This window comes from Bidens hawaiensis, unplaced genomic scaffold (genome assembly GCF_021521415.1).
Source record: "Bidens hawaiensis isolate Kalapana, Puna unplaced genomic scaffold, B.hawaiensis_p1.1 tig00006520_1, whole genome shotgun sequence".
In the NCBI taxonomy this organism is placed as follows: Eukaryota; Viridiplantae; Streptophyta; class Magnoliopsida; order Asterales; family Asteraceae; genus Bidens; species Bidens hawaiensis.
Genome location: NW_027491437.1, coordinates 406,134 through 478,222, shown reverse-complemented (window position 1 = coordinate 478,222; position 72,089 = coordinate 406,134). Strand labels below are relative to the sequence as shown.

At 39.0% G+C, this 72,089-nt stretch overlaps 3 protein-coding genes and 2 pseudogenes across 4 annotated transcripts; 2 read left to right on the top strand and 3 right to left on the bottom strand.

Moving 5' to 3' along the window:
• Positions 1-1,020: 1,020 nt before the first annotated feature.
• Positions 1,021-4,160, bottom strand: LOC143632654 (peroxidase 4-like). The gene is made up of 3 exons (XM_077101119.1): positions 3,890-4,160; positions 3,611-3,802; positions 1,021-1,624 (listed from the first exon to the last, which is right to left on the bottom strand). The coding sequence occupies exons 1-3, from the start codon at positions 4,103-4,105 to the stop codon at positions 1,064-1,066; spliced, it is 969 nt and encodes a 322-aa protein (XP_076957234.1). The 5' UTR covers positions 4,106-4,160; the 3' UTR covers positions 1,021-1,063.
• Positions 4,161-9,629: 5,469 nt separating this feature from the next.
• On the bottom strand, positions 9,630-11,291 carry LOC143632653 (peroxidase 4-like; annotated as a pseudogene). The gene is made up of 3 exons (XR_013153547.1): positions 11,065-11,291; positions 10,777-10,968; positions 9,630-10,225 (listed from the first exon to the last, which is right to left on the bottom strand). The product of XR_013153547.1 is annotated as a peroxidase 4-like (transcript).
• An 8,860-nt stretch (positions 11,292-20,151) lies between these two features.
• LOC143632626 (biogenesis of lysosome-related organelles complex 1 subunit 1-like) lies at positions 20,152-21,426 on the top strand. Its single transcript, XM_077101094.1, has 3 exons — positions 20,152-20,326; positions 20,404-20,609; positions 21,130-21,426. Exons 1-3 carry the CDS (start codon positions 20,173-20,175, stop codon positions 21,217-21,219), a joined length of 450 nt encoding a protein of 149 aa, XP_076957209.1. The 5' UTR covers positions 20,152-20,172; the 3' UTR covers positions 21,220-21,426.
• A 1,202-nt stretch (positions 21,427-22,628) lies between these two features.
• Positions 22,629-23,350, top strand: LOC143632624 (uncharacterized protein At3g17950-like; annotated as a pseudogene).
• Positions 23,351-62,006: 38,656 nt separating this feature from the next.
• Positions 62,007-65,025, bottom strand: LOC143632623 (protein NUCLEAR FUSION DEFECTIVE 4-like). The gene is made up of 2 exons (XM_077101093.1): positions 63,888-65,025; positions 62,007-62,424 (listed from the first exon to the last, which is right to left on the bottom strand). Exons 1-2 carry the CDS (start codon positions 65,015-65,017, stop codon positions 62,007-62,009), a joined length of 1,548 nt encoding a protein of 515 aa, XP_076957208.1. The 5' UTR covers positions 65,018-65,025.
• Between the last annotated feature and the right edge of the window lie 7,064 nt (positions 65,026-72,089).

The window sequence follows — 72,089 nt, the reverse complement described above, 5'->3', positions numbered from 1 at the left end:
CTCTCCATGGCTTAGGTGTTGCACCTTGTTGATTATAATGGTTGTATGAGATATCATTTATTTTTTTTACAAGGGATAGAAAAACGTACTACACTCCGCAAGCTTTGAGTCCGCAACCGAGGTTGGGAATACAATAGTTTACAATATCATCTTTTTGCTTGAAAGAGTTGAAAAGGAGAGAAAAAAAAAACTCTCATTTATGTTGAAGTCAATAGATTTGTTGCCAATTAAATTTCTCTAGAAACTTTCATTTGATCATTTGTTTTTCTTAATATAATTTTTGGTTTCACTTGTTTTATGATTTAAAAATCTATACAACCAAATTGGCTAATTTATAATGCACGAGGCATCGGTAGTCAAAATAACCACCCACATTTGGGCGTGTTAGAATCCTGAGCACAAAATAAAATCATACAAACTTCAAATCGATTTGTACCTTTAAAATGATCAGGTTAATTTCCTATTTGACCTAACCGTTTTCAGGCTGCATTTTTTATAAGAGAATCCACAACAATAGGTTTGTGGAGTGGTCCAGATATATATGGCGTCAAGCGGACGAGGAGGTGACGAACCTCATTATGTGTGGTTTGTAGGAGAAGTCCATGGGTATGGTTTGTAACTATAGACTTCCATTTGGGCTTCATATTTGGGGGGGGGGGGGGTGTTGATTACACATATAGATTAAAGATTACTTTAATATCATTAATGAAGGTTTTTTTTTTTTTTTTGAAAGAAAATTTATTCTTTTAAAAAACGATGTGAAATTTATAGTGTAGAACTGATATAGAAGTTTGTTGTTTTGATTTATGAATGCTAAAAAAAGATGAACATGATATAAACCATTTTCTAAATCTTACTAATACAATTTACAATCATAAAAAGTTCAAAACAAAATACAAACCAAATAAAATAATAATTTCAAGCTCACACATAAAATAAAACATGAACATGTATTTATTATTGCAGGAAAGAAATCACACTCAATTACACTTTCATTTAAATAACAAAATAAAACAACAATTTAAATCATAAAATTCACACACTGGTAACATTAATTAAGAATTCAGTTCGGCACTCTGCAGTTCTTCCTAATCTCGCCACTTGATCCGGTGAGGGGACGGATATCGCCCATCTTGACCATTGCGGCCGCAAAATCCTTAAAGAAACTTCCAGGGTTTTTGTTGTACTGCTCAACCAACGAGTCCGTGGATCCACCATTGTGCAGCACCTGGTCTGAGTGGAGCAAACCCTTTTGGCTGATTAGATTCCCATAGTAATTGCTATCAAAAAAGGTTGGTGTTTTAAGGTCAAGTGGTGCAAGGTTGTTGTCACCCGAGCCGCTTCGACTTGGGCAATTTGCTTGTCTTGACTTAGCGAATTTAGCATCGATGTTGGATTCGTTGTAAATACGTGCTCTAAAGGTAGTGCATCGTGCTTGTCCGATGGTGTGTGAGCCAGAGAGTGCCACCATGTCTTTGGCTGAGAGGCCCACTGCTTGGAACCGGTTGATGAGGTTGCTGAGGGTGGATGTTGGTGGCGGAATAACGCCGCTGTTGGCTGCGGAAAAGCTGGCTGACTTGGAGTCTCTTCTTCCTAGTTTAACCGTCCATTCTGGTCCACCTAACTGCACATGTATAACATGGATTAATAGTGTTCTCTTGTTATGGACAAATCCAACTTTGTTTTGGTCTTGATTGGTGGGTGCTAGATTCTTTTAAAATAGTTTAATGGATGAGAAACCCATCATTTCAACAGAACCACTTTTTTAAAAGGCTTAAAATTATTAGATAAATTAGATTTAATAATAAAACTATAAGTTATTATTCCATAATAATTAACCGGTAATACTTTACTTACTGTTTGACTAATGATATTTCTTGTGAAGCAGAATCTCATTTTAGCATATAAAGAAGTTCGTCTATCGCCGATAAAACACTTATCAATTGTATCTCAACCATGATATTTTGAATTACATTAAACAACATAAATGAAAGTTGCGACCTTGAATAGTTACTAGCTTATTAATAACCATAGTTTAAATTATTAAAACATAATTTCTTAAATTGTAATTATAGTTAAATAGTTTAATTATTACATCGTAGTTGTATAGTTGTGTTGATGTTTATATTTCAAAGACATTGATTTTAGTCATCTTTTTCTTTTTCTTCTTTTTCTTCATTTCCTAATTAATGTAGCGTATATAATATTAGAGGGTTGTGGAGTCAATGCGCCTTTATACTCCGGGCAGGGGCGTATTCAGTGTTAAGCTAGGGAGAGCATAGGCATCCATTTAAATTCGTATTTTCTTCTATAAACTTAAAATATAATATGTTCAAATACCCCAAGTGTCTCATCCATGTTTTTTTAAGTGCCCCCAAACCCAACTTTCTGAGCCCCACTTTTCAAACACAAATTTAATTTTGCTTTCACAAAATACAATTAAGCTTAGATTGATTAACTGTCTAACCACTTCATCAATCACTAGTTATTAATATAGTGATATATTCTTGAGTTTAATTGGAGCGTTATAAAAATTAGACCAAAATATGACAGTATTCAGAGAATCATTACTTTTTTATAATTCTACACTATTTAACTTTGTAGTTTTTTTATTTGTACATAAGAGCTTTAAGCTATGACAACTATATATGGAAAGGCTTTTGTCAATTGTAATATGTATTTTGTTTATTGTATTCTGATGAAATTTATTACTTGTATGTGTATACGTGTTTTATTTAATAATTTCTTTCGACCCGACCCATTTTGGTTTAACCCGTTTTAGTTTGACTAGGCACGTTCTAGGTTGAACATTTTTTACACCTACAGGCAAAAATTTCTAGATCCGTCACTGAGTCTCTCGGTGACATGAATATGTTGGATTCATGTTATAGAACCTCAAGAAACATTAGTTTGATGGTTTGATCGTTTAATCATAGTCGAAAGAAAAGATAGCATGTCATGACCTCAACCAAGAAGTTTTGCCTTATGCTAACTAGTTTTTGAACCCGTGTAATACACAGGTTTTGTCAATTGATAAAGATAAATAAGGTCTGTTATTTCAGTTGTGATTCTCAAAATACTTGTGAATTAATTTAATGTAGACTTCATAGAAAAAATAAACAGGGTTAACGAAAAGTTTTAAAATAGCATGATTTTGAAAACATTATGTGTTGATTTGCAAGAAATTTTAAAAAAAAGGTACTAAAGTTGTATAATTGGTCAAACCTTAAGTATGAAAATGACACTTGATTCAATAATGAATATAATTCACATTATGTTATACCCCATTTGACAAAATGGTTTTGACCCATGACCCATGAATAACTAGAATGAATGAGATGAGAGATTAGGAATTATGTGAAATGTGAGCTTGACACCTAAACTTTAACATTTTCTTTTATTAGTATTTTAAGATTAAGATTTAAGATAATTGTATCAGCTTAACCGACTCATGTGGTTGATTTGACTAATCTTGCTAGGCAAGTAACTTGGTCTAGGGAATTTCGAAATCAAGCTCACATGATTATGTTTAACACGTTGTAGATGTGTCAAAGAAAGTTATAGTTGACTCCACATAAGCATATTTAGCCAAGCATTAAGTTATACTTACAGCAAGTACAGATTCAAGAGCAGAAATTGCTAAGATATCAGCACACGAGACAACACCAGGACAAACTCCTTCAACCTTCTTCTTAGCATCATCAATTACATTAAAGCCCCTAACCGAATTAGCATTCGGCCCAGCAGTTTTTTCCCCTCTAAATGAAGACGTGTCATCTAGTAGAATGGACCCGTCACAACCCTACAAAAAGAAAACATTATAAAATTGTAACTTTTATCACTATAAATCACACAATAGTTAGGTCCACTAGAGAAAGAAACCCCGTACATTTACAAAGCAATCATGGAAATGGAGACGAAGGAGGGACGCACCCATGCGTTTCTCCTTAGCCACAGCAGCCCGAACCACTGAGCCTACTGCATCAAAAACCTTCGGGCAACTTTTCGAGTAGAAGTTGGGAGTGAGTTGAGCCGAAGAGGTATCACTCATCAAGAACAAGGTACAAGCAAGCAATGCAAAGGAGATGATAGAAGAAGAAGCCATTTTGTTACCTCTTTGTCACAAAATGGTGGTGAGTGTGTTGAATGAAGGAAGGGCAGGGCTACTATATATAGTAAGAAGGAAGGGTTGAAAGTTAAAAGGTCAAAGGTGTGTGTTTGGCCCGAGCAGCTAACCAACTAATGTAGACTATTTTGCATGCAAATTTAATTAATATGGTTTGATTGGAAACTCATTAACGTGATAGGATATATGTGTGAATTTGTCAAAAGCGGGGTCCAATCATGCAATTTTATATTATATTGTTTGGATAATTTATTGTCCTTAGTCCTTACCATATCTTAAAATATAAAAGAAAAAACCGTTGATTTGTTCATAAGACTATAAGAGCATAATGTTTTTCTTTTGGGTTAGCTTTGAATAGTTATTTATTTTTATTTTTAAAGGTCAATGGATATGATCCCTGGAGTAGTTAGAATTTTGTATTAGTTTCCATCCAGGTGATTCGTTGAAAATCTCAATTGTAATATCAAAATTTATTTTCTTTCTGGGCTCTGGAAATAAAATCGTTATGTTCTATATGAAGTTCGTTAGTTACATGTATTTAACGGGATCAAGGGACGTTAATGATTTTTAACATTCACATAAAGCATATAATATGATAATTTCAATTGACCTCAATCTTTTACACGTATAGTGTAAATTAATTAATGTTACATTTAATTTAAACAGAATTTACATTATTGTAGTGGTATAATTAACATAACCTTATTTGGTTATTCCGCATCCCTCCATTCACTAGTCGGGGACTTGCGGGTTTAATAGTCGCTTCCAGCCTACATGTTAGGAACTTTTTTTTCCCCGTCTTGTGAGGCCTTTTTATTCTAAATTAAAGTTGAAAGTGACTTTTGATTGCCATTTTCAATCCAGTTGTCATTTCAAGTTGTAATCAAATTTTGATAACCATTTCTATTGTTCAACCTTAATTTATTTGGTTATCCAAAGTAGATAGCTATGAATGTCTCATTGCTTTTAACTTCCGTCAAAATTGAAAAATGAAACTAGATACTTGATTAAAACATGAAACTTGATTGAAATTAATTGTAAAATTTTAGTGATTATAGTTGTTCTTGATTGGAACTTTAGTGACTAGACCCGAACCAAAAATTTCAGTGTTGAGTTGATAGAAATGTGACATAGAGAAACGACAACCCCAGTAGAGAAAGAAAAGGGTCCTGTCTCTTCTACTTAATTGAACAAATCAATCTTTCAATAATGCATTTTTAAGATGAAGTGAAGGCTATTTTCATGATGAAGTTGAAAATTAGTGTTCAAATTAGTGGCGGAGCCATAAATTATTAAACTTGTGATAGTGTTTGGATATACAATAAACTGGCGTCAAAATTTTCAAGTTCGATCGAGTTGCATAATTGAAATTTGAAAGTCTACAATCACATAAGCAAATCTATCTTCAACTTTAATCAAGTCTACAATCATATAACACATCGATCTAATATGAATTTTAAAGGCCTGAAGACCGATAAAAGAACAATAAAAAACTAATCTTCACTCATGTTTCAAGTTTCGGTCAACTAATCGCACCTTGATTTTTTCACTTGTTCGGCTTCGATCATCGTTTTTCACTGTTTTGAGCTTCAGTTGGTTATTTTCCATTATTTTTGTGAACATTTTTCCTGTTCAATAAAATAAAATAAATGTAATTGATTAATCCATCTTTAATCCACCCGACTCTCACCAACTTTCGATCCACACGAAATATTGCAATAACACCCAAAGCAAAAAGTGCATTCAAATTTGACCAAATCTTGATTGGGCCATTTTATCAAACATGTGGAATGCAAGCTTAAATAAAGCAACAAACTAAACAATTAATCAAACATAAATCAAAATCAAATAGAAAACAAAGGTCTAATAGGAGTTCCAATGCTCGAATATAAATCAAAGTCAAAGTTGTTTTCAATTTATTTTTGTTCTATAAACCTTGAAACCTTTGGTTATTTGCATATAAGCTAACCTTCGGGATGTTTCTGTTTGATTTAAACAAGCTTTTTGTTTCAAAACAGTGTGCAAAAACCTCATAGGTGTTTTCTGTTTAACTTGAGTAAAAGTGTTCATTTTGAAACATTTTTATTTATTAAATTTTAAGTTAGTAAACTTTTATATTTCAGAAAATGACAACAATTACAGAAACTGTTGTGAGCCCGGTGAGTCCTTTGGCTACTAACACGGTTGGTGCTAACACCATGCATGGGTAATCATGCTAAAAATCTTGAGAAGTTCTTTAGTTTGCACTATAAGAGGTGACAACAGAAAATATTTTTCTACATAAATCACCTTTAACGTTAGGTTTCTTAAGACCGAATCTGCTTCCCAGTTTAAAAAAGTGGAGATCGACGTTCATGTTCAGAACGCAATATGCTTGGTAACATTTCAACAACAATGTTTGATTAATTCCTACTTGCCCTCTTTTAATTCGTGGATTTGCATAAATTATTTCGTCCCTAATAATCTATAAACTTTTCAACCACATTTCAATTAGATGTCACTAGGGAGCCTGAAGTGCAAGCCCTATTACAAATGTGATTACTATTAAGACTTTAATTTGAAAAGACCTCTCACCTTTCATTCAATATGCCCCTAATCTAACCGACAAGCATAACAAGCATCTTTGTTTCCTCATACAATATGAACAGTTTTATTTAATTTCTTCTCTAGCTCAATAATTAAAAAGGATCTTAGTATTCAAATTTAACATGTGATCAAAATAGACTTTAACGTGTAAAAAATTGTTAAAAAAGTTTTTATGATAAAAAAAACTATAAGTGTTTTATATAGATAAAGGATCCAGTACAATAATCCTTTATCATACATTGCGTACGCGACACACTTAACCTTTGATTTCAAAAACACGCTTACCCTAAAATCACAATTATGCGATCCGTTTGTCGTCCACCGCCTCTGCCGTCTTGTCAAAGCCCACCCTCACGACCATCGTCTATCGTCGTGAGCACCGTCCTCTTCCATCACGACCATCGATCGTTGTTCACAGGTCAGTTGATTAATTTTCCAATTGAAATTACTGAACCTAATTGATTAATGAAAATGGAATTTAATAATTTCAACTTTCTGTTATTGGTCAATAATAATCCCAACTTTATTTATTCCTAGCGGTGGTCCCAAATTTAAAATAAACCTAACGGCGTTAAGTTTTTTCCGAATTTCAAACTGATTTATAGCATTTGATCGGAAGGAGGATACCAGTCGATTAGCGTAAAACTTAGCTCGAAATGATGATTCAAATGGCTTGATTAATGCTTCAAATCGGGTGTTTGAATTTAAAATTAACAAAAATTAAGTTGTTTGGAGTATCGTTTCAAGCTAAGTTTAACATCAATCGACTCGTATCTTTCTTCCGATCAAAATCCCTAAAAAATCAGTTTGAAATTCGGAAAAAAAAAACTTTTTTTTAACGGGGGACCATTGAGAGCCAACTTTTTTAAATTTGGGACCACTGGTGGGAATAAACAAAGTTGGGATTATTATCGTCCAATAACAAAAGGTTGCGATTATTAAAATCCAATTTTCCTCGATTAATTAACCTTGAAATTGATCCAGTTAATCATCAATTTGAATCTTTAATCGATCAATTTTGAGTTTTGAGTGATGGGGTTTAACCTTTAATGTATTAGAATATATGCCCGGACGCTTTAGGTTTTAAACATGAGCGTTTTAGTTTTCAAGCATGAACATTTTAGATTTTAGAATATGGCTTGAACATTTTTGTTTTTTTAACATTGAACATATTTCGTGTACGTAATGTACGTTAAGCGATTATTATACGTTAACTCAACCCTATATAAAGGAACCAATGAAATAATTGGTTATTGTACAATAGGTACGAAAGTTAATACACCGTTGATCTCAAAAACCACGTTGGGGCAAAATTGAAATTTCTTTTAATTCAATTTTCAACCTAATTAACTGCTTCATTCATGTTTGGGGCATCATAAATCAATTCACTTTTATGAATCGTTAACTAAAATCAGACATCTATTCCAAAATGCCAACAAAGTTCATAAATAAATTCAATTGATATGTTCATATGATGAAATCGATGATCGATTGATTCTTATTTTTAATATTCCAGATTATATTAAGTGATTCTAGTGTCCAATTTCATATTATAGAAAGCTTAATTTTCAAATTTGATATTGTGAACATTCAAAGTTTTTGTTCGGAATTTCTTAGACTTTTGTTTTGAACTTCCAAAAGTTTTGTACTAGATTTCTTAGCCTTTTATTTGTAGCCTTTTATTCTTAACCTTTTAAGTTTTGCTCCGAACTTCCTAGATTTTTTTCTAAAATTCTTAAACTTTTGTTCTGAACTTCTTATATTTTTGTACTGAATTTCTTAGATTTTTGTTCTGAACTTTTTAAATTTTATTATGAGCTTTTTAGATTTTTGTTCAAAACTTCTTATATTATTCTGAATGTTTTAAGTTTTATTTTGAACGTTTCAGTTTTGTTCACAACATGTAAACATAGTATTTTGTATCTTAATCAGAGCTCAACTGAGTGTGTTATTTGCAATTTCATAATCGATAGATGATCCTAAAGTCTCCTATGCATCAATTCGATTGATTAAATCATCAATTTTTTATCAATTTGAAAATCAAGTGCCTAACTTATTTTGTTGGCGTCTACTTCAACAACTGATTGAAATGAGTAAAATTAATGGCTCATATTTGTATGATTAGGTGTATGATTAGGAGGAATATTGAAGAACAAACTGCAATTTGTATGATTAGGAGGAATATTGAAGAACAAACTGCAATTGTTTGTTTAATTGTAAAAAATTACCAATTGTGTTTTGAGGTCTTGTTTGCTGGTAACGAACATTTTTAGGGCTAGATAACTCAATTTAGAGCATGTTTGGGGTTGAGTTTGAAAAATGCTTATTTGTGTTTTTAAAATGCCAATAAATTAAAATGTGTTTGGCAATCACAAAAATCTTTTTTATTTTAACTTTTTAAAATGGTTAAAGCAGTTTTTCAAAAGTCTCAAATCCTAGCTTTTCAAAATGACTTTTTGAAAAAACCAATAAGCCAATAAACAGTTTTCAAACCCAATCCCAAACATGTTCTTAGTTTGATATCCACCTGCAAATAAATTTGATATGGTTCGACGGTTGAATTATATTAATATGGATGGACGCTCGATGAATCTGATGATGAATTAGATCGTAGAATTAGATTTAGGTTATTTACAATTATGTCACCACATAAAATTGAAATCGACGTTCAAAAAACTCGCGTACCTAATAACTCACCCCTAGTTTTTTAAGGTATTTGATCATAGTAAAAATATTAAAATTAAAATCACTTAAATCACCAAAATATTTTTCAAATCATCTGATTAAAAGTTCAAAACCAGACAAAACCAAATCAAAAAAATATTTTCTAGCTCACATCAAAATGACGAAACATGTTTTTCTTATTGCAAGAAGTAAATCACACTCATTCACATAATATAGAAAAACAAAATACAACAACTCGGATCATGAAATTCAAACTCTAATCATAATTAAGAATTTGGCACCCTACAGTTCTTCCTAATCTCGCCCTTGGATCCGGTGAGGGGATGGATATCGCCCATCTTGACCATTGCGGCCGCAAAATCCTTGAAGAAACTTTCAGGGTTTTTGTTGTACTGCTCCACCACCGAGTCCGTGGATCCACCGTTGTGCAGCACCTGGTCTGAGTGGAGCAAACCCTTTTGGCTGATTATATTCCCGTAGTAATTGTTATCAAAAAAGGTTGGTGTTTTAAGGTCAAGTGGTGCAAGGTTGTTGTCACCAGAGCCGCTTCGACTTGGGCAGTTTGCTTGTCTTGATTTGGCGAATTTAGCGTCGATGTTGGATTCATTGTAAATACGTGCTCGGAATGAAGTGCATCGTGATTGTCCGATTGTGTGTGAGCCGGAGAGTGCCACCATGTCTTTGGCGGACAGGCCCACTGCTTTGAACCGGTTGATGAGGTTGCTCAAGGTGGATGTTGGGGGCGGAATAGCGCCATTGTTGGCGGTCGAAAAGCTCGCTGACTTGGAGTCTTCTTCCTAGTTTAACTGTCCATTCTGGTCCGTCTAACTGTGTGCGGACATGTAGTACAACATGGATTGATAATTAGGTTGTAAATTTTATTTTATTTTAACCGCAAAATATATTATTTACATTTACAAACAACCTCAAGTGGAGATCGAACCCTCGACCATCATTTTAAAACTAAACCACATTTGCCACCACATCAAATAATGTGGGTAATTGTTAATTATATTTGAAAAAACGTTGATTTTAGACTCTTTTTCCCTTCATTTTCGAAATTTACTATGCATAACATTAGTTAGCGGGACCAAAGGGGATATCTTGCACTCGGGCACTTGAATTCGTTTTGATTTAATTATTGATTAAAAAATGAGTTATGATGGCCTCAACAAAAAAAGTTCTGGATTCATCATTATATATGGTATTAGCTTAAGTGACTCATATTTGGTTAATTTGGCAAAACTAGCTATAAGTAACTTGTTTGGGGGGGTTATGAAAATGAGCTAACATGGTTATGTTTAACACGCCGTAAATGTGTTAAAGAAAGTTGTACTCGACATTATATAAGTAATAGCGAGGCATAGAGTTATACTTACAGCAAGAACGGATTCAAGAGCAGAAATTGCTAATATATCAGCACATGATACAACACCAGGGCAAACTCCTTCAACCTTCTTCTTAGCATCATCAATCACATTAAAGCCTCTAACTGAATTGTTATTCGGTCTAGCGGTTTTTTCTCATCTGAACGAAGACGTGTCATCTAGTAGAATGGACCCGTCACACCCCTAAATAGACAAAACTCAATTATATTAAATTTAACTTTTATTATCAAATAAGTCACATTATGTAGTTAAGTCAACTAGAGAGAGAAAACCATGTACTTTTACAAAACAGTCATGAAAATGGAGTCGTAGGAGTGACGCGCCCATACGTTTCTCCTTGGCCACAGCGGCCCGAACCACTGAGCCTACGGCATCAAAAACCTTCGGGCAACTTTTCGAGTAAAAGTTGTGAGTGAGCTGAGCCGAAGAAGTATCGCTCATCAAGCAGAAGGTACAAGCAAGCAATGCAAAGGAGATGGTATATAAAGAAGCCATTTTAGCCTCTCTTTTTCTTGTCCCCAAAGAGTAGTGAGTGGTTGGATGAACAAAGGGTTATTATATATAGGAAAAATTTTGGGTTAAAAAGTTCGAAGGGCTGTGTTTGCCCGGGGCAGCTAACCCACTAGTCTGGACTGATTTGCATGCAAATTTAAATTATTTAATTCATATGCATGGTTTGATTGATTGAAAACATGTTAACGTGATGTGAATTTGTCAAAAGTGGGGTCTTTTCATACATTTTGTATTATATTTATTTGGGTAAATTATTGTCCCGACAATATCTTTAATTATAAAGGGGTTGATTTGTTCATAAACTTGGTCATTATAAACATTGTAAGTAAATTGAATTTGTCATCTGGGTTAGTTTTGGACATTTGTTTATCCTTGTTTAAAAGGTCAGAGTGTATAAATAATTGATTTCGATCAATATCTAATCTAATCTAACCTTACTAACAAAAGAAAATAATGAGGATAGTGTGATAATCTTACATTCATTCTTGATCTAATCTCTCTTTTCATTCATTCTACACATTCATGGGTTATAGGCAAAACCATTTTATTAAATGTGTTATAATTTCTTTTCTAATATTTAATCTCATTCATCTTATCTATCCATGGATTATGGTCAAAATAATTTTAGCAAAATGATTATACTTTCCTTTATAATTTTCTAATTCCTCATTTTATTTATTTTACATATCCACAAGTCATGGGTCAAACAATTTTGGAAAATGGGTTATAATTTTCCTCCTGATTTTCTAGCATCTCATCTCATTCATTATATTTATCCATGGGTAATAAGAATTTTAACAAATGTTATATATTGTTATAAACTTGTAATGGTTCATCCCATTCTAATTCTAAATTTGAGATTATAGACTTCTTATTTGTGATATATATTTTATTTTCTTCTTATCTTTAATTTTGTTCATTCTTTCAAAAAAACGTATCTTATTTATTTTTATTATTAAACAAATCTCGTGTAATATACGGGTTCAAAAGCTAGTTGATTTATAATATGTTGAATAGTCATCTAACAAATTAATGATAAAATAAATATTTACTTTTTTTGAACTCGTTTAAACCAAAATATCGTTATTTTCTTTATAATTATTTATTTTAATAAAACGTTCGCTAGTTTTGGATATGTTTAAAATAAATTAAATATAGAAAAAGAAAGAAAACCAGTTCTAATATTCTTGTGTTCATTTAAAAGGACTACGGATTCATGAACTATTACTTTGCTTAATGATATGACCTTACAAAAATAATTTTATTTGATATTTATGTTATTTATTATTTTTTTCTAACGTGCTTTTGAAATAATTTGCCAAGATGTCTATATCATTATTGAATTTACAAGTTAGGCGCTGAAAGAAGGTTTCCAGAAGCTCCAATTGTTGAACTGAAATTTTTATTGGAGACAGAATTTGGATCGACAATATCATCTTTACAACATATATAATTTATATAAAGTTGTTATATCTTTAACAATTGTATTTTGTTTCAGAATTTTATTTCATGCATCTTAAGTATTCTTTAATAAACGATGTGTCCCTGATCTAACGCATTGTACATATCGTGTTTCTGATTTAGCGACGTGTTACAGCCGTGGAGATGTTGAAACATCAATATTTGAATACAAAACACATCAAAGAATTCAAGGTGGAATCCTACAAATAGCACGTTGATGAAACGCGACAATTAATGAGTGGAGCCTTACGGTAGCGAGATCATTGAATTGCAATGAAGTTGCAGACTTGCTATTGCCATCACGAAACGAAATCATAAAAATGTTTGTGAAGGAGATAGGGAAACTTCAAAGTAACTTAGAGAGAGAGTTCACGAGTTTCCATGAAAGTTTCATTGAATTGCAAACCAAAGTTAAAATCTTAAACAAGCCTTAACAAACAAAGGTAACTTGGTTAAATCAATAAATCCCTAAACACATAAACCTCTGAAACCGGCGTTACAACCTGGTCATTATTACCCTTAACTAATGACTAAATTTTCTTCTACATTTTTTAGTACTCATAGCCTTCATAACCCAAATCCATATATATATGGACACACGTAGGGTACACTTGTTTCAAACAAACAATATGTTAAGAATTAATGAAATAACCATATAATACGTTTGTGCATGGTGTACGCATTATCGATAATTAGAAGTGTTAAACGTAGACGATTACATAATCGTTCTGCCCGTTTTATTCATTGCATTTAAAAACAAATTATGTATTATGTATTTCTTGCAAATTTTGTCGTGATATAAGTGTGTACCTATATACATATTTTTTAGTGTTTACAGAAGGATAAGATTGAAAATATACAAAAATTTTGTGGGTTCGTTAGTTGTTCAAATAAATATGAAGTTGTTACTTGTTAGTACGTTAGTCAAACCTAACCCATAATTTAGTTCATGCATGCTTACCTAATCGGAAAGTTCAATAACAATCACCGTGACTTTTCTTCCAAAATAAATGCGGTGCTTGATTTTTCTGCTTTTATATTTTGATGACTAAAACGTTTATTAGTTATATTGTTTAATTTGATTTTTTAATAGCAAAATTCAACCATTATTTTGTATTTGCAAAAATTTGAATTCACAACCTCACATGCATGAAGAGAGACACCACCAATAGGTTATAGGTAATTTGATTATTTTATTATATATATTAACAAATCATAGTTTGAAATAAAATATGTTAATTAGTTAAAGCACATATGAGAATGGAAATCAAGACTCCCGAACAACCCACTAGCTAAAATAGAGTCCAGTTAAAGTTGACTTCCCTTGTTAGAGAGGCTTTAGATAGAATCTCTACTAAAATTGCTTTGGCTAGAGGAATATATTGATAATGGAGAAACTGAAGACGGAATTAGTGTGTGTGCGTGTGATCAAGTTGGAATCGCCAGACCATCTCTTGGTCTATTGGCCTTTCACCATTACTATTTAGGAGACAATAGACTTGTCGGCTTAACAGCTGTTAATGCTTCCTAGGTCCTTTAATGATAATAAGATGTACAATAAAACTATTCTCCGTATTATTTCGCGGTCACTTTGGTTCGTTTGGCGTACAAGAAATGAAAGAGTATTTAACGAGGTTCATTGCAATATCAAAAAAGGCCAGTTCCTTTGATTAAAAATAATTCTATAGCCCATTTGGCTAAGGGCCTGATCAATTGATGTATAATATATAGTTTGTTGCCTATTATAAAAGGAAAAAAGTTAATATGGTAAAAAAGATTATTTGATTCTTGAAAGTATCGTCGGCAAAAAGCAGTAGGAGCTAAGTTAAGGTTAAAACTGAAGTAACACACATCAATATGAATATATTAATATATTCATTAAACAGTCTAGTACTATATTTGACCTGTATTAATCATTGCATTTTCCCCCCTTCTTACTCTAGCTTTGACATTGACAGTGATATTTAGACGGTGAAATCATCCAATGACCTAGTCCACTTTATGTAGAATTTGTTATGATAAGTTTAGACTGAGGGGTGTGGGGCTTCAACGGGGCGCTAGAGCCCCTCCGCTCGCGCCCTCAGGTACTAAAACCACACCACCAGGCGCCCTCAGGCCCTATATAATTGTACCCCATTTCATCCATTTTTATACCAAAACTTCAAACCTTCACCCAAAATCAATTCATCTTCTCAACTTTTTAAAAAAAAATGGCTGGAAATTGGTACCCAAACCTTGATTCAGATTATCTTGACGATGATTTATGGTCGTCACCGCACCAACCGATGTTTTATTCGGAGCCGCAAGAATCATCCGGCTTTCAACCATCTAACACACAACCGTCTCCTAACTTTGTTGTTCCGGAGACACAAGAATCACACGGTGAAGCTACGGGACCAAAAAGACGCGTCCACCGGAAAAACAAGTTGCAACGGACGGGTCGGGACCGGCTTCGACTCCGAGGACGAAACGGAAAGCCACTCCGTGGTCATCGGATGAGAAGGAAGCCTTGTGTCGGGCTTGGATAGTCATTTCTGAGGATCGGCGTTGCGGTAATTGTTTTAACGTTTTTAAAAATGATTTTTAATAAAAAAGTTAAATAAAAAAGTTAAATAGAAATCTAATTTATTTATTTTATTTTGCAGCCGACTACCAAAAGAGCAAGATTTTTTGGACAAAGGTTAGGGAGACGTTTTACATGCTCGTTGGGAGTACAGAGCGGAACGCCGATATGATTTCGGGTCGGTAGTCCGAAATCTGAAAATTTGTCGGCTTTTTATTAATCTTTTCAACAGGAACAGCGGTCGTATGAGACCAAGTGGCAGTGATGATTTGGCGGTTTACAATTTCACGATCGAAGAGTCGAAGCAGGAGTGTTTGCGGAGGTATGGGATGGTGAAGACGTGGGACGATTTATTGTTGTTGGAGATGTTGAAAAGGTGTTCCAAGTGGGTTGAGCTGGTGGCGCCGGACTTTGATGCGGAAGTAAGGGCGAAACGGACTAAAACTAGTTCGTCTGGAGCGTATAGCACTTCAACCGGGTCGGATTGCCGCGTTGGATTCGACCTAAACATTGCGGAGGAGGAAACGTCTTCACCGCCGAGGAGGCGGCCATTGGGAAGGGACGCCAAGGGGAAAAAACCGGCTGAGGGGGAAGCCGTAAACATCGTCAATCTTGTTGAATCCCTCAATAAATTCAACAAAACCATGGAGGTGGTCTCTAATGACAAAAAGGAAAAAAGTCGAATGAGAGATTTGGACTTTCTTACTAGAGACTTCAGTAACCTAAATCCGGTCGATCAAATGCTAATGGAAAAGCAAAAGGAACGTATCCGAAAGAGGTTGATCTAAGAAGACCAAGCCGAAGAATAAGAATAATGTTTTTTTTTAGTACTTTAATTTTTATTTTATTTTTAGATATTAATGTGTTTTTTTTATTAATGTGTGTTTTTTTTAATAATTTATGAGTTTTTTTAATAATACGTTGTTTGAATATATATTTATAAAAAAATAAAAAAAAATTCGCTGGAGCCCCTGCTGGAACCCCTCCACACCAGGGCCAGGGGCTCCAACGGGGGCTCCAACACCCCCCTTATCTAGTTTCTCTCTCTGCCACACGTCATAATATTATTGGTTGAAGCCCCCATTAAAGCCCCCCACACCCCTCAGCCTTATGATCTGACCAAAGGGGACAAAGTCTAAACTAGACTTAGTAGAGGTTGACAAAAATTATAAACAACTTTACGACGTTAACTTTTTACAAATTTACAAGTTTGGAAATCTTTTATGAACTAATTAAATCAGTTTTGACCAGCCGTTGACCAAATCTATTCGATTGGGTTTAAAACCGGTTTTGTACACCTCTACTTGCGCATAGAGGTGTACAAAACCGGTTTTAAACCCAAACCGAACCGGTTTATAAACCGAACCGGTTTATAAACCGGTTTAGACACAAGACAGGCCGACCTGGTCACGTCGGTTCGGTATGGTTTATAAACCGGTTTAACCGGTTTTAGCCGGTTTTAAACCGGTTTTTCTCAAACCGGTTCGGTTTTAAAGCCAGTTTGGTAGATCTTAAGAGGAACCGGTCCTGAAACTGGTGGTTTAGGTCGGGTTGGGAACCGGTTTGGGTGAAACCGGTTTTAAACCCAAACCGGTTCGGTTCGGTTTGCCTAAAACCGGTCCCAAACCGGTTTTTTTGTACACCTCTACTTGCACATCCCTCATAATGTTGGGCCTTTTACAGGCTAAAAGGACATACGTTGCAACTTGCAACACAACTTTTATTTACATCTATGGATTTGGGTTATATGAGTTTGGTTTATAAGTTAGTTCAGAACATTTTGTTGGGCTTGGGTACCAGCTTTTCAGCCCAGCAGAACAACTAATAACTTTAGGCTCAAATCAAATGTTTTTGAACTAGATTAATTTTGGGTATAGCAATTAGCTTCGAATTCATGACACTTACTTTCTCTCACCCATTAAATCACTAAAGAACTTTGTATAACAATATAACATCTCACATTTATTTACTAAAAATTAATAACACTCGTCAGGTACGGGTGAGGAGACTCCGGCTTAGGACTGAGAAATCCAAATACCCAAATCGGGATCATCACTATTTTGGTGGAAATATATTCCAAGGACCAGTTCTCATGTTATTGTGAATTTCAGGTAGAGTTTGTCCAGCCAACAACCAAATACAAACTAACTTTGCCGAGTTCTTTTCATCTAAAAAGAATAACAAAGATGTTGACTTAGGTGCTGTTTATTTTTTCGGAGGTAAAATGTCTGTAATCTGCGGACCACATCTGTAGGCATATGTAGCAGAAGAGGTGGACCAAACTTCTATAGTCTGCAATAAGAAGACTGTTTGTTTTTTAATGTCTGCAGACTGCTAAAATAAAATAGAAACTTTTTTATAAGTTGAAATTTAAATAAAAAAGTCCTTCAACATTGAGATTTAAATAATAGTCAAATAACACTGAAATAATATTCATAAAACTACAATAACAATTTTTTTTAAATCATTTGTCCCATGCTTTTTAAGTGCTCAGCAATTTCATCTCGTAACCGTATCATATATTCCCGTCTGATGCAATGCTATGTGTTTCAACCTCATCTTTATCAGCACCAACGTGCACAGTATTTTCGAACGACACATTGGGTTGATCGTATTGCTCAAACAACTCATCGCTCAAACCTAAAAATAAACAATATTACATAAATCAAACCAAAACATAAACATAATTTAAACATAAATATAAACATAAACATAAAACTCCATGGTTAACCAATAATTAAAGATTAAACTTCTGATCTTCTAAATATCCTAAGGATACAATTTTTACAACCTACCTTGTATGTTTTTGTTTTTATTGTTGTGATAAACTGGGTTGATATCATATTTAACAGCAAACAACCTCACACAGTGGCAAGACAAAAAACTGACTATCAATAACTTGGAATTAACATGAATAGCTTGCTTTTGGTGATTTTTTTACTTATTCAAATGGCAAGCCAACGCTTGGGTTTTACCACCACCCGGGTTTACCGACCAAACAAACATCGTTTTAAATAATTTATTTTTTATATGTTAATTTGACGAATATATTTTTTGGGTTTAACGCTAAGGTTTTACCAATGGTGTCTATACCATAACGAACGTAAACGATACCGACTTAATTCACATCGACTCACCGATGTAACACTTGGGTTTTATCATCTGCCGGTTCAACATTGAGGTTTTACCAACTACCCCGGCGCAACGCGCTGGGTACAATACTAGTTCTTTACAATATTGGGTTTGTGCATCTTCTTGAATTGACTCAAACCGGTTCGGTTTATAAACCAATTTAGAAGCAAGATAGGCCGATCTGGTCACATTGGTTCGGTCCGGTTTATATAACGGTTTTAAACCGGTTTTTCTCAAACTGGTTTGGTTTTAAAACCGGTTTGGTAGATATTAAGAGGAACCGGTCCTGAAACTGACTGTTTTGAGTCGGTTTGGGTGAAACAAGTTTTAAACCCAAACCGGTTCGGTGCGGTTTGCCTAAAACCGGTCCCAAACCGGGTTTTTTTAACACCTCTATGCGCAAGCAGCTAAATACGGTATTCAAACTCAAAATTTTAAATTATATTTTACAAATGTTTAAATAAATCCATTTTCTCTAGTTCCATTGTGGGATATACATTTTGGTGTAAATAAACTCATGCATGCCTTACTGGTGATTGATTTGCAAAAGGATCCAATCAAACAGAGTGTAAATGAACACGAGCCAAACTTGAAACTTGTTTAATAAACTGGCTTGACCTTAGTTTGTTTTATTCTTCGAATTAGACTAGTGAAATATAGCATTCAACTCTCAAATCCACGAGTCAAGCCTCTTTTACAAGGTAAATTTAAATATGAAATGTCAAGTCAAATTTTAGAAAGCTTAAACCGATTACCAAATAGTCAAAATGACTTCTTAGATTAATACATGGATTAATCAAATCAAATACATGTTTCACATATAAATGGAAATAAATCAAAGTTTAAGAAAAAAAAAGCACGTTTTGTATCACCATTAGGTTGCAGATGTAGAATTTGGTCCAACAACCGTGATGAATCGCCTATGGCCTTTTTCCCTTAATCATCTAAGATACATATTTAGACGTCAATTATTTTGAAACCAGTAGTATGCACTCATGCAGTTCGCATTATAGACTTATACTCATTATTGCATGTACTCGTAGATGATAAGAGGTTACACTTGCGCTATCAGGTTCTGTTTGTTTGTTAGGTAGTGTTGATAACTTATTTAATACTCTGTTATTAGGGGTGTAAACGAGCTGAGCAGAGCCCGAGATCGACTTGGTTCGAGCTTGGCTTGTTTTGACTTGCAAAGGTTCAAACTCGACTCTTTCCAAGCTCCTTTTCAAAAGCTCGAGTTCGGCTTGTGGCTGTTTTTCAAGCTCATGCTCGACTCTTTTATTATTTAGTAATTAATTATATACATTTTTTATAACTTTATATATTTTGTGAAAAAACTAAAACAAGCCTAAGCTCGGCTATGAGGTGTTAACCTAATACATAGAAATCCAAAATTAGGTCAAACTTAAAAATACACAAGGCTCGAGCACAGGCTTGATAACTAGACGGACATTATTTGATGCTCACGCTTAGCTAGCTTGAAAAAACTCGACTGTTTCGAGATTTTTATTGATCCAAGCTTGAGAGCTCGCTAGCTGCTTGGCTCATTTGCATCCCGACTGTTACCAAGCATGTCCGACATGTCATTACGCATAAAAGGAAAAAATATATATATTTTACAAAACGAAAAGTGAACCTAAAATGAGGGGGTTTTATGAAACATAGTATCAGTGCTAAAACTAATACCCACGACAGAAACGAAGAGTCGAGTGCCCAAAATGAGTTCACCGCGAAAACAGCCGGCGCGTGCGCGCGTAAAACCATCATCGGAGACTAATCGACCGGGCGCACAATCCGAAAGCCTCGAATCCTCGCTACTCCGGCTAGTCAACGACCATCATACCACCGCAACACAGCTCCGTGATCACACAGGTGGAATATAATATCTTTTATTAATTTATTTGGGGAATGAATTTGATTTAGAATTGTTGAATTCAATGATTTTGTAGAGCAATCGAAGAAAGAGGCGATTAAAAGCGCTGCACGTGTGTCGGATCTGTTAGTTGAGGCGGTTAATGGAGGCGTGGAAGAGTGTTTTGTGAATGAGAAGAGAATAGAGGTTGAAATTGGAGCGTTGAAGGCTACTATTGTGAGATTTGCAAAGCAGACTGATCAGTGGCTTGCTTCGACTCATGCGATTAATACCGCTATCAAGGTTCCTTATGTTCATCCTTTTGATACAATTGTTTGATTTTCAGTTTTAGTTCAGTGGTCAGTTAAAAAAAACCCTAAGTTCATGAGCTCAAATTCTGTTTTTTTTTATCTAGAAATTGACAAATTCAACAATAATGCTATAGACATTTGTGCCCCATTGCACTTGATTGATCACTTAATCACCGGAAAATAGACATTTTTGCTTTGATGAACATTTTAAAGAGGCTAGTTTATGAAATCATCATTTCTTATGGATAATTTGTGAAGTAAGTTACACATTTTAAAGGCAGTTTGGATTTTCATGAGTTATGGATTGAGTTGCATAGATGTGCATAAATTGGTTCAAACAAGCGAGCTTGGTTTTTGTGACTTGGTTATTTTATAAAACGGAGGCTAGTTTCCCATTACAAAGCTTTATCGAAGAACTGTGCAGTATAGAGTTTAACTTTTGGTTGTGTGATTATGCTGATAGTTGGATATAGACTTCTTTTTGGTGATGAAATTTGTACATGGTTGTGCAGGAAATAGGGGATTTTGAGAACTGGATGAAGACAATGGAACTAGATTGTAAAAGCATTACCACAGCCATCTCCAACATTCACCAGTCGTGAAATTATGTTAAACTTAACTCATTAAACTCAACTACGGGTTAGTTGCCTTACACTGTACTTTTTCTGTTTATTATGTGTAGTGGTGCCATCTGTATTTATCGTTAAATCTTGAAAAATGCAAACAAAGGGATTGCCGGTTTGCAGTGTTTAGCATTTAGCAACACTGGCTTGATGATGAATGGGCCATATTGAGGCCATGTTATGTTATAGTGAGTCTTGATAGTGATATTAGGTTATAACGGGTCGCGTTTTAGTTGATTTTAAATGCCATTGGCTCATTCATTACATGGTTGTCTTTTGGAATATGCTTGTTATTACTAGGCTGCTGATGTGGAATAACAAGTAGTGATGAAGGCTTTCATACAAGGATAGGAAATTAAATAAAAATATCTGTAGCCAGTTCAAGAACCTAATAGCACATAATATCACTAAATTGTATGCTTATAATCAATGAAGATGCGACTTTAGTTTTAACCCACTGTAAAAACACGGAAACATGAAGAAGATGAGTTAGCTGAATCCTCCAATGCTTTGTAATCAAGATGGTAGTCTTGCTTAGTTATTGAGATGGAATGTCATGTGGTGTGCGTCAGGTTGAAACTGGACCTAACTTGAACCCAAAATTTTTAAAAAATCAAAACCGAAGACTGGATCGATATATGGCGGGTCAGTCTTTTCTTTGTTCAGTTATTATTTTTCTAGGTGTCTTCGATTAGAGCTTCCTATGTGTTCCACTCATCCTTGTTGACGGTTCCACCACCACCACTAGTGACCATCACTATCTTATGGTTCTTAAGAAACATAGTGGAGAATGATCACATGAAGAGAGATTCATCGACTCGATGAAGCGATTTTGCAATGAGACATTGTTAAAACAATCAAAAATAATTTGACAGAGAATAAATAAAAATAGAAACAGTTGCTTAGCTTAGCTTAACACTATTCTCACTCTTCTAAAGTACGGGGTGTTATGGGGTGCTATTGACCTCCGCCAAACTGTTGCACATCATCACACATCCAACGCCCAAGGGTGTGAAATAGACTACGACGTCAATCTGACCGTTATACGAACTTATTTCCAAACCAATTTTCATGACTTTTTTTTTAGAAGTTAGTTAATTAAATACCACGTATAACGTTATAATCGACGAGACAAGGAGTTACATTGAATACACCAAGAATAGAAGTCACGAGTTCAGTTTCCAAACCATATCCATGCACCCCACATTATACCCCTGACAAGCAACCACACCTTTATCCCCCAAGGGCACATTAGTCACTTCCCTCACTCCACCATCTTCTTCCAATATAACCCAACCCAAACAGATCTGAGCATAGAGTTCAAAAATTATGAAACAACGATAATAATAATAATAATAATAATAATAATAATAATAATAATAATAATAATAATAATAATAAAAATGCTAGATCCAGGCATGGAATTGCTTCCGCCACTCTCCTCACCCACAATCTCCTCAATCTCGTCTTCCGATCTGGACACCGAGTCCACCGGCTCTTTCTTCCACGACCGGAGCACCACCCTCGGCACTCTCATGGGCGTCGCCGTCACATTCCGCACTCCCACCGTCACTCTGTCTCGGATCGGCACCGGTTTCCGCCAATTCCGCCGGAGAACGCCGCCGCCGGAGAATGAACTTCAACAATGCGGTGGAAGCGGGTACCGAACGGCGGAGGAAGCGGTTGAGACGGAGGAGGTGGTGGTGGCTGTGTAGTGGTGAGGATTTGAAGCCGTCGTCGCTCGGTGAGTTTCTGGAGGTTGAACGGAGGTTCGGTGAAGAGGCGTTGTTTGGCGGTGATGCGGTTATGAATATGCAGGTGGATGGGAATGACGGAGGCACGTTGTTTGCTAATGGTAGGGTTTTACCGCCTCCGCAACTGCCAGCCCCGGCTTCTGATGGCGATGAAGGTAGTACAGGTGCGAGTGCGAGTTCGGTTTGCTCGTTGTGTAGGTTTTCGGTTTCGTTAGCTGGAATCTGCAGCGGCGGTGCCGGATGACAGATGAAGTGTGTATTTAGGTAAATATTGTTCAATTGATTTGATGAATGAAATGACTCTTGGAATTAATTTGCCCTAATTTGAGAACAAAGCTGATATACCACTTATTTATTTGAATTTGATCTGGTGTTAGTTCTTTAATTGTTTCTTGTTGATGTTTATTACGTAGTAAATGAAGCTAGTAGTATTGCATCATATCAACTAGTTAGCACTTGTTTACAACTAGTAGTTTCACTGGCATAGTTTGTAGCCGCCACGAGCTAGCTCGTGTGATCAAGGGTTTTCCATGGGAACAAGTGTATACCACTTGCTAGGAGAAAACCACTATAAGAGGATTCGAACTTGGGCATGGAGCGGTTGATGTAGGAACTCCCTTCGGGGACCTATCAGCCAAACTAATGTCGTTCAAAAAATCATTAATCAAGTAGGTTAAAGTCAGTCACACATTTGAGACCTATTGTACAACACTACGGAGGCTCCATAATGGAAAGCACATTTGGTGAATCTACAACAATCTACAATGATTTATAAGAAGTTAGTCGCCCGGGACGTAGTTCTATCATCAGTGAATTAACCACTTATTGTTAACATAAAAGTAGTAACAAAAGCATAATCATAGACATTTACTAGTTTACAAAGACGATTGTTTAAACTTTAAACACACCAATGGAAAACAAAGTCTTAAAAGTGATCGATTAAAACTCTTTTAAATTGAATGTTACGTGCAAATGCAATGTAGATTCCATCCGAAGTAAATTTGTTCAAAAGGCTTGTAGCTTGGTTGAAGCTCGGTCAAAATCGGTTCGGTTCATAAACGAGCTGAGCGCGAGCAAGGTAACCTTGGTTCATAAAAGTATTAACCCAAATTTTAATATATAAAAATGATAATTTTGTAGTTTATTAATTATACGCTGTGTGTTATAAATAATATTTTGTTCTTTAAACGAGATCGCTTGGCTCTTTTGTAGCCCTAATCCAAAGTGGTTATCAATCAATGATAATTAATTGTTCGCTTATATTCCCTGTTCTTTTGTTCCAAAAATTGCCATAATTATGAATTTAAAAGAAGGGAAAATTCCCAAAATAACCTTTTTTTCTTAGAATTATTTAAAATTTGGACTGACAAGACACTTTGAGAAAAGATAATAATATAGGGGTAGCATGCCAAATTTCTAAAGAAAGTCAGGAGACGAGATTTGAGGAAATAATGAAGGTAAAGTCCAAATTTTTTTGTAACTATTGAAGCAAAAGTTCAGATTTTTTCAAATTTTTTTTTCAAAAAACCGTCTTGAGAGACTGTTTTTTTATGTTTCCTACCTTTCCCGTCCATATTTTCAAATTCTTAGAAAAATATATTTTTTACAATTATACCCCTAAACCACCACCACCACCATCACCGACGCCGTCAGCCCCACCCCATCACCACCACCGTCACTACCACCATAGCCGCCGGCCACCACACAGCCACCGCCGGCAAAGGATTGAACCCAAATCAACCCATCTCCAGTCCAGTCTTTATCAGATTGCAATCCTTTCTTTACCGTTTTCCGTTCCCGAATCGCTTCTTGCTGTATTCTCACGAGTTCCGTGTGAGTCGTGAAATATTGAAGTGATGCCCTGCATTACACCATTTCATTTAAGAAAAAAGGGCATGTTTTTGGTTCATTAATTTAATGAAAAATGTTGTTTTTGAATGCATACCCTCTAAATTCTTCTATGGTAGAAAAGTTGTGAGCTCTCATGAGGTCTTTGAGCCCTGAGCAGAGTTTTGAAACCAGATCATATCCATACATCATCACACCGGTGCAAACCTAATATTAAGAAAATCAATCCATGAATTTGGTTCTAAATTTGCATTTGGTGGATTCGTTGATTTGGGTTATTTTTAACTAACGAGCCAAATGGGTAAAAAAAAATAAACAGGTTTAAAACGAAATGGGTCAATCCTTTGCCGGCGGTGGCTGTGCGGTGGCCGGCGGCTATGGTGGTAGTGACGGTGGTGGTGATGGGGTGGGGCCGACGGCGTCGGTGATGGTGGTGGTGGTGACGGTTCAGGGGTATAATTGTAAAAAATATATTTTTTCAAGAATTTGAAAATATGGACGGGAAAGGTAGAAAATATAAAAAAACAGTCTCTCAAGACGGTTTTGTGAAAAAAAAAAGTTTTGAAAAAATCTGAACTTTTACTCAAAGATTACAAAAAAATTTAGACTTTACCTTCATTATTTCCCCAAATCTCGTCTCCTTCCTGACTTTCTTTAGAAATTTGGCCTACTACCCCTATATTATTATCTTTTTCCATAACGATTGCCAGTCCAAATTTTAAATAATTCTAAAAAAATGACTATTTAAGAATCCTCTACCTATGAAGGATTATTTTGGGAATTTTCCCTTAAAAGAACCGTAGAGAACTTGCTTTAAATGGTTAAAAACCACAATTTGTCGAATCTGATGTTGACCACACCACTGGTGGAAAGCTTGTTGTCCAACACGTTGCAAAAGCGCAAAGTCCAAACGCTGAAAACTGAAAAGAAACAATGCTGACCCCAGTGGCCCAATTTCTTTCGTCTTTTGTTTTGTTTTCACCTATCCGATTGTGGGCTGGGCTCATTTGTTACTTACAGTTACAGTTATCATCTAATAAACATGCATTATTTAGGTCCTAACAAAATTGTAACAAATAGTTTTATTAATGGACCAATGGCAAGCCTTGGGGAGGCGATTTTTGGGCTACAACACCACAACTCTAAAATAAAAGTTGTTCATTTGTTGGCGTGATGTGCCAAAAAATCGCCCCAAATTTGTTTCCTCCTCTACACATAGCCTTATAAAGAGGGGCTATTGCTTTTAGTATTCTAAACATGATTTCTATTAAATTTTTATAGAAGTTTGACTATCTAATTAATAATTGGGTTAACTGAGTCACGTAATTGGAAATTGAAAATATATCCAAGTGTTATAAATGAGAGCATAATGAAACAATTTACTATCATCTCTAAAAACTCTTTTATACCAACAACATAATGAAATCAACAACACTTGAAAATATGTAGAATTTGAAACAATTTACTATCATCTCTAAACAGATACCTTCAATGAATTGATATACATATAAAAAAAATGGACATAGTCACATAATATATGCAAATGCATACAGAACAACCCATTATGTAATTTCCAATTTGGTCCCGTTAGACAAATGCATACACCATCCCATTTTGTAATTTCCAATTTTTCCATTATGCAAATAAATGCATACAGAACATGTGCATCTTTATGCAAAGCTAAAAGTGAAATATTGAATTAATGCGTTTCGTCCATAATGATCACTTGCCTACAACTAAGTGTATAGTAGTTCTTCCTTACTTGATTACCGATAGTTTAGCTTATTCAACTCTTCTAGTTATATAAATCTAGCATCTACTATGAATCCTTGTCTTGAAAAGAAACTACTGGGGCAAACTTTGCTATATAGATGGACTCAATTTGACTAACTCTTGAAATGTTGGATCTTGATTATGTTCTAAGACATGACGCCCCCAGTAGTCTTACTGTGGAAAAACCTGCATACCAGTAACAAAAACATGATAAATAGGAGAGATCGAACCACATATCTCTATGTGACTCTAACGCTTATCAAGAATTTCATCTCAAGTAGGGCAATATTGATTTAGAGAATGCCAAAGCCTATCTGAATTCAGTTGAGGAGTTGTTTAATGGATCTTCTAAAGCACATGCTAGTATTCCACTTATGAATATGCTCACTTCTAAGTATGATGGAGTCAGTGATGTGTGAACACATAATGAAGATGAGCGACATGTCCTAAAATCAAGGGATTAAACATAGAAATATGTGACGGTTTTGTAGTGCACTTCACATGACTTCTTCTATGAGTTGCATGTACTTGTATTTGATTAAATAAAACCACGAATCACTTAAAATGTTTGAAACCTTTAAGGCTGACCGTAATATGAAGTGACATTAGATAGAGGCGGCGAGCATTATAGACGACGTATAGACGTTGGTCAAGCTATCGATCACTTCGTTGCGTTTTGTAACAAACATGAGATAGTGAACCAATTAATCATGTTGGGTACTCCTCCAGAGTACGTTGTTACCGAGAGAATAAATTAAACCCTTAGGGACATGGTAATAAATGTATTAGCAAACTCAAATCTTCCTAAACTTTCTATGAAATGAGGCCTTAATGACAACAGTTTATATACTAAATAGAGTTCTTTCTAAGTATGCCCCTAAACTTCTCTTAAAATCTGGACAAGAATGAAGCCAAGCTTAAAGTACATGAAAGTATGAGGTTGTCCAGCCGAAGCTAAAATTTCTAATCCTCCACAAAAGAAACTTGACATAAAGACCAATAGTTGTTTCTGTATAGGATATGCTAAATGTTCGAAGTGGTTTAGATTCTATTTTCCTTTCCATGTTACGGAATAATAAAAAAAACTCCTTGAGCTTAGTTTCTAGAGAACTCTAAGATCAGTGGGAGCAATGATAGTGAAGTATTTTATATCCGAGATGTGTAAGAGACAAGGAATGGGCTCTTCAAATTTATAATTACCTTCCATTTCATCTCTTATGCGTGACGCTACACTAGGCACTACCTACTTTTCATTATAAATTAAAGCTCATAGCACCCTTGATAATGAAGGTACATCGATAATGAAGGTACACCAATTTCTCATGAGCAACTCCAAATCCTTGAACCTGTAAATGACCATGTTAAACCTGAAATTAGCTTACGAGGTCTTCAAGGTCTAAATGGGCTACTAACTTAATTTGATGATTATGTAACATACGTTAATGAAGCTAATTTGAATTTAGGACAGATTAATGATCCAACCTCTTATAATTACACCATTAGTAGTAATCAATATTTTGAATCGAGTAAGCTATTACTAAGTAGCTTGACCCCATGAATTAGAATGATGTTTAGGAATTGGCTGAGTTACATGAGGTTGTAAAACCTGTAGGACAAAAATGGGTATAAAAACCAAATTAGACCCGAATGAAAACATTGAATGTTATAAAGCAAGATTGTTTGCTAAAGTTCATAATAAAAAAGAGAGAAGTAATAATCAAGAAATCTTCTCACCAATCTGATGACATCCTAATGGGAAATGAGTTAGATTAATGACATTATCAACTTCTTTCTCCAAGGTCTGAATCCCAACTAGCAAGTTTTTTTTATCTTGATGCCTATTTCATATATGTTTATGATTATGATTGGATCTACATGTTAGGATTGTTATTCTGACACATATTTAAATGATATATTAATCAACACTTATTGTATAGATCTTTACTTCATTCCAACTCAAAAGTTACTTAACCCTTACGATCGTCATGCCTTCGATGAAATAAGCGCATGAAGGCCATCCATGGGACGAAGATAACGACTTGGATAGTATCATCGAGCTATCTCTACCAAAAATTGGTTACAAAATATAGTTAATTGCGTAAATGGCCCATTTGGTTGCAAAAGGGCATTTTAGTCCTTTTACCCAATGTTAGTAGAAGTTGGACTTAGACCCCAACCTGGTTATAATATAGAAACCACAAACCCAAACTTGTTACTATTAAACCTTAACACGTAAAGGTGTTACTTGATCGTACTACATAGATCATATGTGTAACTCACTCTTGTTTTTAAAAGTGGTTTTCTTTTTAGAAAAAAGGTTTGGAAATACAATTTTGAGAAATAAAAATAAAAACGTTTAATTTAGAAAAAAATGTTTTATAAAATATTAAATTAAACATTTCATAAAGAAAAAAGAACATTTGTTTCCTTCTAAACTCCTTCTTGGAGATAGAGTGAGCATACGTCGAGTAAGCCCCGCACGACCCGAACTGATCATACTCGATTATATTACTATAGGGTTGGTACCCGGATTCAAAAATTACCATTAACCCGGTCCAGGTCTAGGTCTGGGTCATGTGTGGCACATAAGAGTCGTTTGCTCCTATAGAGGTGAAAATATTGGGTAAGACCCGTGAGACCCGTGCCAATCATACTCAGATATTAACAATAGAATCGACTCCCAATTCCTGAGAACACCATTAATCGTGTCCAAGTCAGGTATTGCAGATAAGACCCGTTTGCTCACCTCTGCTTCAGGTAAATTTTTACTATATCACAAATAAAAAGTTTGGTGCCGCAAGTGCCTTATTGGGCCACTTGGCGGCAGCGAACTGGTCCGCAAAGTTTTTTTTTTTGTTTGTTTCTTTAGTTCAGTGATCATCGTAAGGAACGTAACGAAACCAACTGAACGTCAATTTTTGTGTTTTTTTTGTTTTAGTTCCGGGATCGACAACGATCCGCTTTTATTAGCGCTCGAGTTTTATCGACTAACGCCACCCTATTGGTCCACCTCAACTTTTATACTCTTTTGTTTTGTATTTGGTTTGAATTCTGGTACAATAACACGCGTCACCAAAACCAACCAAATTCGTGTCGACTTACCGGCTCAACGCTTGGGACCGACCGTCCGACTTTTACCAACCTGCCTGACGTACGCCGGGTAAAAAACTAGTTAGTTATAGGAAAGATCACTACACGCGACAAGCAAAGAGCCGAACAAGAATGAACGATGGCTAAACGTTTGGAACAAGGGTTTACAGATTACAAGGTGACTTGTATTTTATGCAAAAATTAAAACCGCATTAATTTAATCTGCATTGTAACCAATGATAATAAACTTACATATATATCATCGGCAATTGATTCCTTAGAAACATATTAACTACAAATTTGCATAAATTAAATAATTTATGTGAGTGAGTTCTATGTATTGTATGGAATAGACGTAAGTAGTTGTGAGTGAATGAAAAAGAAAATATTGTTCGTTATGGAAGGGAAATATGTGTGTGCGGATCTAACAGGGTTTTCTCTCTTATGAGCTTGGGGAGTAGCGGTTTAACGGCCGGCCAGGTTGCTTAAAAGATTGCTTCATGCACGGTGACTAAATATGAGAAAATGCATCTTGACAACCAATATGAGAAAATATGAGTAGTTGTGAGTGAATGAGAGAGAAAACGTTATTGTTCGTTATGGAAGGGAAACATGTGTGTGTGTGGATCTAACAGGGGTTTCTTTCTTGTGGGCTTCGGGATTAGTGGTTTAACGGTCGGCCAGATTGTACCTTTTTGCAGTTGACACATTTGGTTTCCTCGACCCTAAAGTTGTGGAGTTACTTAGCAGGGTCCAATGGGTCATGCATAGTAATGTCATGACTCCAAGATCTATCAATGTAGTTTTTAAAAGATTAGATTTTGTAATTCAAAAGGGGATAGCGACATAACTTGTTGCCCATTTACCATCTGTTTCGATGTAAACGCTGCTTTATCATAGTTTTTAAAAAGCTTAGGAGTAAATTATTGTAAAAATACATAGTTTTTAAAAAGCTTAGGAGTAAATCTGGATTTTTAGATTAAAGCAATTAATGGTTTATAGATAGCGTGTCAAAACCATAAGGTGTTATATTTTAATAGTGTTCTATTTAAAGTTTTCCATCCTAATAAACTATAATTTCTTATTTAAACTTTTTTCTATTCAATAAAATGAGTTTTTTTTTAATGTTAATAAAATGAGTTAATGTGTAATTGAAGAAACACTAAGTGACCCCGGCAGATTACGGATAGTCTGGGGGTTAAGTAGATGTTTCCCACGAGGGTTAGGTCCGGTAAAGATGGTTATTCCTCTGATGACCTGCAAAACAGACACCGTGAGCTCGTCACTGAGAAGGGGGGGGTACCTCCTTGTGACCACCCTCCGGCGTGAGAATCAGACTAGATTGCTCTTGAATATAAGTGTATATTAAGAGAAATTGCTAGAGCAGATATCAGATAATATATGGAGATATAAGATAATGATACCGTTCCAAGGTGTTGGAGTATTTATAGCCGAAGGTAGGTTTCCAAGCAGGTACAGCCAGCTGTATAATATTCCTTTTCTACCAACTGTGGGTTACGCACGTGCCATGCTGGTGGTTGGTGGGTAGGCAGCGGCTGATAGTGACATGGCCGGCTGTGTACTATTCATTTTCCAGCAACTGCAGGTTATGCACGTGCCACGACAAGGGTTGGTGAGTAGGCAGCGGCTGATAGTGACAATTTGTACTAGAGCGTGCTCCTCGTCGTACCGTTGTCAGTGAGCTGTCACCCTGTGATTGGTTCATGGGCTGCTTTGGTCAGATCTTGTCTATTTTGTCCATACCTTGGCAGGTATAGTACAAAAGATCCTCCAGAAGCGTACGGACTGGCTCATTTGGGCGGGAGTATTCCCGCCTTGCTCATTCCTTCAGGTGACATTACTGAATTATTGAGAGTTAGTGCCTTGTGCGTGTAACCTTGCTATTAGTGCGGGTAGTCTTCCCTGATGGCTTGTATCCGCAGCTGCGGGAACAGGCGGGGTACTTCACCATTGGGAGGCTTTTCCTGCGGGAACAGCTGGCGTACTGCGCGTAAGGTCTTCATCTCTCTGAGCATGGTGGGTCCTGCGGAACCAGTTGGTCTTTGCGCAGACGTCCCTCTTCAAGGTGAGTCTTGCGGGTCCAACTGGGCCCTGCTGGGACCTACCTCTTCAAGTCCCCCCAGTCCAATGTTCTTCTCATGAATTGTTAATAAGTGAGGTGAACTTTTGGACTTAAGCAAAGGGTTTTGAAAAGGGTTTTTAGTTTTAAGGTTTTCCGTGGGGATTCTTCCCGCGGTTTTCCTAATGTCACGCAGAATTTCCCACTTTTCTGCTTGATCTTTGGGTATGATGCGGGTAGGTGTGTAACCTCCTCGCAAGTCAGGAGCGTTGAGTTTCAGTTGTATAGGTTCTCCACGAGGTTTTGGTAGTTTTAGACATAGTGATCATATATGTTTAAACAACCAATTCCATCTTGGAGCATCAAACAATCTAGTTCTCAATGTTCCCGCTATGCGGGGATGTTATATCCCTTTCCACAAGCATGGCCCAGAAGATCCTTCTTGGTTTCAATTCCCTGCGAGTGCTAAGTATGTGAAGGGTTTCGCTTTGACACTGTACCCGCACTCGTCTTATAGTTACTTTACTTCCAAGGTATTCTTGGCTTCAATTCCCCGCGGGTGCTAAGTATGTGAAGGGTTTTGCCTTGACACTGTACTCGCACCCGTCTTATAGTTACTTGGTTGCCAAGGTATTCTTGGTTTCAATTCCCTGCGGGTGCTAAGTATGTGAAGGGTTTTGCCTTGACACTACCCGCACCCGTCTTATAGTTACTTGGTTGCCAAGGTAAGGGGGTGTATTCCCTCTTATTTTTGAATCTTTTTGAATCTTTTTGAAATTCGAAGAGTTGGTGAAAGGATAAGAACAGTCCAACTGTTGAAGGGACGTCAGCGTGGTGTGACGGTTTCTTCTGACAGTTTCAGGACGTGCATGAAGTTATGGCGACGTGACAGTATATGGTCATTCCAGACGCTTTTTCAGGCGCGTGGGCGCGAGTTTTCGGGCGCGTGGGCGCGAAGTTTACGGCACGCGTCCTGTCAACAGCTGTTGCCAGCGTGCTCTTTCCACGTGTCATAGTTTCATTGCACCTGCGCTTTTCCGTCTCCCCCGCATTAAATTCATCGCATTCATTGCGATGGGTATATAAAGGGGAAAGAGGATGCATCTCAACTCACTTTTTCTTCTAAGCGATTTCCGGTGAATACTCTAACTTCTGTCGAGCATTCTCCTGAAATCGTTCTTCTTTCCATCCTCAACATGTCTTCCATTCGTGATCCTGCGGCTACTGCCGAGGAGTCCGACGTATACTCTGAGAATCCGGTGTCCGCGTCTGACAAGGACGATAAGAGTACTGCTGGCGAGTGCCAATGTGCTCTTTCCGTCGACCTTTATCAGTACATCGTCAAGAAGTTCATGCTCGAGCCTTTCGAGCCTGAGTTTCCTGAGCCTCACCAGACGGTGTACGATGCCCCCAAGGGCAAGATAGGGGTGTATGCTGCATTCTTCATCTATGGGAATCTCAGGTTCCCATTGACGAAGTTTGTGTACCGTGTTCTGGAGAAACACGGTGTACATTTGACGGAGGTGCACCCGATGGCGATCGCAAAGGTTCGCCACTTTGAATGGGTGTGCCACATTCTGGGCGTTGAGCCTCGCGTCGACCGCCTGATGACCTTCTACTCCTGGAGGTGCATCCAGGGCTGGTATACCCTGATTACTCGGATCAAGGGTTTGAAGATCTGTGCTACCGAGCGCAGTCTTCGGTCTTGGAAGCGGGAGTTCTTCTATATCTCTGCCCGTGTCGTCCCCATAGCGATGACATTCAAGAACGGGAGAGCACTCCCGAACCTTCACGCCTCCAACTACCAAGAGGCGGAATGGTTTACCAAGATCTCCCGGATCCAGACTCCGGTTTATCGCTTTGCGGAGTCTGGGATGGTGATGCTTGGGATGAGCCGGGTATGGAAGGATGCTGGGGCAGAGGCGCCACAGATTCCCATCGTTCTTGAATACGGTTCGAATTCTATTCCCTATGGTATGCTCCATCTCTTTTTGCTGATTTAGGGTTTTTCTTCTAACTGCTTTTCTGTTTATTTTCAGAGGGGAACAATTTGCAGTCGCTTCTGCAACCGCGTGAGAGCGGTGGTCCCGCTCGGTTGGGTACTCGTGCTCTCGACGAGAACGAGTTGCCCATCTTGGAGCAAACGGCGGATCGGTTTGTGGAGGTCTACCCGCCAGGCCACGAAATTCTGAGCGCCACGCGGCCAGGTAAGGGTTTCATTAACCCTCGCCCTCTTCATGCTCAAACCTCAGCTGGAGTTTCTCTAATTTTGTCATCTTCTGATGAGGAATCCGCAGACGGTCCTTTCTTCGTGAGGAAGAAGAAAGCTGCCGGCGTGAAAGGCAAGGCGAAGGTTGCCTCCACTGCCGATCAGGGGAACCGGTCTGACTCGGAGACCGAAAGTGAGGAGGCGGCGGGGAACCCTGGTGGTGGTGAGACAACTGTCTCGGAGGTTGAGACAGCTGCCACCTCCGCGCGACCAAGTTCTACGACGGTGACTGGCGTGAAGAGGCCAGTTCCATCGGGTTCGTCCCCGCCCGTCAGAACCTTCAAGATTAAGAAAACTCGTAAGTACTTTTTATTTATCTTACCCGCAATTATTTTCACCATTTTTTTAATATCTTGTCTTCATGCAGGCGTGGATGTAACCGCATTCCAAAGTGATGCGGGAAGGAGCAGTTCTGGACCCACGACGGTAGGTTTGGTCAACCTACCCGAGGCGATGACCCAGGCAGCTGCGCCTGTTTGCAGCATTGGTTCAGTTGCTCATCCCGTTGAGGCAACTGTTCCAACTGTAACGTCCTCTCCGCCGGCTGTCAGTGCCATATTCACTGCATCCTTCACTGAGCCGGTGGTGATTGTTTCTGCGGGCTCCTCCACAGCGGCGGCCACGGTTGTGAGTTCACCTCCAGTGAGTTCACCTCCGATGGTCTCTACCGCGGCGGCTTCAACCGTGCCTCCGGCACCGGCGACTACCTCGTCCCCGGCCGGTTCAGCAGGTATGTTCAGGGTTGGGGCTTCTAGCCAATCTCTGCCTCCTTCCCATCTGCCTGACCTCTTGGATGGATATCCCTTAGGTTCGGGTGATGGGTTTGGCGGCTATCGGCCTGTTGTCGACCCTACAGGTGCGTAGGGTTATTTTGGCCTTTTTATTTTTTATTTTTTTTATCATCTTTTCCTAACTGCCTTTTGTTTTTGCAGTTTCGGATTCCAATGAGGTGTATGTTCCGCGGTGGAACATCCGCCGGGGAACAACCCTTCGGACGGCTGTGGACTGCGTCGAGTGGGCGCGTCACGCAGCCCCAAGTGGTGCGTTGGGGGAAGCTATGTCTAGCTACCAGGAGGGTAGGCTGACGAACGAGCTTCGGATTCTCCTTGCCCGGATGCAGCCGCGCGTCGAGTTGCTTTGTCGTGAAAACGACAAGTTAAAGGCGGCGCGTAGCCAGGAAGTGGCCCAGGCGCGGGCTATCCTGGAGGAGAACAGGAGACTTTCCGCCATTGCTGCGGAGAAGGAAAAGGCCTTCAAGGCCCTCGAGGTTGAAGTTCAGGCCCGGCTCGAGGCCCGTTCCAAGGCTACCCAAGCTGTTAACGAACAGCTTAGGTTGGCTAAGGAAACTGCGCGGAATGCGACCGAGAGGGCCACCAAAGCTGAAACTGTTGCTGTGTAACACCCCGACCAAAGGCGGATTATACATCGGGGCGCCACATATTGTTTCATTACTCGTGACACTATTGGGTGTCAATATTTAATAAATGCATTTATTCGCGCACGCGCAAAGTAAACAAGATAACATAAAGCAACATAAATCAATATATTATAAATCATAATATTCGAACAGCAATAACTTGTCTTGATACATTTTAATCTAGGTCCAAAATAAAGAAAACTTCCTATGTGTCCACAAGCTCCAAAACAGCTACTGCAACCCTGAACATGTGTTAAAATAAACGTCAAACACTTGCGTGTTGGTGAGAAATCAAGTTTAATACAATACATAGATAACAATAAATCTGCGCGCAACATGTGTATGTCTGGTTTTCAACAAGGGTGTAATCTGATCGGGACCAACTCTAAGATTCATAAGACTGCCAGTGCTCACAATTGAGCTCACAAACAAGACAAACTGTGCATGTGCAAACAAAAGAGAAAATCATAAACGATAGTTCTCCCGTGTTCATCTAATGGTACCATGAAAACTGCGGAATAGACCGACAAGACGGTTAATGATCCACACATACAAATAAACAGCCAAGTCTACGTCCTCAACACATGGGATACTGCGCGACTAAAGTTCATAAACAAGTTTAAGACTCTAAGTTTGTATGAACACATGAACATCCCAAAACATTAAAAGCAAAAAGGGATTAGGTACGAGATTACTCACTTGATAAACGATGCGGTGTAAGATAAAGCAAGAACCGACTTTAAACAAGCACAAGTTAACCTATAAATAAGATTATTGTTTTAATGATTGGTTCTAAGTCTTGATTATAAGTTAGCATAATTAATAAGTAAATTATATATATAATATATTACCGGAAAAAGCAGGGTAGAGGAGAGGAGAAAACGGAGGCAAGAGAGGAGGCGGCAGAAGGACAATCGGCAGAGAGCAAAGGAAGAGAGATAATAAGTGTTTGTGTGTGTAGTGTTAAGAAAAATAACATTATTATTTATAGAGAAACCCTAGGGAACACAATCCCTAGAAAAAGGGGAAAAGATCTCAAAAAGCAAAAGATTCCAAAAGCAAAAGATATCAAAAGATATGGCAGCTGCAGGGGGCAAGATAAAGCTGTCAGGGAACAGTAAAAAGCATGGGCGGATCAGATAAAGGTACTGGTCAAGCATGGAAAAAGCAGATCTCAAAAGATAATGCCAGTCACTTTTTCTGCCAACCAATAGGGTTGGTGCGCATGCTGCGCCGAAAGTAACTTTTCAGACATAAAGCAGATTAGGTCAACAGCTCAAAAGATAAGACAACACAAAAGCAAACGGCTAGATTAAACAGAAGAAAAGACTCAAGACATAGCGCGAGAAGGCTGGAGCGCGAAGGCAAAAGTGCGCGAAGGCAGACAGAACCAACCTTAATGCGTCGCGGGAAGAAAAATATATATATTATTATTAAAAGTAAAATATAAGTATAAATAAATACTAAATCAAAAAAGAAAGAGATCGGGTCAGAGAAACGGGTACCTGGGTCGGGTCGGATCGGGGCAGATGTCACAGTCTCCCCTACTTTAAGAAATTTCGTCCCGAAATTTATCTCGAAGTAGGTTGCGCAGAGAACAGGTGCGGGTACTTGATCTTCATTTGATCTTCCCTTTCCCATTTAAACTCGGCTCCGCGCTTGGACTCCCAGCGAACTTTCACGATAGGGATACGACTGCGCTTGGTTTGCTTTACCTCGCGATCCATAATCTCAACAGGCTTCTCAACGAAATGCATAGTTTCATCAACTTGAACTTCATCAAGTGGAATGTGAAGGTTCTCGTCAGCTAAACACTTCTTGAGATTGGATACATGGAACGTTGGATGCACATTACTGAGCGCGGGCGGCAGGTCAAGTCTGTAGGCAACTTTTCCTACACGCGCGAGAATCTTAAATGGTCCAACATATCGAGGAGCAAGCTTACCTTTCTTCCCAAAGCGGACAACACCCTTCCAAGGCGACACTTTGAGGAGAACAAGATCACCAACTTGAAATTCGAGAGGCTTTCGCCTGCGATCTGCGTAACTCTTCTGTCGGCTTCTGGCAGTCAGCAGATGATCACGGATCTTGGCGATTTTATCGGTTGTCTCTTGAACAAGTTCGGGTCCTGTGATTTGAGTTTCACCCACTTCGCTCCAACAGATCGGGGAGCGGCACTTACGACCGTAAAGTGCTTCAAATGGGGCCATACCGATACTGGAATGATAGCTGTTATTATAAGAGAACTCAATCAAAGGCAGGTGTGAATCCCAATTACCTCCAAAATCAAGAACACAAGATCGGAGCGTATCCTCAAGAGTTTGAATAGTTCGCTCAGACTGACCGTCAGTCTGAGGATGATATGCCGTACTCATGTCCAAGCGAGTTCCTAGCGCAGATTGGAGAGATTTCCAAAAGCGAGATATAAAACGGCCATCGCGATCGGATATGATGCTCAAAGGAGTACCATGGCGGCAGACAATTTCCTTGACATAAAGCTGCGCGAGTTGCTCAACACGGTAGTTTTCACGAATGGGCAGAAAGTGAGCAGACTTAGTCAAACGATCCACTATTACCCAAATGCTATCATGTTTGCTTGCTGTCAAAGGTAACTTGGTAATAAAGTCCATCGCTACACATTCCCATTTCCACGTAGGAATTTCTGGTTGTTCGAGCAAACCAGATGGGCGTTGGTGTTCAGCTTTTACCTTAGAACAAGTCAGGCATCTAGCTACGAACACAGCAATATCCTTTTTCATACCGGGCCACCAATAAGTAATGCGCAAATCCTTGTACATCTTATCAGCGCCAGGATGAACAGAATATCGAGATTTGTGTGCTTCACTCAGGATATCAGCGCGAAGATTCTCATCAAAGGGAATCCAGATGCGATTGAGATAGCAGAGAATTCCACTCAGATTAGGGACAAAGTGTGCTTCCGCGCCACACGCTAACTCGGCGCGAAGGTTACCATTACTGATGGATGCGCGCTGCACGTCACGAATACGCGATTCAAGGTTGCTTTGAATCGGCGCAAAGTGAAGCTGGGTGCGCGGCAAAATACAGTTGAGTTGGCAGGGTTTTCGGCTGAGCGCATCGGCTACCACATTAGCCTTACCAGGATGATACCGGATCTCACAATCGTAATCGCTGATGAGTTCGTTCCATCGGCGTTGCCTCATGTTAAGTTCCTTCTGATCAAAGATATGCTGAAGGCTTTTATGGTCAGTGTAGAGGATACACTTAGTACCATAAAGGTAGTGTCTCCAGATCTTCAAGGCAAAAACAACTGCACCAAGTTCGAGGTCGTGAGTTGTATAATTCTTCTCGTGAACCTTGAGTTGCCTTGATGCGTAAGCGATAACCTTGCCTCGTTGCATAAGAACACAACCGAGACCTTGGTTGGAGGCATCGCAGTACACGAAAAAATCATCATTACCCTCAGGTAGCGCAAGAACAGGAGCTTCACACAACAAACGCTTGAGCGTTAGAAAGGCTTCTTCTTGCTTCGAGCCCCAAATATACGGTTTACCTTTGTGCGTTAGAGCTGTTAAAGGCAAAGCGATCTTCGAGAAGTTCGAAATGAAGCGCCGGTAATAACCAGCTAAGCCCAGAAAGGAACGGATCTCAGAAGGAGAGGATGGCGTAATCCAGTTCTTGATTGCTTCAATTTTGGATGGGTCGACATGAATACCCATCTTATTCACAACATGGCCAAGAAACTGTACTTCATCAGACCAAAATTCACACTTGGAAAGCTTAGCATAGAGCTGCTCGGTTCGAAGCTTTTGCAACACCAACCGAAGATGTTGCTCATGCTCGGCCTTGGTCTTAGAATACACCAGAACATCATCGATAAACACAATCACAAAACGGTCCAAGAAAGGCCTACACACCCGATTCATTAGATCCATGAAAACGGCGGGTGCGTTGGTTAGACCGAAGGACATGACCAAGAATTCAAAATGGCCATAACGAGTTCGAAAAGCAGTCTTCGGAACATCTTCATCGCGGATGCGCAACTGGTGATAGCCAGAGCGGAGATCAATCTTGGAGAAACAAGAGGCACCTTGGAGTTGATCAAAGAGGTCGTCAATACGCGGTAAGGGATACCGGTTTTTAATGGTGAGTTTGTTCAACTCGCGGTAATCGATACACATGCGAAACGATCCATCTTTCTTTTTAACGAACAACACCGGAGCACCCCAGGGCGAGGAGCTAGGGCGAATGAATCCTTTAGCAGTCAACTCCTGAAGTTGGCTTGCCAATTCTTGCATCTCAGCGGGTGCAAGACGGTAAGGAGATTTAGCTACGGGGGAAGCACCAGGGACAAGATCAATACGGAACTCGACTTCACGAGCGGGAGGGATACCAGGAAGATCATCAGGAAAAACTTCAGGGAAATCACGCACAACAGGGATATCGCGAAACTTCTTCTTTTCTTCATCGGGTTTAACCACATGGGCTAAGAATGCAATACACTTCTTCCGCATGAGTCTTTGGGCTTCGGCGCAAGACATAAGTTTAAGACCGCGGGAGGGTTTTTCGCCGTAGATGTGAAGATCACCATTTTCTCGAGGTATGCGAATCATCTTCTTGGCGCAAATAACTTCGGCGCGATTCTTCGAGAGCCAGTCCATACCAATGATAACATCAAAGCTCCCAAGAGGCATGGGGATGAGGTCGATCAGAAAATCGTTTTCGTTAAGGTTAAGCGTACAATCCTTAATCACCGAGTTAATTAAAACAGTTTCACCGTTAGCCAATTCAACTGAAAAATCTTCTTTTAAATCGCTGCGCGGTCGCGCAAGCTTCTGCTCGAAGGCGCGAGAGATAAAACTTCGATCGGCGCCAGTATCAAAAAGTATAGAAGCATAAAATCCGTTAAGCAAAAATGTACCATTAACTACGTCATTATTCGCTTGCGCTTGGTGCGCGGTTATGTTAAAAGCTCGTCCACGCGTTACTTGGTTCGAAATCTGGTTCACCGGATTCGCTTGTATAATCTGAACTTGTAGTCTCGGGCACGCGTTCCGGAAATGACTGGGATCACCGCAGTTAAAGCACGATCTGGGTCGTGGGTTTTGGTAGGTTGGTTGTGGGTTCTGCGGGTAGACTGGTGGTGTTGGCGCAATTGGATTGGCGGGAAGGACTCTACAGTTCTCAGCAGAGTGACCAACGCGGCCACATCGGTTACAAAGTCGACACGGGGTTTGGGTTGGGTGGTGAAATCTACAGGTTGGGCAAAAGGGATGGTTTCCTGTGTAAGGTTTCTTAGTTGGCGGGGCAGGGAGTGCTGGATTGGTTAAGGCATAGTTGTGGGCTACAGGAGGTGTTGGGTAAGCTGACAGAGGGTTAGGCGCGTAAACTGGGGGTTGATAAATGGGTTGCTGGACAATGGGCGGGTTGGTAAGCGCATAGGCCTTGCGCCTGCGCTTGAGGTTGTTACGGTTTGAGGGTTCTGATTTGGTCTCTGCTGGTTCAGGAACAGTCTTGGTGAGTTTGGTCTTCTCAGATCCCCGCAGGAACAGGGTTCCTGCTCTGACATGGTTGTCACTGAGCACAGCGGCCAACTCGATGGCGTCAGAGAGGGTAACTGGGTTTCTAGCCCATACAGAATCTTGAATTTCCATGGGGAGACCCCCAAGGAATTTCTCTATGGCTCGGCGTGAAGGGGTAACAAGGTGAGGGACCAGTAAGCTTAGCTCGTGGAAGCGCGTCGCGTACTCGCGCGCTTCACCGCTGTATTGCTTCAAGTTCCAGAATTCTTCCTCCAGGCGCTTAACTTCGTTGGGAGGGCAGAATTCTCGAGTCAGAATTTCCTTAAATTCCTCCCAGAGCATGCTGGAAGCAGCTTCTGCGCCACGCGCATGAGCTACTCCATTCCACCATGTAAGCGCTCTAGATTCCAGGACACTGGAAGCATACAGGGTTCGTCTGTCTGAGGGGCATTGGGTGTGGAGGAAAGTGTTTTCTATTTTCTCAAGCCACTGGAGCATCATGGTGGCTCCTTCAAGGCCTGTGAACTTTGGAGGGTTACCCGCGTTAAAGGATTTAATGTTGTAACCGGAGGTATTGTTTTGGCTCAAGGCTTGGGCTATCGCGGCGGCCATTTCCTGGGAACGTTGCTGTCTACGCATGCGCGAGGCTTCTCTTCTCTGAAATCGGCGAGATAGCGGAGGCATTCTATAAAAATTTTAATTTTAGTTAATATCTTGGTTTTAGCGCAAAGTTTTAATCTTATATAGCTTGGTTTCGCAGAGTTAGATACTATCAAAAGTTAAAGTAAAATAAATGACTTTAAATGCAGACTTAATTAAGGTAACAAATTCGAATCGAGAATCGACAATTCATGTATCACCATGATCTTCCAAATTCTCAATTTAAAATGACGAGTAAACGAGTATTGGAGATTGACGATTCATGTATCACCATGACTTTTCAATCCTCAATATAAAATATACAAGAAAATGAGTATTGGAGGTTGACAATTCATGTATCACCATGACTTTTCAAGTCTCCAACCTCAGAACATAATCGTAAATGGAAATTGAAAATCAACTATTCATGTATCACCATGACTTTTCGGATTTTCAATCCCAACAAACGAATATGTAAGTAAAATCAATAAAAATCGAAATTCAACAAAAATCGAAATATCGCGAAATAAAACATAAAATCATATACTGCGCAAGCGCGAGCATATTCATAAATAACGAGTAATTAACAATAAGCGCGCAAACATGAGATTTCTCTCATGCGCGAGAAGGGACTCTTAGGTATTCTAGGCCGTTACGTCTAACCACCTATCCTAAAGTCAACGAGCTCTGATACCAATCTGTAACACCCCGACCAAAGGCGGATTATACATCGGGGCGCCACATATTGTTTCATTACTCGTGACACTATTGGGTGTCAATATTTAATAAATGCATTTATTCGCGCACGCGCAAAGTAAACAAGATAACATAAAGCAACATAAATCAATATATTATAAATCATAATATTCGAACAGCAATAACTTGTCTTGATACATTTTAATCTAGGTCCAAAATAAAGAAAACTTCCTATGTGTCCACAAGCTCCAAAACAGCTACTGCAACCCTGAACATGTGTTAAAATAAACGTCAAACACTTGCGTGTTGGTGAGAAATCAAGTTTAATACAATACATAGATAACAATAAATCTGCGCGCAACATGTGTATGTCTGGTTTTCAACAAGGGTGTAATCTGATCGGGACCAACTCTAAGATTCATAAGACTGCCAGTGCTCACAATTGAGCTCACAAACAAGACAAACTGTGCATGTGCAAACAAAAGAGAAAATCATAAACGATAGTTCTCCCGTGTTCATCTAATGGTACCATGAAAACTGCGGAATAGACCGACAAGACGGTTAATGATCCACACATACAAATAAACAGCCAAGTCTACGTCCTCAACACATGGGATACTGCGCGACTAAAGTTCATAAACAAGTTTAAGACTCTAAGTTTGTATGAACACATGAACATCCCAAAACATTAAAAGCAAAAAGGGATTAGGTACGAGATTACTCACTTGATAAACGATGCGGTGTAAGATAAAGCAAGAACCGACTTTAAACAAGCACAAGTTAACCTATAAATAAGATTATTGTTTTAATGATTGGTTCTAAGTCTTGATTATAAGTTAGCATAATTAATAAGTAAATTATATATATAATATATTACCGGAAAAAGCAGGGTAGAGGAGAGGAGAAAACGGAGGCAAGAGAGGAGGCGGCAGAAGGACAATCGGCAGAGAGCAAAGGAAGAGAGATAATAAGTGTTTGTGTGTGTAGTGTTAAGAAAAATAACATTATTATTTATAGAGAAACCCTAGGGAACACAATCCCTAGAAAAAGGGGAAAAGATCTCAAAAAGCAAAAGATTCCAAAAGCAAAAGATATCAAAAGATATGGCAGCTGCAGGGGGCAAGATAAAGCTGTCAGGGAACAGTAAAAAGCATGGGCGGATCAGATAAAGGTACTGGTCAAGCATGGAAAAAGCAGATCTCAAAAGATAATGTCAGTCACTTTTTCTGCCAACCAATAGGGTTGGTGCGCATGCTGCGCCGAAAGTAACTTTTCAGACATAAAGCAGATTAGGTCAACAGCTCAAAAGATAAGACAACACAAAAGCAAACGGCTAGATTAAACAGAAGAAAAGACTCAAGACATAGCGCGAGAAGGCTGGAGCGCGAAGGCAAAAGTGCGCGAAGGCAGACAGAACCAACCTTAATGCGTCGCGGGAAGAAAAATATATATATTATTATTAAAAGTAAAATATAAGTATAAATAAATACTAAATCAAAAAAGAAAGAGATCGGGTCAGAGAAACGGGTACCTGGGTCGGGTCGGATCGGGGCAGATGTCACATGCTGAGCCTCTGCGCGCCGAGAATGAGGAGCTTAAAGCCAAACTAGAGAGGCTCCAGCAGGCTCATGATGCCTTGGCCATGGAAGATGCCAAGAAGCTCCAAGAGATCTTGGACCAGAGGGGTATGCTTGACCACACTGAGCGTAAGCTGAAGGGCGTTGAAGAGGCTGCTGCTAAGGAAGTGTTGCTTGCCAACCTTAACAAAAGTGAAGCCGAACGCGCCCGCAACTAAGCTCAAGCTGCCCTCCAGGAAGCTCTGATCACCAAGGAATGGCTTTTACGAGAAGCGTTGTCGCAGGTATGCGTAGCTTCATAATGTCTTTACGCTTTTCTTTATACTTAGAAAAGTTTTTGATGCATATATTTTTTTTTTGTAGGTTGTGCATCGGATCTTCACGAACACATTTTATGACGATGCCATGAGCGCAGCCCTCAACGCTTCTCATGAGGATGGGGAAAAGGCTGATTTCTTGCTTGGTCTGGGGTTTGTTAAGAAGGGCATCCCGCCTTCCAACTTCCCTCTTTATGACGTGGACACTGAAGTTGCCTATGACCAAGCAGTGAACCAGTATGCTGCCTTCCCGCATCCGGTGGTAGAGAAGGTGAACGAAATTGCTGCTGCTGATGATGGGCTAACCATTCTCAAGACTTTCCTTGAACCACCACAGCCAACTGATGGTGCGGGTACAAGTGGATTTGGAGGGAGTGGTCCTGAAGTTTGAACCTTGAGATCCCTTCCCACCGTTAGGATAGATTTATATTTCTGTAGGCGGGTAGATACCCGGCCATTCTTATAATGTTTGAATTTTTTTTATGAAATATAAATGTTTGTGCGGGTAGGACCGCCACTTTCATTGGATGACTTGCTTTATAAACGTTATATGACTTGCTCATGCATATTATAATTTAATTTGGCACTTGTTTTGCCTCATAAACAATATATGATTCGCTCGTGCATACTTTAGTTGAACTTAGCAATTTTCCAAGTGTTTTGAATAAGTTAACCGTTCGACTCGTGGTTGTCAATAGGTTAGTGTTCAGTTTCCTCTATCATGATTGTGCGGGTAGGACCGTCACTTTCATTTAGTGGGATGACCAACCTTTACCTATAACTGACCTGCGTGAAGGTTTTCGTTAGAAATTTTTTGCCGTTTTTTGTGTTTATGCGGGTTTTGCCGCCGTCCACACGCAACGACTTCCCCACTTATTTATGCGGTGAATACCGGCATCAGTGTTTTGAATAAGTTAAACCTTTCGACGCGCGGTTGTCAATAGGTTACTGTTCAGTTTCCTCTATCATGATTGTGCGGGTAGGACCGTCACTTTCATTTAGTGGGATGACCAAACTTTACCTATAACTGACCTGCGTGAAGGTTGACCTCATCTCTTAGAAATTTTTGCCGTTTTGTGTTTATGCGGGTTTTGCCGCCGTCGTCCACACGCAACGACTTACTTCCCCACTTATTTATGCGGTGAATACCGGCATATCAGTGTGGAAAGTTCATAAGTATAAATGTAAGACCATCTGCGTCAATGTAATAAGGAGAATCATTTCCATTAGAAGTGGCTCTGGGCCTTTTCTTTACAAGTTTGGAATTGATCTACATGCAACCTGTGTAATTGAGCTCCCTTCCATGTTCTTGGGATGGGGGTGTCATCGAGCCTTTCGAGCCGATATTCACCTGGTTCGGAATCTCGTTGTTTACGCAGTATGTAGTCTCCAACATTGAGGCTGCAGTTTCATTCGTGTTTTCCCCAACTGGGGTTCCACACGCATTAGCCTGCTCAGCGTTCATTGCGCCACGAGGTGCGTGAGTTTCCCATCTCTGACAAATGCTTCGATGACGTCCTTCAAGTCTAAGCATTCCTCGGTGTTGTGGCTTTTTGTCCTGTGAAAGTCACAGGATTTGCTTTGATCAGCGTTTGGACGCTGTCGGATAATTGGAGCCTCTGGCCATGGGAGCCTCTCGGTGGCGAATATCTCGGTGACGCTTTTGGTGAGTGGTGTCCATCTGGAGTTCCGGTTCGACAACTGCATGTTATCCCTTCCGCCTAACCGAGGGTGTGAGCCGGATGAGGTGTCAAAGTTTACCCTTGACTGCCAAATGCCTAGCTTCCTCTTTTTGTTTAGTCGGGCGGTAAGGACGTTGTTTTCTCTTGTTTTCTGAGTGTAGAGGTTTGTGCTCTGGGGAAGATCTCTACCCAGTTGCTTTTCCGTTTCCGCGAAGCGTTTAGCTGCTGTCATGATGGCATCCCATGTGGATGGCATGCCGTCTTTACCCGTCAACGTGCGGATAAGCTCCGGGTATTCGGTGCCTTGGATGAAAGCTGCGCGAACAAGATCTTCGCTTATGGTGCCCAAACTCAGTTTCTTTGAATTGAAGCGCGTGATGAAGTCTAGTAAAGACTCATCTTCTTCTCGGATGCAGTTGAGGATCGTCCATTGCTCTTCGGTATACTTTCTTTGTTGACTGAAGTGTTGGCTGAACTTTTGCTGGAAGTCAGCCCAATCGTAGATGTGGTGGACCGGTAGACGGTCGAACCACGCTCTGGCTGCCCCAACAAGCATCATTTGGAACATATAACACCACGTGGGTTCCGTCCAATTGCTGACGGTTGCCCCCGCTATGAATCTGTTCAAATGATCGTCTGGGTCAGATATACCATCATAAGTGCCGATGTTGGACATCTGTTTAGCACTCTTCGGGGCGATTGCTTCCGCAATGTCCCTTGCAAACTTGGACGTTCCCACATTTGCAACAGTCGGTCTAAAGGTTTTGGAGAAGTCACGTGGGTTTCCCCCCCCCCCCCCCCCCCGCGTTCCTTTGTTTGAAGGTTTCTCCAAAATTCCTTCTTCGTTGGAAGTCCGTTTCCTTACGCTTCCCTTTCGCCCTATGGCGAGGGTTTGCGTCGCTGTCGGACTCCTCCGAATCATCGTCCCAGTACTCGCACTCATTGCTCATGTTGAGCTGTTGAGTGCTTCCGAATTCGTCAGCCTGTTGGAGTGAACGTAAGCGTTCATCCAACTCAGCTTGGAATTCCTTCTGACGTGCTTCCGCCCACGCTTTAACTTGATCAAGTGTTTGGCGGGGGAGCTTCGTCTGTCGTCTTTCCACCCGGGTATCAACGAATCCCAGGGGAGGATTGTTTACTGCACTTGCCCCGACTTGGGTAACCGGGGTAGTGTTTGTAAAATTTACTGCACTTGCCCTGGCTTGGGTAACCGGGGTAGTGTTCGTAAAATTTGTGTACTCGCCGGTGTTCCCCCCAGTAGCTGGGGTTGTGGTTACCGGAGTTTCTTGGTCACTCGTTGGCCTTGGCAACGGAGTAACCTTAACCATCTTTCCAGAAGTTTTGAAAAAACTGAAAGAATTAGTTCTAGCTTTTATGCACGGATGGCGCCAATGAAGAAACACTAAGTGACCCCGGCATATTACGGATAGTCTGGGGGTTAAGTAGATGTTTCCCACGAGGGTTAGGTCCGGCAAAGATGGTTGTTCCTCTGATGACCTGCAAAACAGACACCGTGAGCTCGTCACTGAGAAGGGGGGGGGGTACCTCCTTGTGACCACCCTCCGGCGTGAGAATCAGACTAGATTGCTCTTGAATATAAGTGTATATTAAGAGAAATTGCTAGAGCAGATATCAGATAATATATGGAGATATAAGATAATGATACCGTTCCAAGGTGTTGGAGTATTTATAGCCGAAGGTAGGTTTCCAAGCAGGTACAGCCAGCTGTATAATATTCTTTTTCTACCAACTGTGGGTTACGCACGTGCCATGCTGGTGGTTGGTGGGTAGGCAGCGGCTGATAGTGACATGGTCGGCTGTGTACTATTCCTTTTCCACCAACTGCAGGCTATGTACGTGCCACGACAAGGGTTGGTGAGTAGGCAGCGGCTGATAGTGACAATTTGTACTAGAGCGTGCTCCTCGTCGTACTGTTGTCAGTGAGCTGTCACCCTGTGATTGGTTCATGGGCTGCTTTGGTTAGATATTGTCTATTTTGTCCATACCTTGGCAGGTATAGTACAAAAGATCCTCCAGAAGCGTACAGACTGGCTCATTTGGGCGGGAGTATTCCCGCCTTGCTCATTCCTTCAGGTGACATTACTGAATTATTGAGAGTTAGTGCCTTGTGCGTGTAGCCTTGCTATTAGTGCGGGTAGCCTTCCCTGATGGCTTCTATCCGCAGCTGCGGGAACAGGCGGGGTACTTCACCATTGGGAGGCTTTTCCTGCGGGAACAGCTGGCGTACTGCGCGTAAGGTCTTCATCTCTCTGAGCATGGTGGGTCCTGCGGAACCAGTTGGTCTTTGCGTAGACGTCCCTCTTCAAGGTGAGTCTTGCGGGTCCAACTGGGCCCTGCTGGGACCTACCTCTTCAGTAACTTTAATTGTTTTGAATGGATATATTTAATATAAGTTTTTTTAGTTTTTTTTTTCTTTTTGGAACGGCCTTTAATATAAGTTTTTTTAGTTGAATATACTATCTATCTATAGTATATATAAACGAAATCCCTAAAATTCTACGTGTCGTGATGTGGTCGCTCCCCCCTTTTATGAAAGCCACCAGATTGCTTGATTTTTAAATTGAGGCATCTCATTGATTTAACCCAAATTCATGGGTATGGGTCTTACCAAAACCAGATAGCTCTTAAACGGGTTATAATATCTCATTAAATTAAAAATTAATCTTACCAATTATTTGATATGAAATCCTATAAAATATGGATATACTAAAATTTAATATCCAATTTAAAAAGAAAAAGATATTATTTATAATTAATAAACAATTTTATAGTAAAAAACATAAGCGGGTCATGAGTCACCAAATCCAGATAGCTTTTAAACGGGTTATAACATATCATTTATTTATGAAACTCTTTTATCATTAAACCCTAAGTATATTATTAACTTTCTTACAATAAAGAAAATTAAAATCCAAAATATTAATATTAAAAAACGAAAAATGTAAAACAACCATTCTCTCAAGCCATCAGATTTCTTTATTTGTAAATGAAGGTTTCTCACGTATTTGACCCGAATTCGCGGGTAAAGGTCTCACCAAACCCAGATAGCTTTTAAACGGGTTATAACATCTCATTATATTAAAAATTAATCTCATAAAATATTTGATATGAAAATCCTATAAAATAGAGATATACGAAAAATTAATATCCTATTTTATTAAAAAAAAGATATTATTTATAATTAAGAAAAAAATTTATAATAAAGAAAATAAACGGGTAATGGGTATCACCAAACACAGATAGCTTTTAAACTGGATTATAACATACCATTTATTTGTGAAACCATTTTATCATCAAATCTCAAGTATATTAATTATTAACTTTCTTACAACAGATAAAATTAAAATCCAAATATACATATATAAATATTAAAAACGAATAATATAAACAACCCCCGTAATACGGGGGATAAAATCTAGTATCATATAAATTTAATTGTTAGTTGAGTAAATACACTATTAAATAAAAATTTTAGAAATATGGTAAACTGTAACTTAATTTTCTTTTGTGGTAATCTAATGTAATTCGGACAGATAACAAAGTTTTGATAAAAGTTGTGGCTTCTACGCGAAGTATCATAATTTCTTTGAGTTCATCATACATTGTTTTAACTTTTTTTCTTGAAAAGTTGAAATATGATACGATTAGGAAATTTACACACGCGTATATTAAATTTAAAATAATATAATAAATGTAAAATATCAGGCTCTCTTCATATAAATAATTTTGAACTAGCTGGTAAGGTAGACAAACCTGCGCGTTACATTTCACATAAAGTTTTTCAGTTATATCGATGTACTTTTTATAGCCAATGAAAAAGAAAACTCAAAAATATAAACTTCATTTCATTTTTTTTATTATGTAACGTTCAAACTCACAGCACTGTAACGAGTAACATTTTAAAATTTTAAAACTATAAATAAATATGGTGTAACAATTGCACTTGTATAGGCCTATGTTTGTTTATTTAATTTCCTAAACCAGAGACCTTTAAAAATAATAAGTTGTTGTTTTTAATGTTTTCTTAATTTAAATTTCATGTAAAATATTATACCCTTAAGGGCACCTATAATGGTCCAACACTCCATATTAGATCACCGGAGCTGGACGCGGAGCTTCGTCTAGGGCGTTTTTGGGCAAATGACGGAGCAAATAACGGGCATGGGGCTTTGTGTGTGATGAATTAATTTTTTAACTTAAGTGAAACCTTCCAACGTACTCATCAATCTTAAAAAAAAGTGAAACTATTACACATTATAGTGGTTTGGGTTAGTAAAAGCTCTTTTGCTAACATGACAGTAACGTCACTACTAGAAAACTGAGTGGATTGTGACGCCGAATTGCGTCGGAAAAGCGTCAGAAATGACCGATTTCTACGCATTTACGACGCATTTTGCGTGTCAGAAAAACGCTCGTCGGAAATTCCTTTATGACACAATTCTGACGCAAATTGTGACACAATTCCGACGCATCATTTTGTCGCAAATTTCAGACGCATTTCTGACGCTTTTTAACAGTTTTTAATAATTATAATTATGGTATTAATAATACCATATTTATACAGTATACGTATAAATACGGTATTAATTTTTAGTTTTCCGACGCAATTCCAACACATGTATAAAATATTTTCCGACGCAATTCCGACACATGTATAAAATGTTTTCCGACGCAATTATGACACATATATCAATTGTTTTCTGACGCGATTTTGACACATACATAAATTGTTTTCTAACGCATTTTTGACGCATATATAAACCATTTTTTACACAATTGTTACACGTATATAAATGCTTTTCTGACGCGTTTTTATATATATATAATTTGAAACACAAATGATTCAAAAGAAAAATTAGCTAAAAACCCTTACAAATCCACAAAAAATGCTTTACTAAAACGACACCAAATTAACTCACAAAGCAACTTTTACAAATCAAACACAAATACAATCGTGTCAAATAATCCACAACACAACAAACGAACATATGCCTAATAATCCACAACACTACAAACTAACATATGTCTAAAATAGTATTTAAATAACTACTACTAATAACCGGGAGGTTGCCAATTTCTCATGGCCTAAGCTACATGTCTTTGTATAACTTCTACCATTTGTTGTGTTTCCTTTCACAATTTTTCTTCCATATTGTCCCTTCCTTGCAGCTTCCATTTGAGCTTTTACATTATGAATCTACAAATTTCTTAAAACATGCATGACAATTAGTAGACAAACACAACATAATAACATACCTTTTGTTGTGATTGTTCCTCAAATTTGGCATATCAGCAGCCACCCAATGCAGTGATTTCTAGAATAAGAAAACAAAACTAGTAAAAGTTGAATAAAAAATATATTCGTATTCCAGTTAATGGGCTACTAACCACTAGGACACACATAAGTGAAGTCCAAAGGGTTGAAAAAGAGGATCGCCATTCGCCATATTGTTTCCAATATTTTAACAGAGCTTAACCTGCATTTTTCAGTTTTTTTAGAAGGTTACAAAATTTTCAATTTCTTAACATAAACTGATGGATCAATGGTGCGTAACACTCACAAAACAATATGGAGTTTCAAAAGCAAACATTAAAAGTCACTTTACCTTGATAACTCTTGATCAAAAACATCCTCAGCTTAAAGGCCAGGTGCCAGATTTTCAACTAGTGGCAGTCCCTACAAGTAATGATAAATGATGTTGATGTTATGAAAAAGAAAATGAATGTTTATTAATTTCAATAAACTAATGTTCCGTCATCATCCAACAGGTAATGATAAATGATATGACCCTACCATGGTTGTTCTTTAATCACTCAAATATAAGGGTAATGGGGCGCGAATGGGGCCCGGCGTGGCCAACTGGCTCACGAACACCGCTACCACCTTGACGCGGATGGGGGCGCAGTTGGCCGGCGCGGGGCAGTCCGCGTGGAGAATATAGCAGTTGGGGTGTTTTTTAAAAAAAAGTTTTTTTTTCTTTACCTATATAAATACCAATCCACACACTCCATTTTAATTAAAACTCACCCCATTCTCTCTTATTCTCGTAAAAAATCATACTTTCCCTCTACCAAAACTATATTTCTCTCCATTTTTATAAATGGCATCATCTTCGTCGTCTTCGTCTACCAATTCTTTCGAAGAAGACGAACTCATTTGTCAAGCGGTTCAAACGACGATAAATTTTTTGATCGATCAAAGACGCCCTCGAGCCCCATTATTCCGGCAACCACGTCTTCGTGATCGAAAGACTGCTAATGAAACTTTGATACGTCACTATTTTAGCCCCGATCCCGCATATGGTGAGGAAAGTTTTAAAACTCGTTTTCGAATGACTAGACGATTATTCATGCGTCTAGCAAATGACTTGCCGGAGCACTTTGAGTATTTTCAACAAAGGGATGACGCTAGAGGTCATCCGGGGTTCACGCCTACTCAAAAAATTACCGCCGCTCTTCGGAAACTAGCGTATGGTGTTGGCTCGGACATGTTGGACGAGTATCTACAAATGGCTAAAAAGACCGGACGCGATTCGCTTAACCACTTTTTAAAGGTATATAGTTTTATTTAAAATTTTATTATTTACATTTATTTATATAATTTTAAGTAATTATAATTAGGGGTCATATCGCTATACAAGCGGAGATACGTAAACCAACAATGTATGATATCCAACGCATATACGAGGTGCACGGTGAAAGGCATGGTTTCCCCGGGATGCTTGGTAGCCTCGATTGTATGCATGTTGGTTGGGCTATGTGTCCTACTGTTTGACGAGGTCAATTCCACCGAGGTGATCACCCCGGCCCTACTATTGTACTTGAGGCGGTGGCGTCACATGATCTTTGGTTTTGGCATGCGTTCTTTGGGGTTGCCGGGTCAAATAATGACCTCAATGTTATCGATCAATCACCGATATTCGATGACCTTATCGACGGGGTTGAACCCCCTCAGGCTTTTTTTGTAAATGGAGAACACTTCAAGTACGGGTACTACCTCGTTGATGGTATTTACAGCGAATGGGGGACACTAGTTCAAGCTTATGCGTCTCCACTTTCTGACAAACGAAAGTACTTCACGAAGAGACAAGAATCGGCCATAAAAGATATTGAAAGGGCGTTTGGAGTCTTAAAAAAAAAATGAGCAATATTGGCGAATCCAATAAAATTTTGGACAAGGGAGAAGATAACGAAAGTCGCCTACACGTGTGTAATCCTACATAACATGATACTAGAAGACGAGGGTCACGCTATTTGTCAAAACTACCAAGGTGATATTCCAAGACAAGAATTGACGATCACCAATGAACAACGACTCGACAACTTAAATATCATCAAGAGCCGTGAGATACACGACAACCTTCGGCATGAGTTGGTTGAGCATTTGTGGGATAGAAGACCCGATAATCTTGTATTAGACTAGTAATATTTTAAATTATTATTAATGTAATGTTTTATATTATTATTAATGTAATGTTTTAAATTATTTAAAAAAAATAAAAAAAAATTCAATCAAGCCCCGGATCACCTAGACCACTACACCCTCTGGGGCTTGATCCTGGAGCTTGATCATGTGCCACGTCACCGCCTACGTGTCGTAAATATATTGGATCACTTAGGCTTGGATCAAGCCCCACTACCCTTAGCCTAATAGTGCTAAGATATGATCAATGTAAAAACTCTAAGGCACAGAGTAATCAAAAGTATTAGAAGCAACGGTTATGTTAGATTCACCGACTTGTCAAATAACTTAGAGTTGAAGACCCTATACTAACCTCAAAATCAATAAGATAAGCAATATATGAACACTCATGATACTAACATCAAAATCCAGTAGCAAGCAAATAGGACTCAAAATTGAAATTAAACATCAACAGGTCAAATTCGAAAACTCGAATACAGTGTCGATTTCACGAATTTAACCAAAAAAACACGATATTTAGATGCTATAATTAACGCACAACATTCGTGTAAAGATTAAACTAGGGGAAGGGAGCACTTACAGATTTGGCGAAGAATGCACTCGAGGGATGAACGAATCGGAGAAGCATGTGGTTTGAGATTTGGGGAAATGAGTGAGGAGGAGGAACGGCCCCATGTATTGTTTTGAAGCTAGGGTTTTGCTTATGATTTGAGGAAAACAAAGTCGGATAGTCTTTACATTTTTTGACACTAATTGGGCTCTTAGTTTGATCCTCGAGTATGTGGGTTTTCCCAAGTAATGAACCAGGCTCGAGTCTAGTTCCAAGTTTTTGTTCTAAAAAAAGCAATAGGTACATCTGACGCCCTTCCGACGCAAATTATGTTTGTGTCGGATATTCCGACACCTTTCCTACGCTTTTTCAACATTATGATTTTGTTTTTCGTTTTCAAGGTTCAAACGTTGTTTTTCGTATTCCATCGTTTGCACAACTTAATTATACTTGAATGTGACATTTGAGCCAAAACAAGGTACACCTCAGTACGTATTTACCGATTAAGCAAACAAACGCCTTTTGCGTAACAAACGAACGATTAACCGAACGGGCCGGGTTATGACCCAGAAATCCGGGGGGGGGCCATCTATAAGTGATATACGTTTAATATAGGCTAAAATATTAGAAATATGGCCTTAGTTTGATAGCAAACAAGTTAAACGAAAGTATGCTCGTTTAACTACCCGCTATAGATTTAAACGCGAAAGATAGTTACAAACCAAGCATTGTATCATCCGTTAAGCCGAAAAAGACTTACCAAGCACTTGTTTGAAATGTTTTAAGCGATCCGTGAAAATATTTTTGGTTTTTACAAACATATAGTATGTTTTTATAAATTTACACAAAACTATCCGAAAAACACTCGTTTTCGCGCTGTTTAACGCACCCGATAAGTTTTTCGCGCCAAAAACCGAACCCGAACTAAATTTGGACTGGGCTTTTCGTTTTTGGGCTTGAAAAATCAAAAAATTGGGCCAAAATGGGCCCAAAGTGGGACCATATGATTTCCGATCGCAGCAGCACACCACCCCCCTTTTTTTTCTTTCACATATAAACTAGTTTTTAGATATTTTTACACATATTTTCACATACAAACTTCTGGAATTCTTCTTTTCCAGCCAAAACCAGCAAGAAAACTAGGTAAAAACCTTATGATTAATTGATTTTTGATTCGTTTAAACTCGTTTAACAACATATAAACATGTCATGATTGTTAAAAATCATAGTTAACCATGTAAAACTCTCAAAAATGATTCAAAAACATACTTTAATGTTAAACCTAGTTTCAAATCATAATCATGATCTTTTTTGTCCATAAACACGAATTAAATGGTTGAAACGGCGTTTTTACGGTTCAAAAGTTCGTTTTTGTGTACTAGCCGAAACCCTAAGTTAAAAGGCTGTTATATTGATGAAACCTGCTTGGTTTGTGATATAGGACTTGTATCTAGCCTACATAGGAGCACAAGAGCTTGAAAAGTTGATTAGAAAGTCGGAAACGAGCCAAACCCGCTAAGGTAATGCCGAAACACTCGCTTACGGGTTGTTTAGGTTAAGGTTATGATGTGCATATTGTTAAGCCTTGAAATTTTTCAGAGGCATCAGGGACCATGTCAATGAGTCCTTGTTCAAATTTGGTAATTTTTCGACAATCCAAGAATATTTGGCGAATTTATTACCGAATTGGGACGTTTATTTGGGAAAAATAACTAAAATACTTCAAAAATTATGAACTTTTTCTGGGAACTCAGATTTGATGTATTTTGATCACATATGAATTTTTGGATCATTTGGAGAAGTCTAAAGGTGTTTTGTGTATATGCGTTCGTGTGAATTTTTATAGCTGAATTTGGGCCGAAAAGAATATTGCACGAGCTTTTTACATTCTAAAATTGATACAGATTATTTTGGGATATGATTTGAGTATTCAGAAATTTTTGTGGAATTTTTGGAAATTGTTTGGGGTAAACGGACAATTTTCAGGCGAAATATAGCTGATAAAATGAATTTTTATAAATTAATAAATCAGTAAATAATTCCAGAAATATTTTTATAAAAATCTACGTATTTTAATTGATAAGTGGCTAAATTTTCATAATTTAATGATTAACTTTTAATTAATTATCCTAATTTTGAATATTAAACAAATTCAGTTTTTATAAAAACCGGCAAGTTCGCGATTAACGAACCTGCGGGAATATCAAAACACCAAGAGTAATCAAAATCATATTTTTGGACTAATTAAGTAAAAACGAACTTTTCTATGAGAAACCTGGACAATCCGGATGGATTGTGCTCGTTTCTCTTAAATCAAACTGAATAAACGAAAACGGGCCCCGTAGCTAATCCGGGACCCCAATATGTGATCTTTCCTTATAACTTAATCATTTTATTAACCAACGCATTTACCCAAGCTTATTTCCCCATAATTGTTTTCTAAACGCATAAACGAACAACTTGGCCCAGTTGGGAAAACGGGAAACTAAGCCAAGTTTGGTTTTAAGTATTAGACATTGAACAACATCACAACCTAAGCTTATTGCCACTTTCTGGGCGTTCCAACTATACCCAAATTAGTTATACAGCCCAGTTTAGTATTGAGATTATAATAATATTAAAATATTAATATTATTATAATATTGATTATAGGAAACCGTGATTGCAAGTTATACAAACCTTGAACCGACGTGCTACTGATTATCTACTAAACAGTGAGTTTCATGACCCCACTCTTTAAACAGTTTTACGAACTTTTGGGGTGAAAAGCATGTTTGATTACATATACATACCTGAAACATGTATTGATGTGAATTATCTAAGTGCTAACACACGAAAGTCCCCACGATCACAGTGATTAACTTCGAGCCGGTGGCTTATGAATAGTACTATTGGTTTGACAAACCCAAATGGAATCGGCCTGGTTGCCGTGTCACATAGCGCCGTTTGTACGTGACCATATTTATACAAACATGTTATGTAGTGTTAGACATAGCTATCGGGGCATGTTGTGGGCGGAAGGGGAGCCACAGTGGTTGATTGAGCGTGGGAAATGGATGCACGCAGCACATACAGTCAAGGCTTCACTGTAGCTTAGCATAATTACATCATTTACATACATACATACTTATTTCATGATTACAAGTGTTAACTTGTGAATACTCATAACTGTTTTCTTGAAACTCGTGAAACTCACAAGCTCTAGTAGTTGACCCGTTTTAAACTATTTTTCAGGTGTACCTAAATCGGAATGATTTGGTGATCTGTTACTTGCCCAAGGTGTGTGGTTGATGCTATGTGAATAGAAGCAAGGGCGTTAGTATTAAGATCGTATAGTTAATGAACTAGTTTTGTTTGTATCGCCTAGACTGTAAAACAATGATAGAACAATGAATTGTAATATATTGTAAATTAGTTTGTGATGTTTCTTTATAAACAATGTGTTGATACTAGAGGTGTCTGTTACATTCCCGTTTTATGCTTCCGCATTATGCTAGTTGGGGTGTGACATTGAAATACTTTAACTTCACAAACTTACACATATTATATATATATATATATATATATATATATACGCAAACACGTGCGTACACGTGTACCATTATAAGATATAATTACGACAGTCTTGATTATTCTATAACTATAACTGTAAGTAACTATATAATATGTACGAGTTTGGGAAATGAAAATATTCCACCTATAGTGAAGCTATACAAATAAAAAATGGTTAGAAAGCAAACATTTGAACCTCGTAACACGAAAAACAAAATCGAATTGATGAAAATGCATAGCAAATGTGTAGATGGTTTATACACATTTGCTACGCATTTTCGTCAATTCGATTTTGTTTTTCATCTTACAAGTTTCGAACGTGGTTTTTTTCTTATTCTATCTTGTGCACAACGAACTTCAATATACATGAAACGCTTTTACTTCACTAACTTGTACATATTATTTGTTTACGCCTATGTGTATACTGTTAGAATTTATAACTTTGAACAATCTTTTATGATTTTATAAGTTATACAAAATATGGATGAAAAAAATAAAAACATTGGAGTCTTGGAGACTCGTTAAACAAAAACATATTTAATTTGTCAAAAATGTGTAGCAAATGTGTAGCAAGTTATTACACATTTGCTACGCATTTCCTTCAAAATAAACATTGCGTCGGAAATGCGTCGAAACTTACACTATTAATTTAATTAATGTATTGGTTAATACAAAAATAAAAAATATGCGTTAGAAATGTGTCACAAATTCTGACACGCTTCCTACGCAAATTGAATTGTCATTTACTTAACGTATTAAGAAAAACAAAATACAAAATTGAAATATTTTGTCGGAAATGCGTCACAAATTCCGACTCATTTGCGACGCGGTTTGTATTATTATTTGGATTAACATATTAAAAAATTTAAAAATTATAAAAATAAATTGTTGTGTCGGAATTGCGTCATAAATCCCGACATGTTTTTTACACAATTTGTATTATGATTTAGATAAACATATTAAAAAAACTAAAACTACAAAATTAAAATTTTGCGTCGGAAATGCGTAGGAAATTCCGACACACTTTAGACGCAATTTGTTTTAGCATGAATAAAATACAAATTGTAATTGTTGTGTCGGATTTGCGTCGGAAATTCCGACACAATTATGACACATTTTAGTATTTGTCGTAAAAAAATAGGGTTTCACTTTCTGTGGAAAATGTGTCGGAATTGCGTGGCAAATTCCGACGCAAAAATTTGTGTCACAAATTTTCGTAGCAATGAGACCCATTTTTTAGTAGTGCGTAAAGCCATTACAGATGTCCTTAGTGAATCCATGGGGGATCTATTCATTCGTGCTAACAAGTTATTCATGAGCATGTTGTACAAGTCATAATTCCACTCCATGTAAAACACCAGAAAAAAAAGACGAAAGAAAAGAAAAACCCCAACCACGTCCGCTCTCATCCGAAGTCCGAACCTGCCCTACTTCCACCCACAAGTGTTGTTCCCCGATGATCATCTTGTTGAAGATGGTCTAATATTGTTGGACAAATATTGCCATAAATTAATATGTCATATGACAATCCCATTATGGGCAAACACAAGTTAGAAATAAAAGCACGTTAGTTAGATGAGGATATTGAAGAACGTTTTCTGTATCCATCTTTTTAACTGATTGATAGATCATAGAAACGTGTAGTAAACTATTTTTTTAATGAAAAGGGAATTCTCATTCCACCAAGGAACGCAAAATGCATTTCATGCTGTGTGTCTTACAACGAATCGGTGTTTATGAAGAACGAGGAATTATATGGTGTATAAAAGGAAAGCGGTTAATCTTTCGAATGTGGTCAGGGAGATAAAAACGTTAAGTTTTTTTTGGGCAAAAAATAGGTCAAAAAATACGGGCCTAACATGAAAGGATGACGTGAATTTAATTTTAATCTGTAACTGACACACCCCGACCAAAGGCGGCGGAACATGCCGAGGTGTAACGATTGTCCATAAGCACATGACACTAATTAAAGTGACGGTATTTAATAAACTCATTTCATTTCACAACATCAAAAATGTCACATAACAATTATCCATAAAATACCCAAAAACAAGATATCACAAAATATGGCAAATTTGATATTGTTCATTTTTACTAATATCCTAAGGTCTTTGATGTCGTTTTCTTCACAATCATAAATCAACCAAAATGCAAACCTGCAACATTTCAGAAAATAAAGTTTGTCAACACAAAGGTTGTTGAACAATTCATAAATTTAATCATATTAGTATATAATAAAGATAGCCACAAAACTTGCGTACGAAACGATAAATAAAAGTGGTAATTTGGATAAATAGATATCGCTAAACACATTAGCAACACCTAGCTATAAGGGGATGCCAAATAGTCTAGGATTTTATAGTTATCGTTAATTGCATTACGTTAACGACACCTTGCTATAAGGGGATGCCAAATAGTCTAGGATTTTATAGTTCCACCAACCAAAAGCGATAAACACATAGGCATATAAGCATAGAACACCAAATCGAGCAATTATTTAGGTAAAGTATACAACTACGTTTGTGGTTTAAGATTCAAATATAAAGCATTTTGTTGAATAAGTATGAAATGTCACCCCCAAAATAAAAGATGGAAAATGGGGTATGAAGCACTCACTTTCAAGTAGTAAACTTGAAAGATGATAATTTGGAGATTTGTCGGAACGACGAGTTTAACGCACAATGCCTAAAAAGAAAAGAAGTCTTGGATTTAGAAAGGTTGTCTTGAAGGTCTTTAAACAAAATAAATGTTGAGAAATGTAAATAATTAAAGTTCAAGGTTTTGAAATGTAACTATTTAAGAATTTATAATAATAACCCTTTAAAAATGTAAGTTTGCTTGAAACCGGGTTAAAGTATCTAACCTTAATATTTACTCAACCTATGTTAAGTAATAAGTTGGGTAAAATGCAAGAATGCAAATCCCTTTGGAATAAAGATACTAAAACAGTTTTTTTTATCGAGTGTTCAGGTTGTCGGTTCGGGTCTTCATAATTGGTCAAACCCAAAGTCAACTTTCCAAAATATTGAATGTTATGAGATAACTCAATAAAATTTAGTAAGACTTAACCAAGTATGTAGTTCCATTGTTTTAGAACTAACAACGCACGTTAAGCGAGTGTTCGGTTTTGTCGGTCCAAACTTTGTTATGAGATCAAGTTGGATCCAACATTTCCAAGTACTTAAGAAAATATTTAAAAATCAATTTGTAACTATTTTTAAAGAAATATACAAGTCTTGATGGCTAAAAAAACACACTTGTGTGTCTTAAGCGAGTAAGAATCGGTTTTGTTCGGTTTCCATCTCACAACAAGTTTATAGATGGTTTTCACATGTCCAAACACTAAAGAACTTGTATAATAATGTACAAATAAAAAATACCAAAAGTTAACAATAAAGTCTTTAAACAAAAGTTCGGTTTTCGGTTCGGATCGTGTTTCGGGTTAAGACCGAGGTAAGATTGTACAAACCCATAACCATAGAATTTGTAAAAATGATTTTAGAAACTTAGATCTAACAATAAGTATGTTTAAACAATTATTTAACAAAACTAGTAACAAAGTTCGGTTTACGGTTTGGAGCTATTTACGGTTAAACCGAAACATAGACTCTTAAAAACCCATAACAATGGAACTTGTAAACATGACTAACAAACTAAAATAAGCAAGATTAATATGTATGAACAAGTTATATAGATGTATATATATCAAGGACACGAAGTCCTCCATGAAGCCTTGCCTTATGAGATCCGAAACCTCACCGATCGGAATCGGAGAAGTAACTACCAAAGGTAAACAAGGGGTGTATATTATATATATGTTGCACAACCATAAACGAGTATTAATAAGGCTACATAAACTAATTAAGATGAAAGACTAAAAACCTTCAAGAACACTTAAGAAGATAACCTTGAATCTTTGATGTTTGAGAGAACTTTTTTTTTTTGGAGTTGTAGCAAGGGAAAATGAAGAGGAAAGGTGGTGTATATATAGGGTAATGTTGATGGTCAAATATGGGTGTGAGACATAAGAGTTTTCATACAAAATGGATCAAGACAAAAACACAAAACAACAAAAAATAAATAAATAAAAATAGGATATTTTCAAGACCCAACAAGTGTGAAACAATTTTGTAACATAAATCCATCATTTTGATTATAATATAAGCTTCGGTTTACAAATCGGGTCGGTTTACTTAATAAACAAATACAAAAACGAATACAAACAAGACCCGAAATTGACGAATGTCACAGTAACAAAAGGGGGTTTACCCACTATGAAGGTGTGGTGTAATGTAATACGTAGGTGTTGGGTGGGCTCGTTGTTGTGGCAATTATCTTGCTTGTAACAATTGATTTCCTAATAAAAGTTTATTTTGTTGTTCGTTCAAAAGAAAACAAAGAAAAAAACAAAAAGCTAGAAAAACATCCGAAAATACACCAAGAGTGTAGTAAACTCTAGCTTGATTAATATCAAAAAGATTTAAATACAGACATAGGATAGAGCATATAAATGTGTATGTATATCTATATATGCATCTAAATATAAAAGATAAGATTAAAATCTCAAAACCTATTACCTATATATAAGGCTTCTTAGATCTTGAATGAAGAGTTACGGCTAAAAGGGTCCCTATGAAACAAAGGGAACCCCAAATAATGAAACTTGTTTGATAACATTTGATGCCCATACAGTTTCCACTGCCATTTGTTAGTGCTTCCTCGCGGTAAAGTAACGCAGCCATGTTTCCAAACAACAACGAACCTATCGGGATATTAGACACCACAATGTTATGGTTTACACCAAAGTTCTTAGTCCCGAAAAGATCTGCCGTGGTTGACACGGATATCGAGGTGATGGCTCCCGTGCATATGCCGATGGTGGCCGTGCTTATGTGAAGGCAAAGGTGGTTGTTATTGAGGAGTAAGAAGAAGGATGCCGTCATTGGCACCATCATTAATGCTATCAAAGCTGGTCTTGAAACTTTGCACTTCGCCCTACAAAAGTAAATGAAAATCTTTATAAACAACAATGTCATTGAAAGTGTACCACACTAGGAACTGGACCCCTAACCGGGTTGGTTCGCATGAAATGAACCGATAGCGGAAGAGTAAAATATGAACTTGTGAGTTGTGACCTATTATACAAATATATAAAGTCACCCCTTACATTTTTTTCTTTTCATCTAGATTAAAAATCTTAAAAACAAAAGAAAATTTGTGTTTCCTTTCATTTGTTTTTGTTGTTTGTTAACATGAAATAAATGGGCACCAAAAATGGTGGCTAGAATGGGGGTTAGATTTGAATTTATTTTCAACCATAATATTCTTTATCAACATTAAAGGCCACATTTATAATGCATGTACACTATCTTTTGCGGAGTCTAAATTGTAAGGTTAATCATTTTTCCACGATACTAAGTAATATATATACATTATAAGAGCCGCACATTGATCACTATATCATTACCTATAGGTGTCCTCCTCATTTATTATGGAACCAACTCCTTAGCTAGTGAATTTGAGGGTTAAATTACGCAGAGAATAAAAACATTTGACACCATATTAATAGAATATATAACCCGAGTCATTTGTGAGCTGTTTGAAATCAGCTCACCAAAAGATCTTATCGAGCTATTGATAAACAAGTTTTCGAGTCTTAAGTTTAAACTAAAGCTCATTTAATAAATGAGCTCAAGCTCGGGCTTTCTTATCGAGTTTAACTAGTTTCATAAGTTTAAACAAACCTATTTTTTATGTAAATAGAACAAATTTATTTAAAAATAAACATATTACATAATAGTATTATTATATAGATAATTATGATAACACTAACTAATACTAAATATAGACTAATACTAAATATATATATATATATATAAATAGCTATACACGTATATAAATAATATAATTAATAAAAATTAGTAAGTTAACTAGCTGATTCGAACTTGGTATTGCAAACGTTCCCCTTAATTGGCCTAAAAACGAGATGCAACTAGATTAAATAAGATGGAAAGCAATGGCATGGTGAAATTTCTCGTTTCTCAACATGACATGAAAAATAGTTAGTTTTTAAGACTACATGTTTAATTCATTTAACTAACGTTACGAGTTTGGGTTTGTCTATTTAATCCATTTAATTAAAAAAAAATCAGCTCACTACCTTTAAAATAACCGTCTAACTCACTTTTTACTACCCGTCAACCCAACTAACATGCAAACAACTTGATTACTACACATGAACCCGTTAATCATTAAGATAAAAAAGTTTAAATAGGTCGTGTACGGGTTACACAATTTTAACATTGTGCTGGTTAGAGTTGGTTAGAGTTGTCTTTTACAAGAACAAAAATATAGATGGGGTTAAACAATTTAATTTGTCAACCTCAAACTCATTGTGCGGTTGATAATCTCACGACATAAGTCATATAAAAATATATTATGAGCCGAACAAAGGATACCTTGAGATATGGTAGTCAAGTAGGCAAGGAAAGATGCGACCAAAGAAACCAAAAGAAGAGGCCAATGACACCAAAGAAGAAGTCTTTGAACTCCCACGAGACTCAACAATTTGTCCCAAATTGTTCAAATACACCATGCCAACTGTTGCACCAAACATATACACAAAGAAATACAACCAAAAATTCAAGCTTCTTATCATTACTTTGGCCCCCACCTCTTCATTACCACACACAAACAACCCTTCATCTTTCACCCCATGTTCATTCATCACCCCTCCATTTTCCTCATGCATGCTACTCTCATCACATACCCTCTTTCCATAGCTTCTTATCAAGCATTTATTCTCCATTCTTTCTCTTAGTCTCTCCATCAATGGAACCACTAATGGTGCCACCAAGAACACGCACATACCGATCAAGATCATCGCAGGAGAACATAGTCCTTTTCCTGATCCCAAGCTTGTGATGACAGCATAAGTTCCAGTAAATTTGGTGATCACAAATATTACAAGAAACCCACCTGATAATCTCCTGGATCTTGGGGATTTAATCACTCGAACTAATGGCGAAGCGATCAAGCAAACTACAAGGGGTAGAATGCAATTCAACAAAAGATATGATCTTGTTCTTTGAATGGATGATGATGATGACTTAAAAACCAACTCAACTACATCCGCATAAATCTTTGCACTTAACCCTTGATAACTTGTCGATAACCCAACCGCTAGTTGTCGATCAAACGCAAAATTTTGTATCGCGATGACATAACAAACTGTATTGATCCAACAAATGCTGTTTCCAGCCAAAACTGTTAGTAGGAAAACAAGAGTGTATGGCAAGGAGGAAGCTTTGTTTGATAAAAGGAAAAGATACTGAACACCATATCCGATGAACCCGAGTGATGAACCGATTAAAAGAACGATCCAAAGAGGGAGATAAACCGCAGCAATGCCGGATACAAAACCAAAGAGCTTTCCAGCATCGGAAGCGAAAGCTAAGTTGTTGAGTTGAAGCTGTGAAAGTGAAAGAAGATGCTTGAGTTGAGATGAGTAAGCTGGGAAGTTGGAATTTGTTGCACTTATGGATTGAAGCCAAATTGTACCAACTAAACTTAGCCATTGGAGAGCCATTGGGTTTAGATCAATTCAAGAAGTTTCTTGAAAGTTTTTATCAAGAATATATAATAGGGATAGTGTGTGTTTATTAATGTGTTTTGAGGGGTGTGAATATTTAATAGAGAGTGATGAATTGTATGTGGTTTAATGAGAGATTGAGAGGCTACCACAATTTTTGTTACACATCACATGGTGGCTGTTTGGAGGTAAATAGAAACTTATGATATGAATGCCGCAATGGGCCATCAACGGAGTTGCATACGCAAGGATTACATTTGCTTACATCCAATGTTACGTAAGTGATCTTTTATTTTGTAGTATTGGATATGTACACTACAAAACCCGTCAATTATCTCCAAGAGACATGGTGTGGTGGTAGGTGTTTCCCAGACTCAATCTTAGGGTTTAAATCTTGCAAGGTGCATGTATAATAAGATTTATTATGTTTTGTCGATAAAATAAAAGGTAATTGACACTGAAGTGGTAGGTCCCAGCAGAGCCCAGTTGGACCCGCAAGACTCACCTTGAACAGGGACGTCTGCGCGGTTGGACCCGCAAGACTCACCTTAAACAGGGACGTCTGCGCAGTTGGACCCGCAAGACTCACCTCGAAGAGAGACGTCTGCGCAGTTGAACTCGCAAGACTCACCTTAAAGAGGGACGTCTGCGCAAAGACCAACTGGATCCGCAGGACCAACCATGCTCAGAGACGCGACGTCCTTACGCGCAGTACGCAAGCTGTTCCCGCAGGAAAAGCCTCCCAATGGTGACGTACTCCGCCTGTTCCCGCAGCTACGGATACTAGCCATCAGGGAAGGCTACCCGCACAGCAAGGCTACACGCACAAGGCACTAACTCTCAAATAATTCAGTAATGTCACCTGAAGAGGGAATGAGCAAGCCGGGAATACTCCCGCACAAAGCCGGGAATTCTCCCGCCCAAATGAGCCAGTCCGTACGCTACTGGAGGACCTTTTGTACTATACCTGCCAAGGTATGGACAAAAGATCTGACCAAAGCTGCGACAGCTCACTGACAACAGTACGACGAGCAGCACGCTCTAGTACTTAATGTCACTATCAGCCGCTGCCTACTCACCAACCCTTGTTGTGGCACGTGCATAGCCTGCAGTTGGTGGAAAAGGAATAGTACACAGCCGGCCATGTCACTATCAGCCGCTGCCTACCCACCAACCACCAGCACGGCACGTGCGTAGCCCACAGTTGGTAGAAAAGGAATATAATACAGCCGGCTGTACCTTCTTGGACACCTACCTTCGGCTATAAATACTCCAACACCTTGGAATGGTATCATCATATTATCTTCTCTCTAGCTATTTCTCTTAATATACACTTATATTCAAGAGCAATCTAGTCTGATTCTCACGCCGGAGGGTGGTCACAAGGAGGTACCCCCCCCCCCCTTCTCAGTGACGAGCTCACGATGTCTGTTTTGCAAGACATCAGAAGAATAACCATCTTGCCGGACCTAACCCTCGTGGGAAACATCTATTTAACCCCCAGATTATCCGTAGTCTGCCGGGGTCGATTAGTGTTTCTTCATTGGCGCCATCCGTGCATAAAAGCTAGAACTTATTCTCAGTTTTTTCAAAACTTCTGGAAAGATGGTTAACGTTACTCCGGTCCCGAGGCCAGCGAGTGACCAAGAAACTCCGGTAATCACAACCCCAGCTACTGGGAGGAACACCGGCGACTACACAAATTTTACGAACACTACCCCGGTTACTCAAGCTGGGGCAAGTGCAGTAAATTTTACGAACACTACCCCGGTTACCCAAGCCGGGGCAAGTGCAGTAAACAATCATCCCCTGAGATTCATTGATACCCAGGTGGAAAGACAACGGACGAGGCTCCCCCACCAAACACTTGAACAAGTTAAAGCGTGGGCGGAAGCACATCAGAAGGAATTCCAAGCTGAGTTGGACGAACGCTTACGTTCCATCCAACAGGCTGACGAATTTGGAAGCACTCGACAACATCTCAACATGAGCAGTGAGTGCGAGTACTCGGACGATGATCGGGAGGAATCCGACACCGACGCAAACCCTCACCATAGGGCGAAAGGGAAGCGTAAGGAAACGGACTTCCAACCGAGAAGGAATTTCGAAGAAACTTTCAAACCAAGGAACGCGGGGGGAAACCCACGTGACTTCTCCAAAACCTTTAGACCAACTGCTGCAAATGCGGGAACGTCCAAGTTTGCAAGGGACATTGCGGAAGCAATCTCCCCGAGAAGTGCCAAACATATGTCCAACATCGGCACTTATGATGGTATATCCGACCCAGACGATCATTTGAACAGATTCATAGCGGGGGCAACCGTCAGTAACTGGATGGAACCCACGTGGTGTTATATGTTCCAGATGACGCTGGTTGGAGCAGCCAGAGCGTGGTTTGACCGTCTACCGGTCCACCACATCTACGATTGGGCGGACTTCCAGCAGAAGTTCAGCCAACACTTCAGTCAACAAAGAAAGTATACCGAAGAGCAATGGACGATCCTCAACTGCATCCGAGAGGAAGATGAGTCTTTACTAGACTTCATCACGCGCTTCAATTCAAAGAAGCTAAGTCTGGGCACTATTAGCGAAGATCTTGTTCGCGCTGCTTTCATCCAGGGCGCGAAGGACCCAGAGCTCATCCGCACCTTAACGGGTAAAGACGGCATGCCATCCACGTGGGATGCCATCATGACAGCAGCTAAACGCCTCGCGGAAACGGAAAAGCAACTGGGTAGAGATCTTCCCCAGAGCACAAACCTCTACACCCAGAAAACAAGAGAAAACAACGTCCTCACCGCCCGACTAAACAAAAAGAGGAAGCTAGGCATTTTGCAGTCAAGGGTAAACTTTGACACCTCATCCGGCTCGCACCCTCGGTTAGGCGGAAAGGATAACATGCAGTCGGCGAACCGGAACTCCAGATGGACGCCACTCACCAAAAGCGTCACCGAGATATTCGCCACCGAGAGGCTCCCATGGCCAAAGGCTCCAATTATCCGACAGCGTCCAAACGCTGATCAAAGCAAATTATGTGACTTCCACAGGACAAGAGGCCACACCACCGAGGAATGCTTAGACTTGAAGGACATCGTCGAAGCATTTGTCAGAGATGGGAAACTCACGCACCTCGTGGCGTAATGAACGCTGAGCAGGCTAATGCGTGTAGAACCCCAGCTGGGGAAAACACGAATGAAACTGCAGCTTTAATGTTGGAGACTACATACTGCGTAAACAACGAGATTCCGAACCAGGTGAATATCGGCTCGAAAGGCTCGATGACACCCCCATCCCAAGAACATGGGAGTTCAATTACACAGGTTGCATGTAGATCAATTCCAAACTTGTAAAGAAAAGGCCCAGAGCCACTTCTAATGGAAATGATTCTCCTTACCACATTGACGCTGATGGTCTTACATTTATACTTATGAACTTTCCAGACTGATATGCCGGTATTCACCGCATAAATAAGTGGGGAAGTAAGTCGTTGCGTGTGGAGGGCGGCAAAACCCGCATAAACACAAAAAACGGCAAAAATTTGTAAGAGATGAGGACAACCTTCACGCAGGTCAGTTATAGGTAAAGTTTGGTCATCCCACTAAATGAAAGTGACGGTCCTACCCGCACAATCATGATAGAGGAAACTGAACATTAACCTATTGACAACCGCGCGTCGAAAGGTTTAACTTATTCAAAACACTGATATACCGGTATTCACCGCATAAATAAGTGGGGAAGTCGTTGCGTGTGGACGGCGGCAAAACCCGCATAAACACAAAAAACGGCAAACCTTCACGCAGGTCAGTTATAGGTGAAGATTGGTCATCCCACTAAATGAAAGTGACGGTCCTACCCGCACAATCATGATAGTGGAAACTGAACACTAACCTATTGACAACCGCGCGTCGAACGGTTAACTTATTCAAAACACTTGGAAAATTGCTAAGTTAAACTAAAGTATGCACGAGCGAATCATATATTGTTTATGCGGCAAAACAAGTGCCAAATTAAGCTATAATATGCATGAGCAAGTCATATAACGTTTATAAAGCAAGTCATCCAGTGAAATTGGCGGTCCTACCCGCACAAACATTTATATTTCATAAAAAATTCAAGCATTACAAGAATGGCCGGGTACCTACCCGCCTACAGAAATATAAATCTATCCTAACGGTGGGAAGGGATCTCAAGGTTCAAACTTCAGGACCACTCCCTCCAAACCCACTTGTACCCGCACCATCAGTTGGCTGTGGCGGATCAAGGAAAGTCTTGAGAATGGTTAGCCCATCATCAGCAGCAGCAATTTCGTTCACCTTCTCCACCACCGGATGCGGGAAGGCAGCATACTGGTTCACTGCTTGGTCATAGGCAGCTTCAGTGTCCACGTCATAAAGAGGGAAGTTGGAAGGCGGGATGCCCTTCTTAACAAACCCCAGACCAAGCAAGAAACCAGTTTTTTCCCCATCCTCATGGGAAGCGTTGAGGGCTGCGCTCATGGCATCGTCATAAATGTGTTCGTGAAGATCCGATGCACAACCTACAAGAAAAAATACAAAGTATCAAAACCTTTTCTAAGTATAAAGAAAAGCGTAAAGATATTATGAAGCTACGCATACCTGCGACAACGCTTCTCGTTGAAGCCATTCCTTGGTAATCAGAGCCTCCTGGAGGGCAGCTTGAGCTTGGTTACGGGCGCGTTCGACTTCATTTTTGTTAAGGTTGGCAAGCAACACTTCCTTAGCAGCAGCCTCTTCAACGCCCTTTAGCTTACGCTCAGTGTGGTCAAGCATACCCCTCTGATCCAAGATCTCTTGGAGCTTCTTGGCGTCTTCCATGGCCAAGGCATCATGAGCCTACTGAAGCCTCTCTAGTTTAGCTTTAAGCTCCTCATTCTCAGCGCGCAGAGGCTCAGCAACAGCTTCAGCTTTGGTGGCCCTCTCGGTCGCGTTCCGCGCAGTTTCCTTAGCCAACCTAAGCTGTTCGTTAACAGCTTGAGTAGCCTTGGAACGAGCCTCGAGACGGGCCTGAACTTCAACCTCGAGGATCTTGAAGGCCTTTTCCTTCTCCGCAGCAACGGCGGAAAGTCTCCTGTTCTCCTCCCGGATGGCCCGCGCCTGAGCCACCTCTTGGATACGCGTCGCCTTTAACTTGTCGTTTTCACGACAAAGCAACTCGACGCGCGGCTGCATCCGGGCAAGTAGAATCTGAAGCTCATTTGTCAGCCTACCCTCCTGGTAGCTAGACATGGCTTCCCCCAACGCGCCACTTGGGGCCGCGTGACGCGCCCACTCGACGCAGTCCACAGCCGTTCGAAGGGTTGTCCCCGGCGGATGTTCCACCGTGGAACATACACCTCATTGGAATCCGACACTGTAAAAACAAAAAACAGTTAGGAAAAGATGATATATAAAAAAAAAAAAGAGGCCACAATAACCCTACGCACCTGTAGGGTCGACAACAGGCCGGTAGCCGCCGAACCCATCACTCGAACCTAATGGATATCCATCCAAGAGGTCAGGCAGATGGGAAGGAGGCAGAGATTGGCTAGAAGCCCCAAACATACCTGCTGAACCGGCCGGAAACGAGGTAGTCACCAGTGCCGGAGGCACGGTTGAAGCCGCCGCGGTAGAGACCATCGGAGGTGAACTCACGGGAGGTGAACTCACAACCGTGGCCGCCGCTGCGGAGGAGCCCGCAGAAAAAATCACCGCCGGCTCAGTGAAGGATGCAGTGAAGATGGCACTGACAGCCGGCGGAGATAACGTCACAACTGGAACAGTTGCCTCAACCGGGTGAGCAACTGAACCAACACTTGAAACAGGCGCGGCCGCCTGGGTCATCGCCTCGGGTAGGTTGACCAAACCTACCGTCATGGGTCGAGAGACGCTCCTCCCCGCTCCACTCTGGAATGCGGTAGCATCCACGCCTGCATGAAGACAAGATATTAAAAACAAAGGCGGAAAGAATTGCGGGTAAGATTAATTTACACTTACGAGTTTTCTTGAGCTTGAAGGTTCTGACAGGCGGGGACGAACCCGATGGAGCCGGCCTCTTCATGCCGGTCACCGTCGTCGTACTGGGCGGATCGGAGGTGACAGCTGTCTCAACTTCCGAGACAGTTGTCTCACCACCACCAGGGTTCCCCGCCGCCTCCTCACTTTCGGTCTCCGACTCAGACCGGTTCCCCTGATCGGCAGTGGAGGCAACCTTCGCCTTGCCCTTCACGCCGGCAGCTTTCTTCTTCTTCACGAAGAAAGGACCATCTGTGGATTCCTCATCAGAAGATGACAAAATTAGAGGAATTCCAGCAGAGGTTTGAGCATTGAGAGGGCGAGGGTTAAAGAGTCCCTTACCTGGCCGCCTGGCGCTCAGAATCTCGTGGCCCGGCGGGTAGACCTCCACGAACCTATCCGCCGTTTGCTCCAAGATGGGCAACTCGTTCTCGTCGAGAGCACGAGTACCCAGCCGAGCGGGACCACTGCTCTCACGCGGTTACAGAAGCGACTGCAAATTGTTCCCCTCTGAAAATAAACAGAAAAGCAGTTAGAAGAAAAACCCTAAATCAACAAAAAGATATGAAGCATACCGTAAGGGATAGAGTTCAAACCGTATTCGAGGACCATGGGAATCTGTGGCGCCTCTGCCCCAGCATCCTTCCATACTCGGCTCATCCCAAGCATCACCATCCCAGACTCCGCAAAGCGGTAAACCGGAGTCTGGATTTGGGAGATCTTGGCGAACCATTCCGCCTCTTGGTAATTGGAGGCGTGAAGGCTAGGGAGAGCTCTCCCGTTCTTGAACGTCATCGCAATGGGGACGACGCGAGCGGAGACATAGAAAAACTCCCGCTTCCAAGAACGAAGACTGCGCTCGGTAGCGCAGATCTTCAAACCCTTGATCCGATTGACCAAGGTATACCAGCCCTGGATGCACCTCCAAGAGTAGGTCATCAGGCGGTCGACGCGGGGCTCAACGCCCAGAATATGGCACACCCATTCAAAATGGCGAACCTTTGCGATCGCCATCGGGTGCACCTCCGTTAGGTGTACACCGTGTCTCTCCAAAACAC

Bases quoted from the DNA above. Each gene is read 5' to 3' on its own strand.
- LOC143632654 (XM_077101119.1), bottom strand. From the start codon at position 4,105: ATGGCTTCTTCTTCTATCATCTCCTTTGCATTGCTTGCTTGTACCTTG. The intron at 3,803-3,889 runs GTACGGGGTTTC...TTCTTTTTGTAG, and splicing joins TCCATGATTGCTTTGTAAAT to GGTTGTGACGGGTCCATTCT. The intron at 1,625-3,610 runs GTAAGTATAACT...ATACATGTGCAG, and splicing joins CTCTTGAATCTGTACTTGCT to TTAGGTGGACCAGAATGGAC.
- LOC143632626 (XM_077101094.1), top strand. From the start codon at position 20,173: ATGAGTTCACCGCGAAAACAGCCGGCGCGTGCGCGCGTAAAACCATCA. The intron at 20,327-20,403 runs GTGGAATATAAT...ATGATTTTGTAG, and splicing joins ACAGCTCCGTGATCACACAG to AGCAATCGAAGAAAGAGGCG. The intron at 20,610-21,129 runs GTTCCTTATGTT...ATGGTTGTGCAG, and splicing joins CGATTAATACCGCTATCAAG to GAAATAGGGGATTTTGAGAA.
- LOC143632623 (XM_077101093.1), bottom strand. From the start codon at position 65,017: ATGGCTCTCCAATGGCTAAGTTTAGTTGGTACAATTTGGCTTCAATCC. The intron at 62,425-63,887 runs GTATCCTTTGTT...TTACTTTTGTAG, and splicing joins CTTGACTACCATATCTCAAG to GGCGAAGTGCAAAGTTTCAA.